Here is a 72,089-nt window from a genome sequence, read left to right on the forward strand (position 1 = left end):
TCTCAGGGGATCAAGGCACCACACGCAAAGACACTGGGACAAGAATCCATTTTTGTTGGTTTCACTTTTTCCTCTTGAATCCTAAACCTGGTCTTCCAGTGGCCAATTTCTAACCCAGCCACCATATTCTCCCTACATGATTTTACTCACTACATCATTTTTAATTATCGCCTCCCACTTTAGAAATGGTCTCTGCATTGACTCAGTCCCAAATTTTCAACCACTAGGTTAGATGCCCAGCCATCACTAGCAACTCAACGTATCTAAAGTAGGTTTCGCTCCCACCCCTTTGCCTTACTCCAAATCATTTTCCTGACTTCTTTGTTTCTGTTAAGAACAGACAGCATCATCTTCGTAATCATCTGGCTGAAGCTGGCAAATCCTACTGCCTTACTCCTCTCTCCTTCATCTACCACATTTTTTTGTAATTTTTCTCAATAGCATCCCCGATTTTAATTACTTTACAACTGTTAGCGTTAAAGCCTCGATACTGCTCAATATTGTAGTATATTAGCGCAGGATCTTCTTGTGGAAATGGCAGAAATTCCAACTCAAATTGCCTTTAATAAAATAATTTGTGGGCAAATGTAACTGAAAATTAGACTTCAGACAGGGCTGGATCCAGGTCCTCATTGTTACCAAATATCACTCTCCATATTATCACTGCTCTAGTTCTTTCTGACTTGACAGCACTTTCAGTTACTTTTTCTTATATAATAACAAACACAGCTTTGGGCTTACATCCTACCAACTGTCAACCCCATTGGTAAGAGAATGCCTCACTCATGGTTCCAGCTAACATTCTATGAATGATTGTTCATACAACGTGCTGTATGTTTTCTCCTTGGCCAGACTTAGGCCACTAACCCTATCCCCAGAGTCGGGGTTAGATCAACCCCATCCAAATCACAATGACTAAGAGTAGAAAAGATGGTCCCCCAAAGCAGAACTGAAGAGGTACTACCCTAAACTGAGAAAAAACAGCTAGTTGATCAAAAATAAATTAAAAACATGTAAAATATCCCTCCACTATACTTCTTTACTGTATTTCTTAATTCCAATTTCATTCCACTTTCAGTCTATTCCCTGTTTGCAAATTAATCTTAAGATACATTTGATTATTTCTTCCCACTGTTCATGAGTCTTCAATGACTCCTCACTAGAAGCCCTACAGTGTTCAGGGAATAGCAATTTCCAAGCATGTGTGAAAACTTTCAGAGCCCTCCTTGAATGAGAGGTAGAGGTTTTGAAAGAGGTGAAGCCTTAATGAATAATCAATGTGAGTGAGTGATGGAGTTAGTTTTATTTCTGGTAGTCCAATTGGACACCTTGGGCTAGTGTAACTTGTAAACAAGCCTGTTACATAAGAATTCACCTGTCGTGGATGAAATTCACAGCAAAGCATCCAGAAAGGCAGAATTTGGCAACTCTGAGTTTCCTGTGTAGCTGTCAAAATCCTTATTTCACCTGCTGGAGTCCTTTGGCCCTTCTCCTGCCCCAGGAGAGCTATGTGAGTTTTTCTCTCTTCCTCGTAGGTCATGAGCCGCACTAGAATGTAATACTTGAAGGACAGGGAATGTGTCTCTTTTACTGAGGTCTATATTCCAATTCCTAAGAAAGTACCTGGAAAATTGTACCCTTAATATTTATTGAATAAATGAATGTAAAGTGCCAAACAATATCTTTTTCACTTCACTTAACCCAGAGTCTTACATACAGCATAGTCTTGCATACAGATGGATTTAACTTTTCAAAATACATTTTTAAAAAGGATTCTAATCATATTTTGGGGAGGGGGTCAGTGCAAATTTTGAGAAGTAAGCTGATTTAAATTACCTATGCACTGGAATTCTAAAATTGATAGCTTCTAATCATAAAACTGTAGAATGTTCACAAATAAGAGGGATTTACTCACCAGATTCTACTTTTCTGTGTCATTTCCATTTCAGTGTAAGCACTGCTGAAAGCAAACACCAAGAACATTTTCAAACAAATGTTATCTATTCTTAGGTGTGAATCATGCCACTCTTAGCCAACCACAGGTAGAGCTACCATCACGCATGCACATTCTTCCTCCCAACCTAGAAAAATTCTATCCCCCTCCAGGGTCTTCCCACCTTGATGCTCACCCTCTGCACTGCTAGGTGGCCATCTGGGCTCAGCATCTAGCAGTTTTCCTACTGCTTGGGAGACCCAGAGAATTTTAATGCTATTGAGCAACTCTGCTCAAACACTCCTGGTGTGAACTGAGCAAAGCTCTGGTTGCTAGGCAATCATCACAAAAGCACAAGGATTTCCAAAATAAAGAGAGACCCAGAGCACACTTGAATCCAATACAATTGCACTGTTTATTTGCAACTGGTTGGATTGTACCCCTTCCTTGGTTAGATGGTGTATTTCTCTATGAATGACTCCAAAAAATATTACAACTCTAGCCCTTCCAATTTTTAACTAAGCTGAAAGTATTTTACTTTTTCCAGACTCTTAGTGAGAAAAGAATGAGGTATGTTTCAAGCTGGAACTTCTAGAAGATAGTGGGTGCTCAATAAATATTTGTTGAATTAACTAATTAATATGTGGGTGCAAGGGCTTGCTTTTGCATCCTGAGGCAACTGTGGCCTCTGGGGAAAGCCAGGCTCACTGAATCCTGAGGCAATCACTCACTCTGAGAAAGCCAGATGCCATGTTGTGAGGGAACTCAAGACATCTATGGAGAGGCCACATGGTTAAGAACTAAGGCCTACTGCCCACAGCCGTGTGAGAGAGCCATCCTCAAAACAGATTCCTTCATTAAGCTTTCAGATGACCACAGCCTTTACCAACATCCAGCTGCAGTCACATGTAAGACCCTCAGCCGGAACCACCCAGGCAGGCCATTCCCAAATTCTTGACCATCAGAAAGAGGAAAATACAAGTCCAATGTTTATTATTTCAAGCCATTATGTTTTGAGGGTGATTTGTTATGCAGCAAGAGATAATACAATCTTCTTTCACCTTGTTTGAGATGACAGCTTATTAAAATACAAACTCTTGGAGGGCTTATTCACTCCTGTATTATTCACTCTGTATTATCCACTCCTGTATTCCTGGTATCTTGTATGCATCCAATAAACAATGAGTAACAACTCACTCAATGACAAGCTGGTCCCTAATTTTTTATAGAAATCTATATAGGTTCACATCCAGAAACAGTAGTATAATTCTTCAATCAAATGATGCCTTTTAGCAAAAAAACTAGCATAATTATCCAAAAAGAACTATTGAAAATTATGGGGGAAAATGTTATTAGAATTTACATCATCCTCCTCCCTTACTAGGGTGAGAGGGAGCTACGTGTAGAAGGAATACAGGGCCTTGAAGTATTCAAAGAAAGAATAATTAACCAAGGGCATAGTTTGAGAAGCTCAGCTTCTCATGAGAAGGAAAAGGCATTGCAAGGTGGCACAGGGGACCAAGATGTCAAGCCCTACTTGGAGTTTTTCTTGAAGTGTTCCTGAAGCCACATCATAAAAGGAATTTGAAAATACAAGTCCAGTTGAACAAGTTAACCCTTCAGCCCCTTTCTAACTTGAGCCGCTGTGGTTGCTCCTGTCCCCTGCTGGCCTGAGAAAGCTCAGGAGGAAGACCATGGTGCTAACATTTACCCCCTTCACATTCACACACACCCTCTCACCATCAAGTATCTTATTTGACTGTTTGAGCACAGGCTAAATACGTGTCCTCAAATAAGAGATGGAGAATAATAACAGCAAATCTTTGTCTTGTTCCCTGACAATAAAGCTGGTATAGATGAAAAGCAAGATTTGCCCTTCCCTGCCACCTCAGGTAATGAGGTTACTACCTGTATTCAAATCAAAGACACATTCATCCATTCCTTTCCTTCTAATGGCTCAATTTCCAGAGTTGATATTGTGTACTCTGCCACATGCTGTGAGGTATGTAAGAAAAGTGACATCGGATCTGGCATCTCAGTTATTTATCTGCCCCCTCCAGAGCCAGGGGGCAGTTTCAAATGTGTTCAATTGCCTAAGATCTAAAAATTAAAAATAGTAATTTAAATGTCCCAGATCAAAGAGTCATATTCTTCTCTTCTTTCCATTCATTGCCTTTGAGTCTTGCCATGACCACAATATCAGGTAAACAGCAGGCCTCTAAAATTCAATATTGCTATTGCTGTTAATTCCATTCATTCAAGAAAAGCTGGTTGAGCATCAACTATGTGCTAACGCTATACTAGGTTTTTTTATGCACATTATTTAATTTGTGTCAATAGCAACCCAATGCACTGAGAAAAATGAAGCTCAAATATTTTGAATTATTTACCGGAGGCTGCAAACTCCAAATCCAGGTTTTTTTGGTTAGCCCTACTGCCTTAATCAGAAATCTTTTAAATGAAGACAACCTTTGTATCCACCAAGATAATGAATCCCAAGATTCTCACCACCCTTGCTTTCTTGTGTGTTAACCAAGATTCCAATGTTTTGAAAGAGAGTAACTGGTTAAATTGATTTAGAGATAATATTTCTCTGCTTATGGAAAAATGTTTGAAACTCCCAACCCAGGTCTTTGCTCAGCATGAGACAATCAGATTTATCACAGACTCCATAATGATCCTAGCATACGTAGTTGACATCTTACCAAGGCATGGCTTTTCTGAAATATAGAAAATTGTTCTAAGTTCTTCATCATTCTGGTCTTACCTCCCAGAGATTTTTAAGGGAGATATTTAATACAATCAATGTAGTGTTTTAAGAAGGAGGTTCTATTCTGAGGATATTAATGTAAAAGGAGACCAGTGTTAGGCCCTCTGTCGATGCCCCATTTCTCCCAGCCCACTCCATGTTAACCCAGCAAGGAGGAAGACATGGAGGAGGGGAGGCAGGAGAGCAGCGGGTGAGAGAGAGGAGATGGCCTTGAATTCAGTCGGTCCCAAAGCCAATAAAGGAGAGTGGCAGGCAGCGCCAAGCATCCTGCTGTTTGACAATGCTGCCACCTTCTGGCATATTTTGGAAAATTACTAGAGAATACAGCTAGTCACTGTCATTTAATAGAAAAATCACAAAGATGTGATCTGATATACCAATAAAGTTTTTTTTAATTACCTCCAAGGTATTCCTGGCATCTATTTAAACTATAATTCAATACACTTACTTTTCAAGCTCCTGTCTTTTAAAGTATTCCATACTATGCCTGGAAGATTAGAGAAACTTCCTCAGTGTGGTACCTACCTCCATGCATGCCACCTTCCAATCCAGTCCTCCCCCACCCACCCCCTGCCTTTAGCAGTCAGAGTCTCCATGACTGAATTTTACTTGGAATAAATTCAAATGTATTTCTCTGGCCCAGGAAGGATCCCAAACTTGCGGCCTACAAACCCAGTTACAGTGGCTCAGATTTTATATGTATGTTCAGAATAGTGTTTTAAATGACTGTAATGGAACACCCCCACATCTCAGTCTTCTGGCAACTTCCCACTCACATACATACACATACATATACACATACACACACACACACACACACACAACCCTATTCACATACTCATTTATTTACACACATGGCCTCTGAAATCAGGAAAGTTTACTTGGAAATTTACATTCACCCAGAACCTCAGAATGTGACCTTATTTGGAAATAGAGCCCTTGCAGATGTATTTAGGCAAAAAAAAAAAAAGTCACACTGGATCAGAGTGAGCCCTAAATCCATGACTTACAATGGGTATATAAGTACATATGACTTATGTCCTTATAAGAAAAGACACAATTTTTTTTCAGGATGGTGGATTAGAGGCTTTTAGCATGGCTCAGCCACTTGGAAAGAGCAAGACAGTGCATAAAGATCAACTCTGTGAGCTTTAATACAAGAAGGAAAATAGGAATCCACCGGAATTGTGAAGGACATTCCAAATCCCAGGGAGGCAATGCCGGCAAACAGCCCCCATGACAGTGTATGGCTGAAAAAAGTGAGTGAAGCCCCAGTACATGAGACAGGCAGAGTACCTACCTCTGTAACTCACCTTTCCACAGGGATCCGAGAAAGACAGGCCGAGGGAGAGCACTTTGTTTCCCTCAAACCATGGAACTACGTGGGGAGATGTTTGAAGCCACTGTGAATGAATGGTAATGGGAAAAGCTACAGACATATTCCCAGACTCAGGACTGAGACCAGGATGCCACTTTTAATAGCATACAAAGTCATCCATTCTTTAGTGGCCCAGCAGGATGACTGCACAGGCATTTTAGTAATGGGTAAGAGATTGGAGCAGCTGCTCTGGATTGGGGTAGGAGCCTCCACAGTCAGAGCTGTGGAAAGTGCCTCAGCAGGAGGTTCTAGAATTGTGTTCTCTTCTATCACAAATCTGGGGCAAGAGGAAATCTGCTATAGCCGCAGTTTCTTTTGGGCAGCAAGACTTCAACCAGGGCCATCTTGGCAACCTGGAACTCACCTGCATATGCCATTGCTGGGTGCCCAGACTGTTCCTCTGAAAATCATGGTACAGCAGGACCCTCTCCACTCCACCCCCAGGCAGAAATCCAGGCATTCAGAGCATACATGGCCTGGACCAGCAGCCTAAGCTCCCCATCCATCCTGGACATAGACTGTGGTACACCAAGGTCCTCAGTCCTCTATGTCCAAGCAGATCTCTAGGCATTCAGGGCACCTGCTTGCCCAAATCAGCAGCCTGAGTCTCCCACTCCTCCTGTGCAGAGATCTTGGTGCAAAGGGCCCTCTCTATTCCACATTCAGGCAGACCTCCAGGTACTTGGAACACTCACTCAACTTGATAAGCAGCCTGACCTGCCACACTGTTTCTGTGCAGAGACCCTGATGCAGAGGAGTCATCTCTGCTACATAGCCAGGCCGATCTCCAGGCATCTGGAGCATGCATTCTTTTGGATTACAGTTTAGGTTGCCCCCGTCACCATAGAGAGAACATGGGACAGAGGAGGTTTTCCAGCTCCACACCTAGGCACACCTCTGGGTGCTTGGTAGTCAACTACTGGATTCTCCCTCAGCACAGGTGCTTGTGCCTGCCATCAGGAGACGTGTAGGTGGACCCCAATGAGCATCACCTCCCCCCAGCTTCCCTGAGCAGGGAGCTCAGACCACTATGCATTCCACAAATCAGTTGATTGTCTGGGGCAACACAGAGCTTCTGCCAGTAGACAAGGATCAAGTATATACCTAGCTACACTGGCTGCACCAGCTCTTATCTATAAACACCATCTACTGGCTTGTAGATCCAACTTCACAGTGCAATATAAAATTTGCTGAAAGAATAACACAGGGCTATAGAAGGAAAGCCAAAAGACCCTACCCAGCATTCTCTACAGTCACACCCCTTAGGGAAGGGGAAAAGGGAAAGAAAAATAATACTATTATAGGGAAATAAAGAAAAAAAAACTCCTACCCACACTAAAATAACTACAAATATTAGAAGTGCCAGGGTCTCCAGATGAGAAGGAACCAGCACAAAAAATCTGAATGTAGTGACACCACCAAAGGATCACATTAACTCTACAGCAATGGTCTCTAATCAAAACGGAAACTCACAAATGGCAGATAAAAAATTCAGAGTATAGATTGCAAGGAAGCTCAGTGAGTTCCAAGACAAGGTTGAAAATCAACACAAAGAAACTTATAAAGCAATCCAGGAAATGAAGAAAGAGATAAACATCTTAAAAAGAAATCTATCAGAGCTTCTAGAATTGAAAAACTCACTTAAGGCATTTCAAAATACAATTGAAACTTTTATCAATAGAATGGACAAAGCAGAAGAAAAAATTTCAGCAAGGGCTTGAAGACCAGTTTTTGAAATAGCCCAGTCAGACAAAAGTAAACAAAAAAGTTTTTATAAATAAACAGTCTTTGAGAAATATGGGATTATGCAAAGCTACCAAACCTACAAATTATTGGCATTTCTGAGAGAAAAGGAGAGAAAGCAAACAACCTGGAAAACACATTTGAAGAAGTAATTCAAGAAAATTTCCCTAATCTTGGTAGAAAGATACAAAAAAACTCAGATACAAAAAATCCAGAGAACACCTGTGAGACACTATGTAAAATGAGCAGCACCAAGACATATATTTACCAGAATGTCCCAAGTCAATTCTAAGGAAAAAAAAACCTTAAACATAGCTAAAGAAAAAAAAAAGAAAAAGAAAAAGGTCACAGCCAGACATGGTGGCTCACACCTGTAATCCCAGCACTTTGGGAGGCTGTGGCAGGCAGATCACCTGAGGTCAGGAGTTTGAGACCAGCCTGGCCAACATGGCAAAACCCTGTCTCTACTAAAAATACAAAAATTAGCTGGGTGCAGTGGCAGGCACCTGAAATCCCAGATACTTGGGAGGCTGAGGCAGGAGAATTGCTTGAACCCAGGAGGTGGAGGGTGCAATGAACTGAGATTGTGCCACTGTGCTCCAGCCTGGGCAACAGAGCAAGACTCTGTTGCAAAAAGAAAAGAAAAGAAAAAGGTCACATCATATACAAAGGGAATCCCATCCAGGTTAACACCAGACTTTTCAGCAGAAGCCTTATAAGCCAGAAGAGACTGGGAGTCTATTTTTACATTTTTAAAGGAGAGAATTTCAAACCAGGAATTTCATATCCTGCCAAATTAAACTTCATAAGCAAAGGAGAAATAAAATCTTTTCTAGATAAGCAAAAGAAGAAATAAAATCCTTTCCAGATAAGCAAACATGAAAGAAATTTGTTACCACTAGACCACCCTTATAAAAGATCTGTAAGGGAGTTCTAAACTTGGAAATGAAAGAACAATACCTGCTCATAGCCTACAGATCCTACAAAGCAACCCCACTTCTACAAAGTAGCCAGCTCCTTGAATGTTAGTGGTCTAAATGCTCTACTTAAAAGTCACAGAGTGGCTAGTTGGATTAACAAAACAAGACCCATCCATCTGCTGTCTTCAAGAGACCCATCTCACATGTAATGATACTCTTAAGCTCTAAGCAAAGGGTTGGAAAAAGATCTCCTGTACAAATGAAAACACAAGAGAGCAGGGGTTGCTATTCTACTATCAGATAAAACAGACTTTAAACCAATGGTCATCAAGCAGAACAAATAAGGGCATTATATAATAATAAAGTTTTCAATTCAACAGGACTTAACTATCCTAAATAGATACATACCCAACATTGGAGCATCCAAATTTATAAAACAAGTATTCAAGGTTTACAAAAAGACTTAGCCACACAGTAATAGTGGGGGACTTCAACACCAGCTATCAGCATTAGACAGATCATTGAGGCAGGAAATTAACAAAGAGATTCTGTACTTAAATTGGTACTTGACCATTTGGACCTTGTGATGGTTAATACTGAGTGTCAACTTGATTGGATTAAAGGATACAAAGTATTAATCCTGGATGTGTCTGTGAGGGAGTTGCCAAAAGAGATTCACATTTGAGTCAGTGGGCTGGGGAAGGCAGACCCACCCTTAATCTGGTGAGCACCATCTAATCAGCTGCCAGTGAATATAAAGCAGGCAGAAAAATGTGAAATGGTGAGACTCGCCTAGCCTCCCAGCTGACATCTTTCTCCTGTGCTGGATGCTTCCTGCCCTCGAGCATTGGATTCCAAGTTCTTCAGCTTTCGAACTCAGGCTGTCTCTCCTTGCTCCTCAGTCTGCAGACGGCCTATTGTGGGACCTTGTGATCATGTAAGTTAATACTTAATAAACTCGTGTGTGTGTGTGTGTGTGCGTGCATGTGTGTGCGCATATTTCATTAATTCTGTCCCTCTACAGAACCCTAATACAGACCTAATAGACATCTAGAGAATACACCCATCAACCACAGAATATACATTCTTCTCATCTGCACATGGAACATAATCCAAGATCAACCACAGGCTTAGTCATAAAGCAAGTCTCAATAAACTCAAAAAATAATGAAATCATACCAGCCATACTCCGGGACTAGAGTAGAATAAAAATAGAAGAGCATCTCTCAAAAGCACACAATTACACGCAAATTAAACAGCTCACCCCTGAATCACTTTTGGGTAAACAAAATTAAGGCAGAAATCAAAAAATTCCTTGAAATAAATGAAAACAGATACAAAATACCAAAATCTCTGAGATGCAGCAAAACCAATGTTAAAAGGAAAGTTTATAGTGTTAAATGGCTAACTCAAAAAACCAGAAATTTTTTTTTTATTCTTATATCCCTTGCTTTATTCAATTCTCTCCACACCTCTAAGAATTAGAAACATACTGAGGAGGACATAAATAAGACTGAAGGCACAGCCAACTTATGATCTTGGGGACGAGACACAGTATTAGACAAATTCCAGACCTGGGCATGAAACGGGCCACTTCCAATGACCATACTGAAGCCTCCTGCAGGGAACAGCTCATTTGTCCCCATGATGGTGACACTGGAACTGCACACAGGCCAGGAAGTCCTGGTGGCTTTACTCCAAGATCCGTGGTCAAGCCCTGTGGCATCACCACCACCACTTGTCTTCAAGGTCATTAAAATCCCAAGTACACTTGACCTTCAGACAGTGCTCCTTCTGTGACGTCTGTATCTCCTCTCTCACTACTCTGTGCAAGTCTTTTTGAAGCCCGAGTTTCTGTAGCCTGCATGTTGACTTCTTCAAGGCCTTACATAGCATCTTAACACCATCAGGATCCAGCTCATTGCCTAGAAGGTTCAGATTGACCAGGGTCTTACTGCTATGGAGAACAGAGACAAGAGGTGGGCAGCGAGCAGTCGTCAGATTGCATTTTGCCAGCCCAAGTGTGTACAAAGCATGATGTGAAGGTTTCAGAGCCTCACACAGCAGCTTTACTCCATCATCCCCAAGATCATTTTCTCCAGCGTCCAAGATTTTCACATTGTGATTGTGCTTGAGGGCAGTAGCCAGCTCTTGACAGCCCTCTCTTGTGAAAGAGCAACCTGACAAATTCAGGCTCTGCAGGTTACAATCTGGGTGACCCAAGGCCTCACACAGGAACTTGACTCCCTCATCTCCCAGGCAGTTCTTGCTCAGATTCAGTTGCATCAGGGTGCTGTTCTGCAAGAGAGTGTCTGACAAGTGCCTGCAACCACGTGCTCCCAGCTGGCAAAACCAGAGCTCCAGCCTCTCTAAGACACACCCGGGGTAAGTCAGGGCAGCACCCAACAGCTTTATGCCAGAGTCATGTCAGCATGAGACAGCAAGAAAGGCAGACGTCAGCATCAGGAGAAGGGACAAGTCCAAGGGCCAGAACCCTGGGAAGCACCTCTGAACTGCCTGGCTGTGGGAGTCTGGACATCGGTACAAGAGAAATTAATGTTTTTAACACTTCCTTTCTGTCAAGCACCTTGCATATATTATGTAATCCAATCTTACATCAGTATTCTAAAGATAAAGCAAAAGGACAAAAAAAAAATCTTGCCCAAAACCCATTCCCTTCCCATTTACTTTCTGTGGGCTTACAGGAATAAGTAAAGTGCCGGAAGGAGGAGAGACTGTGTTAACAGAATTGCCACACCTATAACTTCTAAGCAACATCCCAGAACTGACACACAGAATAGTCACATTCCATTCAGTTAACAATCTTCACAATGCATTTATTTTACTTTTGCCTCCTCTAATATTCACAAAAGTCACATACCCAGCCTTCTTAATCTTAGGAATCTGATATACAGTCCATTGAGGACATAGCTTAGAACTGTACTTTCTGCATATCACCACCAGACAAGATTTACCAAAATGGAGTTTTACTTCCTATCATTTACGTTGTAAAAACTATAGACTTGAAATATAAAATCTTAATTACATACACCACTCCTCCGTGCACCAACATGCTGAGGGCCCTGCTTCAGGTGAGCTTTCTTGATGGACGATATTCTGTATACCTAGATGTGCCAAGAGGCTGAACTGTCCCTGAGGACATAGAAATTTCACAGTTATGTTCATCTTCTTTACCATAGTAACTGATATGGTTTGGCTATGTCCCCACCCAAATCTCATCTTGAATTGTAGCTCCAATAATTCCCACATGTTATGGGAAGGACTGGGTGGTAGGTAATTCAATCATGGGGGCAGTTTCCCCAATACTGTTCTCATGGCAGTGAATCAGTCTCACAAGATCTGATGGTTTTATAAGGGGTTTCCCTCTTCATTTGGTTCTCATCCCCTCTTTGCCTGCCTCTTTTTTCTTCGTAAATTACCCAGACTCAGATATGTCTTTATCGGCAGCATGAAACCAGACTAATACAGGATGAAACCAGACTAATACATTTTACTGTTTATGTGTGCCATAACACGTCGTATACCTTAAACATATACAATAAAAGATATTTAAAAAAAAATTCACATATTAGAACGTCCTAGACCTCACTCTATGCAACTCAACCTTTTTGCTGATTTCAATTTGTATTGTTTTGCTATAATAAAATATAAATGCAAGTATGACACTTTCAATGAGTTCTGTGAGTCGCGTTAGTGAATTACTGAACCTGAGGGTCTAGTGAGAAACCCCAAGTTTGTAGTCAGCTGGTAAAAAGTGAAGATGTTCTGGGAACTCCCAAATTTGTGGCTGGTGTCTGAGGTGAGGTCAGTGCCCTGAGTCTGTAAAATTTAGCCTCACTCCAGGTAGTTAATTTTAGGAGTTGTTTTCTGATCTCACAAAAGTAGTATTGGCTACAGTGACTCTGACTCATTGAAACATGTGCTTTGGGAAGAGAAAGAATAAAAGGGTGAGAGATTAATAAACATTGATTCCTGAATGGCTACCTAGTCCCTAGAGACCTGTGATATAAAATTGCAGCTGTGCAATGATCAGTTACGATAGAAGTTGAGGATCTCTGTTTTCTAAATACTAACTCTTAACTGATAAGAGTTAAGCAATGGAATTTTTCTTTTTCTTTTTTTTTTATTCTGTTGTTTTAAGACAGAGTCTTGCTCTGTTACCCAGGCTGGAGTGCAGTGGCACAATCTTGACTCACTGCAGCCTCCATGTCCTGGGTTCAAGCAATTCTCCTGCCTCAGCCTCCAGAGTAGCTGGGACTACAGGCACATGTCACCACTCCTAATTTTTGTAGTTTTAGTAGAGACAGGGTTTTACCATGTTGACCAGGCTGGTCTCTAACTTCTGACCTCAAGTGATCCACCCACCTCCGCCTCCCAAAGTGCTGGGATTACAGGCATGAGTCACTGAGCCTGGCCAGCAATGGAATTTGGAAAAGGGAGATCCGACTCCTAAGAAAGCTGGCTCCTTGTATGCATCAGGAAACGCAAAGTAACAAGAAAGAGGAAAATATACAAGTCCTTGTTTATTGCGATCCATAATAGCTAAAATGAAAGAAATAGCAAGCCAAGCTTAGATTCTGGCTGGTCTGACTACTGCCCCAGGACTCAGGGTCCTCACAGAAAGAATGTGTTGGGGAAGATCCTGATGCTGGATCAAGTTCAGATTCTGGCCCACCCGATATATAGCCACTAGCCTCAAAGCTATTTCCAAAGGGAAATGTTATGCTGAAACTTGGGCAGGGAAGAAGACTGGTGTAGTTCCTAAGAAAATGGGGAAACATGAAAAAGGTGAAATAAAGGAGAGAGAGAAAGGATGTCAGGGATCTCATCCCAGCAGGGTGGAAATCTTTAAATGCTTATAAAGAAATGGAGTGAATAAAGCAGATGTTCATGGGCCAAAAAAAGTTCTCAATGCAACACTCCTAGGGTTTGGGATGGGAGCCCCTGCTGTTCCTCCAATAATGAAGGGCCAACTTCATTCACCCTAGTTTGAAGGAAGAAATCTGACCTCAGATCACCTGCCATGATGATCCCACAGTCTAATCAGTACAAGGATTGACCAAAGGACCCGAGTTCCTTATATGAATTCAGGTCACTGATGCCAGAAGTCATTTCAAAAAGGGTAAAATCCCTTTATGAGGTAAGGGAACTCAGGTACAGAGAATGTTTAAAATCATAGAAGATGCAAGAGAGGCCGGGCGATCATCCAAGACTGGCCAAAGCCCCAGGTGAGCCCTCTTTCCCTTCCACATGCCATGACCTTAAGCACTGGAAAACACAGTTTTCAATCCATAGTTTGCAGAGGAACAGAAGCCATCTCATTTAATCGGTAAGAGAGTTGAGAAAAACTCATTTACCCTATTGTCTTTGTACAAATAGAGTTTGGGCAGAGCTGCGATGAGCATTACCAGGGAAAATGTAGGGGGGCGACAGAGGTTCCAGACAAAACACTACAGGAAAAGAAGAGTGTGAAGGAATCAATTCAGGGGGAAAATGCAGCTCAAGAAAAAGAACTGTTTTGTGCCATAGAAGAATTTAAGAGAAATACTTTAATAAGGCAAAACCTCAAAGTTGCAAAGGTAAAATAGAAATATGTGAAAAGAGAGACTGCAAAGTTAAGGAAATGAACTGAAGATCACAACACCATATCTGAACTGATAAAGTGGAAAGGAATTATACTGAGAGTTGAGCTTCAGACATAGAGGAAAGACCTGCTATGATCTCAGAGAATGCAGATGAAAAAGAAAAATCAAAGATGCGGGAATTAGGCAAGATAATATATGGAGAATCCTAAAGGACGACTGACATCTGTGAGGTAGAGAACCTAACACATAGAAAAGCTATTTTATTATTATAACAGGAAATTTTCCTGAATTGGATCTGCAGCTCAAAAGGCACAGTGTCCCAGGAAAAGTGACACAGAGTGACTGAGACACAGGTATTGCCTGGTTAAAGTGCTTAACTTCAAGGATGAAGAAACAATTCTTCAGGCATACATTTAGATGTATTTGTGGAGAGTTTGAGAAAATTTTACTGGCCTTGATCTTCTTCAAAGTATCAATAAGTCAACAGGAGACCTTTGCATGGCCACAAAAGACTGAGGGCAAGAAGTTTGACTAGAATCTCTCTCCAAGGAGATCCTCAAGAATAAAGACAAGAGGCAAAAGTTTTCAAATATGAAGGGACTTGAGGAGTGAAGCACTACTGAAAAAATTATTTGATCACAGCCATTCAAGGAATAAAACGACTGTTAGTTACCAATGAATAAATTTAAATAGTCTGTGAACTCATTCCTGTAATCCTAGCACTTTGGGAGGCCAAAGCAGACAGATTACTTGAGACCAAGAGTTCAAGACCAGCCTAGCCAACATCATGAAACCCCATCTCTACAAAAAATTAATATATACAAAAATTAGTCGGGTGTAATAGTGCATGCCTGTAATCCCAACTATTCAGGAGGCTGAGGTACAAGAATCACTTGTACCTGGGAGGTGGAGGTTGCAGTGAGCCAAGATCATGCCACCACGCTCCAGCCTGGGTGACGGAGTGAGACTGTCTCAAAAGAAAAAAAATTAAATAAAGAATTAACACTAAACAACCATGAGGAATACGGTTACACTACTTGGCAATTTACAAATAATAAAATAATTGGGAGATAGGAGATGGTAGAAGAGCAAGATGGGAGAATTCACTTCCTTGCCTTCTTTTTTTTTAGCAGAAAATAAGTAAACACTGTCTAAAAGTGAGACACGATGTGAGCAATAGGGATTACTGGAATATACTGGAGTGAATGGGTGATTATTCACTTGATTATTGTCATGTGAAAATGCAGGCCAATGTGATTCTGATGAGACATCATGTTTAAAATCTTGGTTGATGATTCTAGATGACAGGGGGCTTCTAAAGGATTTTAGGCAGAGGAGTGACACATAAAGGTTGCATTTTTTTAATTATTCCCCATGCCTGCTGTGATATGAGCCACTAGGATTTATGGAGAATTTGAAGAGAACAAGATGGTGGTGGGAAAATCAGCTGGGAGCACTGGACCTGCTGTCCAGGTGAGAAGAGGAGGGCGATGGTGAGTTGGCTGGACTGTGTTGATCGGGGGTTAAGGAGAGAGACGAGTCGAGGTGGACTCCCAGCTTGCAGCTCAGAAGGCCAGGTGGCATTAGCAAATGACACAGAGAGCACAGGATGAGACAGATCCATGATCAAGAAAATGTGACAAAATGTTAGTAATTGAGGAATATACACATACACACACACACAAACACACATATTTGGGGCCTAACATTTGATGTGAAACAATTTCAGAGTCACACGTTTCAAGAGTTAAAAAAAAAAACTCTTCTACATTCTTCACCCATATTCCCCAATTATTAATACTTTATCACATTTCTTTGGTCACATATCTGTCTATTATCAAGTCAACTTACTTTTTGTTGCATTTCAATGTAAGTTGTCTAACATTTTCGGTACACTTTGCCCAAAACAATTCAAAACGCATACCATGAACTAGAGTCAGTATTTGTTTTTATTATTTTGAAGGAAAATTTAAACATAGTGAAATGCTTACATCTTTAACATACTATTGAGGAGTTTTGATAAATATATAAACCCTTGTCAATATATAGAGTATTCCACCACCCCCAAAACATTTCCTAAAGTCTCTACCCATGGCCGTCTCTACTCCACCTGGAAGAGCAGAGTTTGCACCCCTAAAGATACTCACAGCATAGACTGGGCAGGGGCCAGCATCTCTGGACTGACTGCCCATCAGGGAGGGCTTAGGCCTCAGCCAGCTGCTGCAGCAATGACAGAGTACCATAGAGGGCAGACAGGGGCATCTTCACGGTTAGATCCCAGGTTGACCTGGGGCTATCCAGCTCCATCCTCAGGCCACACTCCTCCAGCAGGCCATAGGTGATGGCCAAATCCTCACTCTGGAGTGGGGCAAGGAGCTCAGGCTTGAGGGTGAAGGGAATGTTCCAGGGGTATCTGAAGTTCGGCTCCAGGATGCTCCTTACCTAGAAGAAGGATGATCAGATTCTACAGACCAGCCTTTAAGATCAGGAAAAGAAGGCTTCTACCCCAGCAGCCAGGGTCCCATGGAGGATAATAGAAGGAACAAGAGCTTTGGGATCCAGAGGACCAGGAGTAACATGCTGGTCGTATCCTATGATCAGCAGATCAAGTTATTGGAAATCAGATTCCATGTCTGTGAAGGTGAAAATAAAACTCCCCTTGTAGAATAGTGGTAAGTGTTTTTATTTTTAAATGTATATGCACATATGTATGTATATGGTATATGCATATAAAGGTATGTATTTATATATACATATACTTGGAGAGAGAAAAATAGAGAAATTAGCAAATCATAACAGTGTAACTAGAGCAGGAGTGATCAGCAGATGGTAACAGTGTAACTAGAGCAGGAATATTATATCCCCTTAGACCTTAAAGTCCTGTACTCCTATGTGGCTATTTTAGACCTGCTGGGGAATGCTGCAGGGATTGCCATGGAAACTGAGACCCTCCTGAGGGAGACTCTTACCCACTGGGTCAGGTCTCCAGAAGGACACTGCAACTAGGGACTTCCCAGTGGCCACCCTGGGATCAGGACTCCTCTCTTGGCATAAACCTGTATCATCTTTCTTTCCTCAGAATCATTCTTCTTAACTCTGGTTTCCTCATCCCCTTCCCTGAACTTCTGGTCCCTGGGACGTCCTCACCAGCTCCTGTTGCTGAAGCAGGATCCTCTTCTCCATGGAATAGGCCAGCAAATCGTGTTGGATGACAGTCAGCACTGAGGGTGGAGAACATGTGGGGAAAGACAGTAGTGAAGAATCCAGATTTTTCTTCCTACTCTAAAGCAGGAGACCCCCTGAGAGAATAACTCTAAGACAGAGGAATAAACCCATTAGACTTGAAGATCAAATTCTCTGCCCTGGGAAGTCCTTGAGAATGGTCTCCAGGATGCTAAATAAGAGGGACAAAAGGATGGGATTCAAGGGCTGAAGGCTGAAATCACCCACCTCCAGTGATCTGTGGATGAACATGAGCTGGTGACTTCCTAGACCTTAAATTCATTCTGTATCATATGGCAAGTTATCACAGTGAGCCCTCTGATCTTAGAGAGAGCTGTGATGTAAGGACAAAAGACCATGGCATTCAAAGGGCTTTGGAGATGTGGCATATAACACAGCTTTTTGGGGGTTCTGGGGACCAACCTTATGACTCTCCCGTTCTTCCCTTTAATTACTCTTACCCATTATGGCTTCAAAGAGATAAAGAATGGCTTCCTTTGATTTAGACAATGCATGCTCTGAATCCTGTTGAAGTATCTTTAGGATGGAACTACCAGGGCCAGCCAAATGACCTGAGCTGTCCAATTTCAGCTATAGAAGACAGGTACTATTGTTAATAATAATACTAATAACAGTAATGTTATATTATTTGCCTGTGTCTACTGGTGATAACCAAAGGGTAGGGGTAAGGGTTCTCTACCTCTCCCAGGGGATTTCAAGCAGCCTCAGTATGTGGGGGTTGACACATCCTGGCCCAGTGTGCCTGGGTGCCAGAGCCCCCAGTCTTTCTCATCCCCCTGGCATCTTGCTTATTCTTCCTCCCCCATGTAACTTGGTAGTCATAGCTCCCAAACAATCCCATTTACAGCTTTTACCAGACCTATGCAACTGTGGAACGCCTCACCATGTACATCAGGTCCTGCAGATCCTCTCCATCTCTGAGCATGGCCAGGATACTAGAGAACACGACACCCTGAACATCCTTTGAGAGCTGGGCCAGTGCCTCTGTATTCTGGGAAACCTCCTCTTGTAGATGCTTGAAATCTGTTCTCAGGCATCAACACCAACCAGAAAGTGGGGACAATTCTTCAATTAGAACATCCATGGAATGACAGCCTGTTTGCATATGCGCCGAACTCCTCCATCCCTTTCAGCTGCTAACCAAAATTGTCTCTGCTGATGGCATGCTTGAGCTCTGGGAACAAAGCTGTCACAAGAAGCTAAAAAGATGGACAATCCAGTGCTCTCAAAGGAGGAAACAATACTGGGAGCAGAGATTGAGATTCTGAAATGACGTCATCGCAGGTGGAAGAGAATGACAAAGTGGTCATGTCTAGAACATGTCAGGAATACTGTAAAATCTAGCATTGGGCTTTAGAGGCAAAAATCCTGGGTGCTCTGGAATCAGTTTCCATGTTTGTTAAATGAGATGTTATGAGTATTAAAAGAGTTTATGTAGGCCAAGCATGCTTGCTTATGCCTGTAATCCCAGCATTTGGGGAGGATGAGATGGGGGGACTGCTTGAGGCCAGGAGTTCAAGACCAGCCTGGTCAACATAGCAACAGCCCATCTCAAAAAAACAAGACAGAGTGTATATATGTAAGACACTTGGCACATATAAGCTACCCTTATTATCATGCAATTTTGCCAGAATCCTCAATGTCGATGAAGAATGAACCTCAGGCTGCATATTGGGGCTCTCTGTCTCTCCTAGGAGGCACCAGGTGCCCTCAGGGTAATCTGATTGAGATGAGGGATCACTGGATTGGAAGCTCCAAAGAGGCAAGAATTTATGTCTGTTTGGTTCACTGCCATAATTTTCAGGTTCAGAATAATGCTCAGTGTCCATTAAGTCCTCAATAAATGTTTGTTTCATGAGCAAAGTGTAAATTTGGAAGTGGACCTCAGTTTCTGACTGGCATGAAAACTACCAGTTTGGGTGCTCAGACTTGCAGCTCCCACCCAGAAGCCCCAAGGTCTCCCTTAATAAATACTCACTTTGCCAGAAAGGTTCTTCTATTCGTCCTGGAATGAGAATCAAGTCAGCATCTCCCTTCCTCATCCCCCACCAAATTTGCTTTTGAGATGTTTTGAAGGATTCTGCTCTCCTACCACTTCCTTCCCCTTGCTTAACTTCTTCCTGCCTCCATCCCCGTGCATCCCTCCATTATCTAGCCTTTCTGAACCCTTCCCATTCCACATGACCAAGGGCCAGGCCCTAAGACAATGGTGGCAAAGGCAAGGCAGGGGAAATCTGCCTTACTTACCCCTGTGTGCAGGATGGGATCCCTGCCCTCACCTCCAGCAAATTCACACTCACCTATTGGGAGGATGTCACCTAGTTTGTATGATAAAAAGAGAAAAGAAATTCCTCACCAAAGAGGCTCAAATACTGGATTGTTCCGGCCTTCTGCCCTGCTTTTCCTGAACCCCTCTTCTCTATCTGCTCCTGCCCTTATCCCAGGAGGCCAGACCCCAGGATCTTGGGTAGTAGCAGCAAAGGCAATCAGGTGGGGTTTTGTTGTGCAGATTGTCCTGGGAGGGGAGGGCCAGGTTCCACTCACTTAGAAAATGCAGTTGGCGGATTTCCTCACTATAGTAACGCAGTTTCGCAAATTCCTCTGGAAAGAGAAAGAAAGGCTTTTACTCATCAAACGTTAGCCTACCCCTACTTTTCCTCTGCTACTTATTTCCCTCTTGGTCTCACCTCTAACTTTTCTCTCCTCCCCTTTTTTCTCACATGAACCATCAGTTCGGTTGAAAAACTTCCCCAGGGAGATGGATCCCCAGGCAGCCTCTTTCCCCAACAAACTCACGCCTATCCCAATGTTTAAATGAGAAAGTCTGGTTTCCCTGTGGCCCTGGGGGATAGTAACTGGGTCAGAGGAAGGGGACAGTTGGAGATAATGGAGGAGCCTGACTGGGGGAGTGTTCTCTGTGGGTCTGTGGCAGCTGTGCCCAAGCAGGGCTTTTGTGGGAATCCAAAGGGGGTCAGGGATAAGTAGTGCCTAAGTTCTAGGCAAAAAAAAAAAAAAAAAAAACTGCCAGAGGAGGATGAGCAAGATGGTGCAACAGAAGCCTTCATGGTTCATACAAACACCAAACACCAAATTTTAAGAACTATCTGCACAAAGAAAAGCACCATCACAGAACCAAAAATCAGGTGAGCAATCACAGTACCCAGTTTTAACTTTATATCATTGGATGAGGCTTTCAAGAGGGTTGGAGAGATGGTAGTGAATGACCGTAGCCATTCCTCATTCATCGCCACACTGTACCCTAGCCTCTCGGAAATTCTGTACACTTGGGAGAGAGAGGGCACAGTGACTGTGTAGCATTACATTGAACTCAGTGCTGCCTTGTCATAGCAGAGCGCAGAGCCAGGCTGAGCTCATCAGTGCCAGTGCACAAAGGGAGCATTTGGGCCAGACCTAGTAAAAGGGGAATTGCCCATTCCTTCTTTCAGAACTCAAGTTTCCTGGTAAGCCTCACTAATGCCAGCCAAAGTGCTCTGGAGTCCTAGGAGAACTTAAAGGTCAGTCTAGGACATGAGGACTACAATTTTTAGGCAATTTCTAATGCTGAGCTGGGCTCAGAGCCAGAGGACTAGAGTGACACATGACCCAGAGAGACACTAGCTGGGGTCGCTAAAAAAAAGGTGCTTGTGCTACCCTGCCCTTAATCTCAGGCAGGGCAGCTCACAGCAATGAAAGTGTGTCATTCCCTTTGGTTAAGTAGAAGGGAGCAAAGAGCACAGAAATTTTGTCCTGCATCTTGGAAACCATCTCAGCCACAGTAAGATAGGAGACTGGGCAGAGTTGTGAGGCCCCCATTCCAAGCCCTAACTCCTGGATAACATCTCTAGACACCCCTGGGTGAAAAGGGAACCTACTGCCTTGAATGGAGGAGCACAGCCCTGGCAGAATTCATCACCTGCTGAATAAAGAACCACTGGGCCCTAAATAGCCAGCAGCAGTATCCATATATATGTAGTGGGCCTTGGGCTCTGAGATGTGCTGACTAAATGTGTGACCCAGCACATTCCCAGCTGTGATGGCAGTGGTAAAAGACTCCTTCTGTTTGAGAAAAGCAGAGGGAACAGTAAAGGAAGCTTTGTCTTGCATCTTAGGTACGAGCTCAGCCACAGTGACACAGTGTACCAAACAGGCTCTCGGGTCCCTCCAGACCAGGCCTAGGCTCTTTAACAGCATTTCTGGACCTGCCCTGGGCCAGAGGAGAGCCCACTTCCCTAAAGGGTGAGACCCAGGCCACACAGCATTTACCATAAGCTGACGGATAAGCCCAGTCTTGGGCTGTCAGCAAACATATGCAGTGACCTGGCAGAGACTCCCCATGGGTCAGTGATAATGTGGCCACAGAGAGAGTTCCCCTGCCTGTGAAAAGGGAAAGGAACAGTGGAAAAACTTTGTCTTGTAATTTGAGGGACAGCTTAGCAGCAGTAGAGTAGAACATAAGGTAAATCTGTGAGGTTTTTGACTCCAATCCCTAGCCCCCAGACAGCATCTCTGTACCCACCCAGGGCCTGGGAAAACTCACTGCTCTGAAGGGAAGTACAAAAACCTCACTGGCCTTGTCACCTGCTGATTGTAAAGCCCTAGGGCCTTGAGTGAACACAGGTAGTAGCCAGATAGTGGTTACAGCAGGCCAGGGGTGAGACCCAGCACTGGGCCGGCTTCAGGTCTAACCCAGTGCAGTGCCAGTGGTAGTAGCCACAGGGGTGCTTGCATCACCACACTCCCAGTTCCAGGTGGCTCAGCAAAGAGAGAGAGAGACTCCGTTTGTTTGGGAGAAAGTAAGGGAAAGGACAAGATTCTTTGCCTGGAAATCTAGATAATTATTCTGGATCTTATTCAAGGCCACCAAAGCAGAACCTCTACGAATCTGCAACAACCACAGAGATACTAAACAGGGAGTCCAACTCCCTTTGAATACCTGGAAAGCCTTCTCAAGGACAGGCACAAACAAGCCTAGACTAAGAAGACTACAATAAATACCTAACTCATCAATGCCTAGATATCACAAAATATCTACAAGGATCAGGATCACCCAGGAAAACATGACCTCACATTTCTATATGCCAACAGTGAACACTCTAAAAAAGAAATTAAAAAACTAATCCCATTGATGATAGGGATAAAAGTAAATACCTAGGAATTAACCAAAGAAGTAAAAGATCTCTACAACAAAAATTATAAAACATTGATGAAAAAGATTAAAGAAGACACAAAAAAATGGAAAGATATTCCATGTTCATGGATTGGAATCATTAATATTGTTAAATTGTCCATACTCTCCAAAGCAATCTATAGATTCAATGCAATTCCTATCAAAACACCAGTGACATTCTTCACAGAAAGAAAAAAGAATTTTAATATTTATATGAAACTACAAAAGACCCAGAATAGTCAAAGCTATCCTCAGCAAAAAGAACAAAACCAAAAGAATCACATTACCTGACTTCAAATTATTCTGCAGAGCTATAGTAACCAAAACAACATGATACTGGCATAAAAAAAAAAAAAAGACACACAGACCAATGGAACAAAATAGAGAACCTAGAAACAAATCCATGTGCCTACAGTGAACTTATTTTTGACAAAGGTGCCAAGAACATACAATGGAAAAAGGACAGTCTCTTCAATAAATACTGCTGGGAAAGCTGGATATCCATATCCAAGAGAATGAAACTAGACTCCTATTTCTCACCATATACAAAATCAAATCAAAATCATTTAAAGACTTAAATCTAAGGCCTCAAACTATGAAACTACTAAAATAAAACTTTAAGGCAACCTTCAGGACAATGGTCTGGGCAAAGATTTCTTGAGTAAACACCCCACAAGCAATGGCAACTAAAAATAGAAAAATGGGATCACATCAAGTTAAAACGCTTCTTCACAGCAAAGGAAACAATCAACAAAGTGAAGACGCAACCCACAGAATCAGAGAAACTACCCATTTCTCTACCCATTCGAGAGGGATTAATAACAAGAATATTTAAGAAGTTCAAATGATTCTATAGAAATAAATCTAATTATCTGACTTAAAATGAGCAAAAGATATGAGTAGACATTTCTCAAAAGAAGACATATAAATAGCAAACAAACATATGAAAAGCTGATCAACATCATTTATCATATGAGAAATGCAAATCAAAAGTACAATGAGATATCATCTCACCCCTGTTAAAATGGCTTATAGCTAAAAGACAGGCAATAACACATGCTGGGGAGGATGCAGAGTAAAAGGGGTTCTCAAATGCTGTTGATGGGAATGTAAATTAGTACAACCACTCTGGAGAACAGTTTCCTCAAAAAACTAAAAATAGAGCTACCATATAATCCAGTAATCTCACTGCTGGGTGTATATACCAATAGGCAGGTAATCAGTATACCAAAGAGATATCTGCACTCCCATGTTTGTTGCAACACTGTTCACATAGTCAAGATTTGGAAGCAAAATGAGAGTTCATCAACAGATGAATGGGTAAAGAAAATATGACACCTATACATAATGGAATACTATTCACCCTAAAAAAGAATGAGATCCTATTATTTGCAACAACATAAATGAAAGTGGAAGTCATTATGTTAAGTGAAATAAGTCAGGGAGTGAAAGACAAACATCTTATGTTATCACTTACTTGTGGGATGCAAAAATCAAAACAGTTGAACACAGAGGGATGCTACCCGAGACTGGGAAGGATGGGGAGGAATCTGGGGGATAGATATGTATGGTTAATGGGCACATTTTTGAAAGCTAGAAAGAATGAATAATACCTAGCATTTGATAGCACAACAGGGTGACTACAGTAAAAATAATTTAATTGTACATTTTTTGAAAACTAAAAGAGAATAACTAGATTGCTTGTAACACAGAGGATAAATGCTTGAGGGAATGAATACTACATTTTTCCATGAAGTAATTATTGCACATTGCATGTCTGTGTCAAAACACCTCACATACCCCATAAATATATATACCTACTATGTACTCACAAAAAAAAATTTTAATAAAAATAAAATAAACCAGACTTAGGAACTCACCATCTTGAAAGGTGCTCCGTTCATCATCATCTGTGATGAGAATGGCTGAATGGAAAAGAAGTTCATTAGGAGAGTTATATCTGCCTGAGTCTTTCCCATACCCTATACCTGGACCACGGAACCCCTTGTATCAAAACCACTGGAATGCTGTTAAATCTGACCACTGGCCTCACTCTGTGTCTTCTGAATCACTTTGAAGGGTGCCCTGGAACCTGCATGTAAATATGCACTTTGGGTAATCATTTTGCCATCCAACATTTAGAAATTATCTTGATAGAGTAAAGGAACTCAGCTTCCTTTGACCTTCAGGAGGTTAGGACTGCCTCCTGCTGCCCTTTTCTTACTGACCTGCCTTACTTACCACTCCCAATCTGGCATCTTCTTGGATGATTTCACATTCCATGTAGAGAAATGTGCTGAGGTCTAAAACTCACCTAACACTAAAGTGCAAGTGTTCAACAGCGGAAAGAGTCCATGAAAAAGACAAAAAGTTTGTATAGGTGTTGAAAAGCTTAGAGGAAATGAATGAATGAAGTTAGAGGAAAAACTAACCTCACAGCAGTGACTGCAAGTCATGTTCTGACTACTAGCAGGGAGAGTGGCACTCTTCTATGTCAGACACCACATCTGTAAAATGGAAATGAGACCTTCTCTCCGTAGTTGATGCAAGGATTGGAGATACATGTCTAGCAATGCAACTGACTCCAATTCATCTTCACCCTCTCCAGTTCATCAGGATATTTCCTGTAGCCTGACAACAGGCTCACGTCTTTGCCAACTTATAAATCCCTTTCCCTAAGCTATGGGACCTAATTTAGTGACCACCTCCTCCTACCTAGCATCCCCTCACAGCCAACTTTCTTCAAGAGTCATCTACACATTGGGTCCCCATTTTCTCTCTTTGCATTCATACTTCAACCACTGTGGTTTATTCTCCAATGAGTCCACCTGCCTTCGGTCACCAATGAAAACTGATTTGATTCTATCTGGATACCACCACATCATGTCCTGTGGAGTCCCCTTTTATCTGATCACATCATTTTTGATTTGTTGTTGATGATTATGATATTTTGAAACTAGGGCTCCTTTTCTTTTCCTTCAATATTAAAATCACATTATGTGATATATTAAAATAATCTTATCACATATATTAAAATCATCTTATAATTCACCATGACCTTTAATAGGGCCACCATCTCCTGGTGCCCTCAGCAAGAGTCTCTGACCTCTCCTGAAAGTGGAAATCCCATTCTCACCCCTTCTCCTCCTGAGAGAGCTGCTTTGAATATGGTCAGTTTTCCAGAAGCCAGAATCCACTAGCTGTGAAAGATGGGAGAGTTCGGCCTCATCCTGTCTATGGCCACTGATGAGAGGTAACTGACATCAGGACACTCCCTTGGCCATGTTGCCGTGAGGATACTTTAGGCAGTAGAGTGTGAGAGTGAGTGTGGGAGAAGGGGGAGCTGAGCTCAATCTGTGTTAGAATGAGCTTCAGCTGGGACTCAGCATTTGGGAAGGGAGAGGACAAGGACTCTGAGAGCCGATTGTGTTCCCAGCACCCACCATCACACCCAGGCATGCAACTGACACAGATGCTTCTGCCCACAGGGAGTCTGAACCCAAAGTGTGTGATCAGGAACTGTGCATTTTGAGGCTGGTGAAGGAGGGAAAGATGCAGATAAAACTCAACCTCATGTTCTTAGGGTTTTGTGTCTGCAGTTTTGTTTGTGATTCTGCTGTTGCCTCATAGGACCTTAACATGGAGTTATGGGTAACCTTGGTTAAGCATCTGTGGCTGATGAGTTGCTGAGGATGCTTAAATGAATAAGGATGGTTAGGATTAGGGTTGGACTTGGCCAGTGCTATCAATACTCCAAGATGAACAAGTTGGATTATTTTCCCTGTACAAGACTGTCTCTGTATCTGCCAATAGCAACTTTTCAGCCAGTCCATGCTTGGAAGTGCCTCTGTGTGGTAGGATGGACAGTAAGAAATATACATACATTTCCTTGGATAGGCAGAACAGGAAAGGTTGCACATTATGGTTATTTTCCTCTCATTTCTCTCTCAGGAGAAACAGACACCCCTCTCTACCCCCATCTGCCTCGCTGAGCTTTGCTTACTCCTGTCTTTTTTCTCAAAAATCAGCTGCTTTGTCTTATATGCCATCACCATGCCCTTCTTCAGAGTCAGTCCCTTCTCCTTCTTTCTGAAAATCTTTCCTTGACCTTGACCCTGAGGAGAGAAACCAGACAATACAGTATTAAATGCATGTCATTGTAAAGGTCAGATGGCTCTAGAAAGCTCATGAGGAAAAACACCAGCATTCCCTGCTCTCATCCTCCCTACTGCTGCCTTCCGATTTCCAATCACTGCTTTTCTTCCTTGTTTCAACCTGTTCTCATCTTCCCATTTCTCAATTTCATGTTGATATTGCAATGTTTTTCTTTCTTTCCAGATTTAAGTATATCTATTTATTCTCTTTTTGATTATGATGAATTTGTTTTCCTTCTCTTCCCTCATTCCTTATTTCCTTTCTATCTTCCTAAAATATTCATATCTCAAAGTTTAAGTTAATATTCACTGTTTATACTTGGGGAAAACTGCTTTTCTCCACTCCCAACCTTTCCTTTATCAGCTAATGTGATGTCCCTGTGCCTTCTCTGTCTCTTTACTCATTCTCTCCAGAGCAGATGGGGGACACATTTTTTTGAGACCTTGTACATCTAAAGGCATTTTTTATTTTACCTCTCATATATGATATTTTGACTGGGCATAGAATTGAAGGCTGGAATTCTCTGGAATATGACTTTATTTCCCTTTTAGAAATATCTATGGTTTTCTTTTTGGGGTAAATGTTCTATAAATTCACACTTAACGTTTTGTGGTATGAATCTATGTTGACTTATGAAATCATGCCTTCAGTGGACACTTTCATTCTGGAAACACATTCTTTTGGGTCTCAGAACCTTCCTTGTATTTTTTCCTGAAAGATTTTCCCCATTGCATTATATCTTTGTTCTCCCCTTCAGGAACTCCTATTATTCAGGAGTAGTTAAATCTCATTGACTGATCCTCAAGTTTGTTTTGTTTTGTTTTAATTGAGACAGGGTTTCATTCTATCTTCCAGGCTGGAATGCAGTGGCACAATTACGGCTCACGACAGCCTCAACCTCCCAGGCTCAAGCAATTCTCCCACCTCAGCCTCCCAAGTAGCTGGAACTACAGGCATGTGCCACAGCACCTGGCTAATTTTTTGTTTATATTTTGTAGAGACAAGGTCTCACTATGTTGCCCAGGCTGGTCTTGAACTCCTGAGCTCAAGTAATCCACCTGTGTCAGCCTCCCAAAGTGCTGGGATTACAGACATGAGCCAGTGTGCCTGGCCTCCAAATTTTTTTATGAATATTCTCCTGTCCTTTTGCTTACTCTTTCCTGGAAATTTCTTTGATTTTGCTTTTTGACTCTTCTATTTAAGAAAAAGAATAATAAATTTCTACTATCTGTTTTTAATTTATAAGAGCCATAAATACCCTTTTTACAGAGCATTATTCTTTCATGGAAACAAAATATCATCTCTTTAGGGGGATCAAGTATTTCTTACCTCCCTACGTCATCTTTGTTTCCTCCAATTTCCTGATTTCAAAGTGTTTTTGTTTTGTGTTTTAGGCTTTCCTCAAGTGTCTGTGATTTTTTTTCTGTTTTACAAACGAGTGAAGCAGGAAAGCTGTTAAGCGTGCATTGGCAGGGTATGTTGAGTAGAGGTTTCACTTTGGGGCAACCAGGCAGGGATTAAGCTTATCTCTTTGGAGTCCCCAGTTGTTGGGGTTTTTTTCAGTTATTTCTTTTGTACTGGTTAACTTTCCTAGGAAATAGTTCTTTAATCTCCTGCCTAAGCTGTGTGTTGTGGGAGTGGAAAAGGTAGGGAAGCGATGCCTGCAGCTCAGTAGGGAAAAGGGCTCCATGTCCTCACTCCCATTGAGGACATGCACTTATTCCCCTTTTGCAATATGGCTTCTCACCCCAACCCATCATTGTAATTAGTCTCTCTAAATCTAGAGCCCACAGTGAATAAGTTTTTCAGAAGGTTTTCTGCCAGAGTGGATGAGGGTAGGTGCCTGGCTGTGCAGAGGTGGGAATGGATTTGGGCTCTGAATGTTCTTTATAAAGATACCCTAAAATGATTATTACACATTGTATGCCTGTAACAAAATATCTCATGTACCCCATAAATATTTATATCTTCTATATATCCATAAACATTTTTTAAAAATTTAAAAAGATTTCCAATCAATATTTCTTACTTTCAGTCCCACCTATACCCTATCTTCAGAGGTAGCTAGTGCCTCCAATTGAACATTTTGGGGATTCTTGTTTCTAAAATTACTCCCCTGCTGCAGGTGGCAGTCCACTATTCCTGCTTTCCAGGGTCTGTTACCATTTGTCTACTTTTTAGTAGTAATTCACTGGCATTAGGAAAGTTAGTACACATATCAGGTTTTTTTCTTTAGTTTCTAAAGCTTTTAAGTGAGGACCAATTACGCAGACATAGTTCAAAAGCACACTATAACACACACAAACGTTATATGTCTTTCACCCATACTTGATCTGAATATTTGATAAATGAATTTATTCATATTAAAAATATGATACTTGGTTATTGTGAATGACTCATATAAGTCACATGTACTTGAAGATACTTTGATTTCACTCCTTGAAACATTTATCAGGTTTTCTTAGAGCTTAAAGTACTTTGATAACTGGGATTTGGTGTTAGTGGTCCCTCATTTCTTCCAGCCATAAAACTAGACTGTATATAACACAGCAGCCACACATCTAGATTCTGCTGAATTTATCATTTAACCAAAGCAAAACACAATATTAAATAATTAAATATATTTCTGATTTTTGTCAATACTGCATGGCCCCCTGTATTAAAACACTGTAATGGAAGCTATTAGGATATACTCTCAGATCAGAAGTCAGGATACACTGACATGTGAGAAGTGGGAAATAATGACTCCACCCCTTGTAATCCCTGGGAATGAGTCCAGAGCCCCCTGGAAAATGAAGCTTAATTGACAGGACTGGCTGTACCTTTTTGTATTTCAATCCCACTTCAGGACAAATTTATACCTTGCCATAAGTAATCCAAAGAGAAGCCTTCCCAAAAAGATTCATACTACTGTTGCCGCACAGCACAGTATCACTGATCAGTTCAACAGCGTCTGTCACCACGTACAGGTTGCCCCCTCTCCTCCGACAGCCCTTCAGATATTCCGGCTCTGGATGCAACAGTTTCCTGGGGATTTAAGGAAGGAGGAGGAGAGTCAGAGTGGGAAAGAGATGCCTTTTCAGGTTACCCTGGGTGCCCTTCTCCTCAAGAGCTGGGAGGGATGCAATGCTTTTAGACCTTGGTAGGTGGGTCACCAATGGGTGTTCAAGTACCTAGGGCAGCAGAATGTTTTACCTGACATACAGGATGGAGAAGATTCCATTGATGGTGGTTCAGGTGTGAGAGTATATGTATCATATTGTTAAAGGCATCTATATTTTACTAAATTATACCGGTTTTGTTAAGGTATAATTTATAGAATTTCAGCACTAGGGTCTCTAAGAAAAAAAAGGGCTAGAAGCAGAAAGGTCCAGATAACTGAGAACGGTCCTTAGGAGGTCCTGTTGTGAAAGCTGAGTATTCAAACCAAATGTGTCCATTAGCACAATCAGGGGGGCTGGGGAGCAGATAAATAAAGTGGGATGAGGCAAGGAGGACTCTGGATGATTTCATGACCATTACAGATTTATTGTCCTTGGTGGGTAGATTGGTAGGGCTGAAACTGATTATGTAGTTTCCAGGGATATCTGAATGGTTTGAAGGACTGAAGATAGATTTCATCTCTATTTCAGTTCTGAGGCTCAACCTTGATTCTACTCAAGGCAGCCATTCAGCGTCCTATACAAAAGTAATGTGAAATATTGAGGGACTCTTAATTTTCTTTTCAGTGGAAGAGGTTACTGAGCACACAATATTAGGTTTTCCTCATTGCTGTTGTAGTAAAATTCAAGCTTCTTACCATGTCCTCAGATGCTATGTTATCTGACATCTACTTATCTTCCAGGTTTCATGTTGTATCTCCTTTATCCTGGTTGTCTAAGCTTCCAACTCACTGACCTCGCCCCTTATCCTGAAAACACCAAGCTCTATTTTACCCCAAGGGTATTAAACACCTCACCAGGACCCCTTTCTTTCTACTTTGCTTGCTTTTTATTCTGTACATGTCAGTTCAACTGTTAAATCCAAAGAGAGACCTAAACGGACTCCCTTCCTTCCACCCAGTCTCTTTTACCTCATCCTTTTTATTACTATCCGAGCACCCCAAAACATTTATAGGTGAAAACACATTACACATCCCTCATCCCATTTATTAAAACCATCTCACTACCTTTTCTTTTTTATGTAAAGGTTTTAGTTCTGGCTTGTTTCTCTTGGTGCTGGCAAATAATATTTACTTGTGAAATTACAGGCTCTTTAAATACTGAAATATATACCTCTGTGAGAAAAATGCTTCTCTTTCTGTGAGCTACAGAAATTCAGATGCTGTTTTGCACCATGAACAGTCTTTACAAATGTTACCTCTAATTCTCACAAAAAAAAGGCATACAGAAATTGTGGAATGTCAAAGTAACTTTTAGGCTTTCAACATTCTGTGATTTTAGTTACTTGCTTACTTAATAGTTTTTTGCCTTGATAGAAATATTATTTAAATTTACATATCTGTTTCTACCATACATGAAGACTTACTTTTGTTTAGCCCTTAATGGATCATTGGATATCCATCTTTCCCAACGTACAAGAAGGTAAATTAAATCCCAGGACAGAGGTGGCATATGCAAGAAGGCAGAATGAGAGGTCCTTGGCTATATACAGCTACTGCTCGACTTACGACCACGATTGGTGCTGACAGACTGGTCGTAACACGATTTGGTCGTAAGTTGAGTAGGCTATATGCACGCAGAGATGGTAATGCTGCCGGAAGCTGGTCCGCACTGCCGTACACCCAGCTGGGCAACGTTTGCACTGCCAGACGCGGAGCAGTTGTGGCTAGCGCTTGTGGCTGTAAAGTCGAATGGTCGTAAGTTGCATAGGTCGTAAGTCGATCAATACCTGTACTACCTCACAGAAAGTTCAGTTAGTAATTATCCATAGACAAAAATGCTCTTGTAAAAATTCCAGAACCCAAGGGTGAGGCTGAAGCACCCCCTTTAAACACACACACACACACACACACACACACACACACACATACACAGCCTCATTAGAACGGTAAGAGCAATAGTTTCACTTTGCAGTAACACATCTCCCCCAAGTGCCATCACAAAATAGATGGAGTTCCCCTGGGCCCATGACTTCTTCAGTGTGAAAAAGAAAGCCAAAGTGGATATCCAGCTTCAAACAACATTCCAAAGTCCATAGGAGCTATGTCCCATGTCACAGAGAACACTGAGGGAATTGGCAGGACTAGACCACCTGGGGTCATCTAGAAGCAAAGAAGTGGTCAAGGCTTCAGCAGTCACTGCATGGATCTTGGCAGTGACACTGCATTCCTACTAGCAGTGGCACCCAATCAGAGAAACTAGCCAGCAGCTTGCCCACCTGCAAACCAAAGCCAACAAATTTGTCTGGCCAGGAAGTATGGTAGGCAGTGTCTGTTTGGCTTGCATCCTTAGCAAGTGGAACAGCCTGGCTGTGGATGCCAGCCTCAGAGCCCAGCCTAAGTTTCTTGCAAGACAGGAAAGCCAGCCAGCAACCCTGCCTAACAGTGGAGCACAGCCTCTAGCCCCAACTGACCAACGATCCTCCACAACAATTCTGCTCAGCCTCAGGCCCAGCCTAAGACTTTGCCCAAATACGGAGGCCGGCCAGCAACCATACCTAACTGCAGAGCACTGCCTCTGGCCTGGCCTGACCAGGAAGCCCAAACAGTGACCGTTCCCAAGTTCAGAGCCCAGCCCCCAGCCCCACTCAAGCAGGAAGTCCAGCTGGTGACTCTGCCTAACTGTGGAGCACAGTCTCTTACCCTGCCTCATGAAGGATCCTGATCAACAACCCAACACAGGCTTGAAGCTCTGACTACAACCGCATTCAAATGTGGGACACAGGCTACAAACCCAGCCAATGTGGGAGTTCATAGTGACCCTGACTGACCATGGAGCAAAGTGAGTAGTCCTACCTAGATCAGGTTCCCAGCCAGTGACCCAGCACCAACACATGGTGCTGCCTGTGCCCCTACCCAAACATGGAGCCCAGCCTGTGGCCTGCCCAACTACAAAGCACATCCTGAGACCACCACCGATTACAAAACCTAGTCTATGGCTCCATCTGAACGTGACAGTCGGCAAGCAGTGCACCCAGTCAGGGAGCACTTCATGGGTCCCCATCCAACCAAGGGTGATATCAGAGCCCAGCCTGAAGCCCTGTCCAATATATAGTTTAAACAACAGTACCACAAAGCCAGGAGCACAGGCTGCAACAACATCTGACAAGAAGTGATTGTGCAGTCCAGCCAGCAGCCCTACTTGACCACAAAGCCAGTCAAAATCCCCACCCTACAAAGGAGCCCAGCCAGTAGCCCTGCCTGAATGCAGAGTCCAACTCTTCCTGACCACAGAACCCAGCCAATGATCCAACCCAACCATGAAGCACAGACAGCAGTTCCACCTCAGGGTGCAGGCAGTGGCCCCACCGACTAGAGAGCATAAACAGCCACACTTAATCATGAACACTAACAGCCAGTCCATGTAGAACCCAAAGTTAAACTGACTGGTGAAGGTCTGTCTCCACTGATATGAACTGTTAAGGCTGGAAGAGGTGGCTGCTGCCTCAAAAGCACAGAAAGAAATGCAAGGGTACAAAGATTATGAAGTATCAAGAAAACACCACCAAAGGAATCTGATAAAGCTCCAATGACTGACTCTAAAGAAATGGAGATCTATAAATAAACTGAAAAAGAATTCAGAAGTTCAATGAACTACAGGTATTGATCGACTTATGACCTATGCAACTTACGACCATTCGACTTTACGACCACAATCGCTAGCCACGACTGCTCCACATCTGGCAGTGCAAACGTTGCCCAGCTGGGTGTACGACAGTGTGGACCAGCTTCCGGCAGCACTACCATCTCCACATGCACATAGCCTACTCAACTTATGACCAAATTGTGTTACGACCAGTCTGTCGGCACCAATCGTGGTCGTAAGTCGAGCACTAGCTGTACAAGAAAAAATAGATAGACAACTAAACAAAATTAAGAAAACAACACACAAAATTAGTTCCACAAAGAAATAAAAACCATTTTTTAAAAATCCTAAAGAATATAGTAACTAAACTGAAAAAATTTAGGAAAGTTTCAACAGCAGATTCAATCAAGGAAATGAAAGAATTAGTGGACTCAGCAAAAATTTGAAATTATCCAGTCAGAGGAATAAAAAGAAATCAGAATGTAGAGTGAAAAAAACTTACGGCACTTATGGGACACCATCAAGTGAAACAAAATATAATATTCTTCAGAAATATAAGAGAGTGAAGAAGAGATATAAAGCTTATTTGTAGAAATAATGACACCCAGATGCAGTGGCTCACACTTATACTCCCAGCACTTTGGGAGACCAAAGTTGGAGGATCACTTGTGTCCAGGAGTTCAAAATCAGCCTGAGCATAATATTGAGACCACATCTCTCCCAAAAAATAAATATTTAAGCAGGTTGATGACACACACCTGTAGTTCTAGCTAATCAGGAGACTGAGGTGGCAGGATTACTTCAGCCCAGGAGGTAGATGTTGCAGTGAGCCAAGCTCATGCCAGTGCACTCCAGCCTGGGTAACAGTGCAAGATCATTTGGAAAGGAAAGGGAAAAGGAAAAGGAAAGGGGCCTCCCAAATTTTGAGACAGAAGTGGGCATCAAGATTTATCACACTAAAAATTTCCCAATAGGTTGAACCCAAAATGGTCTACACCAAGACACATTATGATTAAATTTTCAAAAGATAAAGAGAAAATATTGAGAGTAACAAGAGAAAAAGCTACTCATAACATGCAGAGGAGTATCTATGAGACAATCAGCAAATTTCTTAGAAGAAACCTGACTAGGAAAGGATGATATATTCAAGATACTTAAAGAAAAACTTCTGTTTTGGTCTGTTTTCTGTTGCTATAAGAGAATACGTCAAACTGGCTAAATTATAAATAACTGAAGTTTATTTGGATCATGATTCTGGAGGCTGGAAAGTTCTCAGAGCATGGCACCAGCATTGGTGAATGTCATCTCATGGAAGATGGTGAAAAGCAGAAGGAAACATACAAGACAAAGAGAATACAAGGGCTGAACTTCACCCTTTTGTCAAAAGCCAAATCCCGCCAAAACTACCCAACTCCCAGGATAATGGTATTAAACCATTCGTGAGGGCAGAGCACTTATGGCCCAATTACCTCTTAAAAGCCCCACCTCTTAATACTGGTACAATGACAATTAAATTTTATTATGAGTTTTGGAGGTGAAATTCAAACCACAGAAACTGTCAAACAAGAATACAAAATTCAGCTGTCCTTCAGAGATGAGAAATAGATTTTCCCAAACAAACAAAAGCTGAGGAAGTTCACCACTAAATCTGCCTTACAAGAAATGCAAAAAGGAGTTCTTGAAGTTGAAATGAAAATATGTTAATGAACAACATAAAACACATTAATGTGTAAAATTCACCACTAAGGAAAATATATAATCAGAATAAGAATTCTGTAATATTCTAAATATGGCACATAAACAATTTTCACCTCTGGTATAAAAATGTTTTAAATATATTAAAAATTACAATAATTTGTTATTAGATATACAATATGAAAAACATATAAATCATAATATCAATAACCTAAATATCAATGAGGGGAAGAAGTAAAGGTATAATGCTTTTTATGCAATCAAAATTAAGCTAAAGGCTAGGCACAGTGGCTCATGCCTGTAATCCCAGGAATTTGGGAGTTTGAGGGAGTCAGATTACTTGAGTCCAGGAGCTCAAGACCAGCCTAGCTAATATGGCAAAACCCTGTCTCTACTAAAAATACAAAAAAATTAGCCAGGTTTGGTGGCACACACATGTAGTCCCAGGTACTTGGGAGGCTGAGGCATGAAAACTCCTTAAACCTTGGAGGCAGAAGTTGCAGTTAGCTGAGATTGTGCCATTGCACACCAGTCTGGGTGACAGAGTGAGACTGTCTCAAAAATGTCCCAAATCGGTTGAACCCCCCAAGAAGAATTAACCCCCCAAAATGAAGTTTTATTAGCATAAAATAGGATATTGTCAGTATAAAACATTTTAGGTAAGCCTCATTGTAACTACAAAGGAAAAACGTATACTAGGTGTGCAAAAAATTAAGAGAAAGGAATCAAGCATACTACCACAAAATGTAATCACATCACAAAGGAAGATGGCAAGTGAGAAAGTAGGAAAGAAAAAAACCTGTAGAAGTCATAAAACAATTAAAATGACAATAGTAAGTACTTACCTATCAATAATTATATTAAATGTAAATAGATTAAATTTTCCAAACTAAAGACATAGAGTGGATAAATATATAAGAAAGCAAGACAAAATGACTTGCTGCCTAAAAGAGATTCATGTTAGCTTTAAGGACACACAGGCTGAAAGGGAAGAGATGGAAAAAAAAAAAATTCTAATGCAAAAGATCGCACACTTTATATAAAATGTGTGTGTATGTGTCATACATATATATATATATATAGTGTGTGTGTATGTATGTATCTGTGTGTGTCATCTTCTATATATATATATTTATATATATATATAATATACATATATATATATATATAGAGAGAGAGAGAGAGAGAGAGTGTGTGTGTGTGTGTCTGTATGTATGTATGCATGGCCACCCTCATTCATATATATTTATATATATGTGTGTTTATGTGAGTATATATAGTCACATATACATATATATATTAAAAAACACTATCTATATATATATATATATAAAAGATCATTTGACTTAAATGAACTTAAGTCAAAAACCATAACAAGTAGAAGAATGCCATTATATAATGATATTATAAATATGCAGCAAACATCAGAGCACATAAATATGTAAATAAAATTAACATAACTGAAAGGAGAAATAAATAGCAATACAAAATTAGTAGGAAACTTTAATACCTACTCTTACTAATGGACAGGTCACCCAGAAAAAACAAAATCAATGCAGAAATACAAAACTTGAAAAACACTGTAGACAAAATGAACCAAACAGACACATACAGAACATTCCACCTAACAGCAGTAGAATACAAATTCTTCTCCAGAGCACATGAAATATTCTCCAAGATAGATCATATGTTAGGTCACAAAACAAGTCTTAACAAACTTAAGAATATGGAAATTATTTATCTTTTCCAATAACAATGGTACGAAACTAGAAATAATAACAAAGAATATCAGAGAATTCATAAATATGTAGAAATTAAACTGAACAACCTGTGGGTCAAAGAAGAAATCAAAAAGGAATTCAAAAAATATCTGAGACAGACAAAAATGAAACATGACATACCAAAACTTATAGGATACAGCAAAAGCAGTTCTAAGAGGAAAGTTTATAGTTATAAACACCTACATTAAGAAAATAGAATTCAGATCAAATCAACAACCTAACTTTACACCTTAAATAACTAGAAAAGGACAAATTAAGCCCAGAATTAACAAAAGGAAGGAATCATAAATATTAGGACAGAATAAATTAAATGGAAAATAGAAAAACAATAGAAAAGGTCAATAAAACTAAGAGGTTTTTTTAAAAAAAAATTGAAAATTGACAAACCCTTAGCTAGACAAACCAAGAAAGAAGAACTTCAATAAATAAAAATTATAGTTAAAAGGAGACATTACAAATGATGCCACAAAAATAAAAAGGATCATGAGAACCTGTTATCAACAATTATATACCAGTGAACTGGGATATCTAAGAGAAATGGATAAATTCCTAGAAACATATGACCTATTGAGATTGAATCATGAAGAAATAGAAAATATGAACATATCATTAACAAGTAAGGTAATTGAATCAGTAATCAAAAAAACTCCCAAAGTACATGCCCATGACCAAATGCCTTCAGTGGCAAACTCTACTAAACATTTAAAGAAGATTAATATCAATCCTGCTCAAACACTTCCAAAAAATTGAAGAGGAAAGAATAATTCAAACTCACGGTGCAATACCAGCACTACTCTAATACCAAAGCCAGAAAAGGACATTACAAGAAAAGAAAATTACAGGCCAATATGTCTGATGAACATAGATGCAAAAGTCTTTAACAAAATTTTAGCAAACCAAATTTAACAACACATTAAAATGATCATACACCATGATCAAGTGTAATTTATCCCTGGAATGAAAGGATAGTTCAACATATGCAAATCAATAAATATAATACACCACATTAACATACTCAATGACAAATCCATATGATCATCTCGGTAGATGCAGAAAAAAACACTTGATGAAATTCAACATCCTTTCATGATAAAAACGCAACAAATTAGATATAGAAGAAATGTACCTTAACATAATGAAGGCTATACATAGTCATAATAAAGCCCACAGCTAACATTATGCTCAATGTTGAAAAGCTGAAAACTTTTCCATTTAAATAAGGAACAAAACAAGAATGTCCACCTTCACCACTTCTATTCAGTATGGCACTGGAAGTCCTAGCCAGTGAAATTAGGGAAAAATAAATAAATAAAAAGCACCTAAATAGGAAAGAAAGAACTAAAATTGCCTCTGTTTACATATGACATCTTATACATAGAAAATCCTAAAAACTCCATTTTTAAAATGTTATAACTAATAAATAATTGCAGTCAAGTTGTTGGATACAAAAATCAACATTTAAAAATCAGTTGTATTTCTACACATTAACAACAAACTATCTTCAAAAATCCATTTATAGGCCAGGCACAGTGGCTCATACCTGTAATCCCAGCACTTTGGGAGGACAAGGCAGGTGGATCACCTGAACTCAGGAGTTTGATGCTAGCTTGGCCAACATGGCAAAACCCCATCTCTACTAAAAATACAAAACATTAGCCAGGCATTGTGCTTGAACCCCAGAGGCAGAGGTCGCAGTGAGCCAAGATCACATCACTGCACTCCAGCCTGGGTGACACAGCCATACTCTGTATCAAAAAAAAAAAAAAATCCATTTATGATAACATCAAAAATAATAAAATACTTGTGAATACATTTCACCAAGAAGCTGAAAGATCTTTATACTAAAAACTACAAAATTGATCAAATAAAGAAGACAAAAATAAACAGAAAAATATTTGTGCTCATGGAAAAGAAGAATTAATATTATTAAAATATCATACTACTCAAAGCAATTTATAGATTAAATGCAATTCCTATCTAAATACCAATGACATGCTTCACAGAAATAGAAAAAACAATCCCAAAAATCTTATGGAAAGACCCAGAATAGCTAAAGCAATCTCAAGAAATAACAAAGCTAGGAAGGAGAGATCCAAGATGGCCAAATAGGAACAGCTCTGGAGTGCACTTCCCAGTGAGAAGAATGCAGAGAGTGAGTGATCACTGCATTTCCAAATGAGTTTTTACTCCCCACAGACCAGGAGATTCCCGGGCTGAAAAGCACCACAAGTTTCCAGCACAGCTGTTTCAGCCGGCACTGTGGGTCTCCACACAAAAACTCTCACAAATCCAGATGGCCATTTCAACAGGTGCCTGGAATGCCTGGGATACAGAGCTGCCATTCAACTGAAAAAAAGTGGGGCTGAAACAGGCAGCCAGGTGATATGGCTCAGCAGGACCACCCCCAACAAAGACCAGCAATCTGAAATGCTCTGGATAGAGAGTTTCACAGCAAGCACAGCTGGACCCAGGACAGTCCAGCTCGGTTTGGGGAAGGGTGTCAGCCATTACTGAGGCAGTCCACCACTACCGAGAGAGTTCACCATTACTAAGGCAGACCACCATTACCGAGGCACTTCTAACAGGAAGTTCACACAGCAGCTGGACAGAGCCCACAGCAGCTCAGTAACATCTATGCTGGCAGACTATGACTAGACTGCCACCATGCTGGGCAGGGCATCTCTGAAAAAAGGCAGCAGCACATCAAGAGCTTATAAATAAAGCTGACCTTCCTAGGACAGAGTACCTGGGAAAAGAGGCGGTGATGAGTTCTGCTGAAGCAGACTTAAACGTACCTGCCCAGAAGCTCTGAACAGAACAATGGAGCTCCCAGCTCAGCACCCGAGCTCCTATAAGGGACAGACTGTCTCCTCAAGCAGCTCCCTGACCCCTGTATATCCAAAGAGACACCTCGTAAAGGAGAGCTCAGGCTGACATCTGGTGGGTACCCTTCTGGGACAAAGATAACAGAAGAGGAAACTGGCAGCAACTTTTACTGTTCTTCAGCACCTGTGGGTGATCCCCAAACAAGCAGGGTCTGGAGTGAACCTCCAGCAGGCCTACAGCACAGGGGTCTCATAGTTAGAAGGAAAACTAAAAAAGGGAAAGAAATAACTTCAACATCAACAAAAATGACTTCCACTCAGAGATCCCATCCGAAAGTCACCAACTACAAAGACAGCAGGTAGATAAATCCACAAATATGGGAAGAAACCAGCACAAAAAGGATGAAAACACCAAAAACTAAAACGCCTCTCCTCCTCCAAGGGATCACAACTCCACAACAAGAAGGGAACAAAGCTGGATAGAGAATGAGCCTGATGAATTGACAGAAACAGGATGCAGAAGGTGGGTAATAACAAATTGAGCTAAAAGAACATGTTATAACCCAATGCAAAGAAACTAAGAACCTTGAAAAAGGTTAGATGAAATGCTAATGAGAATAAACAGCTTAGAGAAGAATATAAATGACCTGATGGAGCTGAAAAACACAACAAGAGAACTTCGGGAAGCATATACAAGTTTCAACAGCCGAATGAACCAAGCAGAAGAAAGGATATCAGAGATTGAAGATCAACTCAATGAAATAAAACGAGAAGGCAAGATCAGAGAAAAAAGAGTGAAAAGAAATCTGCAAAGCCTCCAAGAAATATGGGATCATGTGACAGACCTAATCTATGTTTAATAGATGTACCTGAATGTGATGGAGGGAATGAATCCAAGCTGGAAAATACTCTTCAGGATATTATCCAGGAAAACTTCCCCAACCTAGCAAGGCAGGCCAACATTCAAGTCCAAGAAATACAGATAACACCACAAAGACATTCCTCAAGAAGAGCAACCCCATGGCACATAATCGTCAGATTCACCAGGGTTGAAATGAAGGAAAAAATGCTAAAGGCAGCCAGAAAGAAAGGTCGAGTCACCCACAAAGGGAAGCCCATCAGATTCACAGCAGATCTCTCAGCAAAAACCCTACAAGCCAGAAGAGAGTGGGGGCCAATATTCAACATCTTTAAAGAAAAGAATTTTCAACCTAGAACTTCACATCCAGCCAAACTAAGCTTCATAAGTGAAGGAGAAATAAAATCCTTTATGAACAAGCAATTGCTGAGAGATTTTATCACCACCAGGCCTGCCTTATAAGAGCTCCTGAAGGAAGCACTAAAAAGGAAAGAATAACCAGTACCAGCCACTCCAAAAATGTACCAAATAGTAAAGACGATTGACACAATGAAGAAAATGCATCAACTAACGGGCAAGACATCCAGCTAACATCAAAATGGCAGGATCAAATTCACACGTAACAATATTAACCTTAAATGTAAATGGGCTAAATGCCCCAATCAAAAGACACAGACTGGCAAGTTGTATAAAAATTCAAAACCTATCAGTGTGCTGTATTCAGGAAACCCATCTCATGTGCAAGTACACATATATGCTCAAAATAAAGGGATGAAGATTTACCAAGAAAATGGAGAGCAAAAGAAACCAGGAGTTGCAATCCTAGTCTCTGATAAAATGGACTTTAAACCAACAACAATCAGAAGAGACAAAGAAGGACATTACATAAGAGTAAGAGGATCAATCCAACAAGAAGAACTAAGGATCCTAAATATATATGCACCCAATACAGGGGCACCCAGATAGAGTAAGCAAGTATTTAATGACCTACAAAGAGACTTAAACTCCCACACAATAATAGTGGGAGACTTTAACACTCCACTGTCAATATTAGACAGATCAACGAGACAGAGAATTAACAAGAATATGCAGAACTTAAACTCACATCTGGACCAAGCAAACCTAATAGACATCTACAGAACTCTCCACCCCAAATCCACAGAATATACATTCTTCTCAGCACCACATCACACCTACACTAAAACTGACCACATAATTGGAAGTACTCCAATCACTCCTCAGCAAATGCAAACAAATGGAAATCATAACAAACAGTCTCTTGGACCACAGTGCAATCAAATTAGAACTCAGGATTAAGAAACTAACTCAGAACCGCACAACTTCATGGAAACTGAACAACTGGCTCTTGAATGTTGACTGGATAAACAATGAGATGAAGGCAAAAATAAAGATGCTCTTCGAAACCAACAAGAACAAAGACACAACATACCAGAATCTCTGGGACACATTTAAAGCAGTGTCTAGAGGAAAATTTATAGCAATAAATGCTCACATGAGAAGCAAGGAAAGATCTAAAATTGACACCCTATCATCAAAATTGAAAGAGCTAGAGAAGCAAGATCAAAAAAAGTCATACCTAGCAGAAGACAAGAAATAACCAAGATCAGAACAGAACGGAAGGATACAGAGACACAAAAACCCTTCAAAATATTAATAAATCCAGGAGCTGGTTTTTTGAAAAGATTAACAAAATAGACAGGCCGCTAGCCATATTAATAAAAGAGAGAAGAATCAAATAGATTCAATAAAAAACGATAAAGGGGATATCACCACCGATTCCATAGAAATACAAACTACCATCAAAGATTACTAAAAACAACTCTATGCACATAAACCAGTAAACCTGGAAGAAATGGATAACTTCCTGGACACTTGCATCTTCCCAAGCCTAAACCAGGAAGAAGTTGAAACCCTGAATAGATCAATAACAAGGGCTGAAGTTGGGGCAGTAATTAATAGCCTACCAACCAAAAAAAGCCCAGGTCCAGATGGGTTCACAGCCAAATTCTACCAGACATACAAAGAGGAGCTGGTACCATTCCTTCTGAAACTATTCCAAACAATCCAAAAAGAGGGAATTCTTCCCAAATCATTTTATGAGACCAACATCATCCTGATACCAAAACCTGGCAGAGACTCAACAAAAAAAGAAAACTTCAGGCCAATATCCATGACGAACATAGGTGCAAAAATCTTCAATAAAATACTAGCAAACCGATTGCAATAGCACATCAAAAAGCTTATCCATCATGATCAAGTAGGCTTCATCCTGAGGATGCAAGGCTGGTTCAACATACACAAGTTTATAAACATAATCTACCACATAAACAAAACCAAAGACAAAAACCACATGATCATCTCAATAGATGCAGAGAAGGCCTTTGACAAAATTCAGCAGCCCTTTAATGCTAAAAACTCTCAATAAACTAGGTATAGATGGAACATATCTCAAAATAATAAAAGCTATTTATGACAAACCAACAGCTGATATCATACTGAATGGGCAAAAACTGGAAGTGTTCCCTTTGAAATCTGGCACTAGACAAGGGTCCCCTCTCTCACCACTCCTATAAGTTCTAGCCAGAGCAATCAGGCAAGAAAAAGAAATAAAGTGTATTCAATAAGGAAAGGATGAAGTCAAAATGTCTCTATTTGCGGACAACATGATTGTATATTTAGAATACCCCATTGTCTCAACCCACAATCTCCTGAAACTGACAACCAAGTTCAGCAAAGTCTCAGGATACAAAATCAATGTGCAGAAATCATAAGCATTCCTATTCACCAATAACAGACTAAAAGAGAAGGAAATGAAGAGCAAATTCCCATTCACAATTGCTACAAAGAGAATAAAATGCCTAGGAATACAATTAACAAAGGATGTAAAGGACCTCTTCAAGGAGAACTACAAGCCACTGCTCAAGGAAATAAGAGAGGACACAAACAGATGGAAAATTAGGAAGAATCAATATTGCAAAAATGGCCATATTGCACAAAGTAATTTACAGATTTAATAGTATCTTCATCAAGCTACCTATGACCCTCTTGACAGAACTGGAAAAAAACACCTTAAACTTCATATGGAACCAAAAGAGAGCCCACATAGCCAAGACAATCCTCAGCAAAAAGAACAAAGTTGGAGGCATCACGCTACCTGACTTCAAACTATACTACAAGGCTACAGTAATGACAAACCTTACAAAAACAAGCAAAGGGGAAAGGATTCTCTGTTTAATAAATGGTGATGGGATAACTGGCTAGCCATGTGCAGAAAACAGAAACCAGACCCCTTCCTGACACCTTACACTAAAATTAACTCCAGATGGATTAAAGACTTAAACATAAGACCTAACACCATAAAAAACCCTAGAAGAAAACCTAGCCAAAACCATTCAGGACATAGGTATAGGCAAGGACTTCATGACCAAAACACCAAAAGCATTGGCAACAAAAGCCAAAATAGACAAATGGGAACTAATTAAACTCCAGAGCTTCTGTATAGCAAAAGAAACAATCATTAGAGTGAACCAGCAACCAACAGAATGGGAAAAAATTATTGCAATCCACCCATCTGACAAAGGGCTAATATCCAGAATATACAAAGAACTAACACAGATTTACAAGAAAAAAACAAACAAACGCATTCAAAATTGAACAAAGAGTATGAAGAGCCACTTTTCAAAAGAAAACATATATGAAACCAACAAATATACGAAGAAATTCTCATCATCACTGGTCATTAGAAAAATGCAAATCAAACCACACTGAGATACCATCTCACGCCAGTTAGAAGGGCAATCATTAAAAAATCTGGAGACAACAGATGCTGGAGAGGATGTGGAGAAATAGGAGTGCTTTTACACTGTTGATAGGACTGTAAATTAGTTCAATCGTTGTGGAAGACAGTGTGGTGATTCCTCATGGACCTAGAAATAGAAATTCCATTTGAGCCAGCAATCCCATTACTGGGTATATACACAAAGGACTATAAATCATTCTATTATAAACACACATGCACACGTATGTTCATTGTGGCCCTGTTTACAATAGCAAAGACTTGGAACCACCCAAATGCCTATCGATAATAGACTGGACAAGGAAAATGTGGCACATATGCACCATGGAATACTATGCAGCCATAAAAAAGGATGAGTTTGTGTCCTTTGTAGGGACATGGATGAATCTGGAAACCATCATTCTCAGCAAACTGACACAAGAACAGAAAATCAAACACTGCATGTTCTCACTCATAGGCAGGTGTTGAACAATAAGAACACATGGACACAGGGAGGGAAGCATCACAAACTCGGGTCTGTTGGGAAGGACTAGGAGAGGGACAGTGGGGGATAGGGAGGTTGGGGAGGGATAACATGGGGAGAAATGCCAGATATAGGTGACATGCGGATGGAGGCACTAAACCACATTGCCATGTATGTACTTATGCAACATTTCTGCGTGATCTGCACACGTACCCCAGAATCTAAAGTACAATAAAAAATATATTTAAAAAAAGGAACGAAGCCAGACATCCCATACTTCCTGATTTCAAATATATTACAAAGCTATAGAAGTTAAAATTTATGGCACTTGCATAAAAACAGACATATAAACCAGTGGAGTAGGTAGCCAAGAAATAATCTCATATGTGTATGATCAACCAATATTTGACAAGAATGCCAAGAATAGACTGTAGGATAAAGGATAGAGTCTTCAAAAAATGGTGTTGAGGAAATTATCCAGTTTTCTCAACAAAAGACTGAAGACTTTTCACATGCAAAAGATTTTTCAAATGCAAAAGACTAAAACTGGGTCCTTACCTTATATCACACTCAAAGATCAACTCAAAGTAGATTAGAAACGTAAATATAAGACATGGAAACTTAAAACATTTTTAGAAAAAGAGGAAAAAATGTCCTCAAGATTGGGTATGGCAACAATTTTTTGGATATGACACCAAAAACACCAGCATCAGAAGAAAAAGTAAGTGGTACTCTAGCAAACTAAAAAGTTTCTGCACAGCAAAGAAAACAATCAACAGAGTAAAAATGCAACCTACAGAGTGGTCAAAAATATTTGCAAACCATATACCTTAGGGTTAATATCTAAAATGTATAGGGAACTCATATAGCTAAACTGCAAAAACAAAAATCTTGATTTAAAAAATGGGTGGCTGGGCAGGGTGACTCATGCCTGTAATTCTAGCACTTTAGGAAGCCAAGGCAGAAGGATTGTCTGAGTTCGGGAATTTGAGACCAGCCTGGGCAACATGATGAAACCCTGTCTCTTCTAAAAATAAAAATAAAAAATTAGCCAGGTGTGGCAGGGTGCACCTGTTAGTCCCAGCTACTAGGGAGGCTGAGGCAGGAGAACTGCTTGAACCCAGGAGGTGAAGGTTGCAGTGAGCCAAAATCACACCACTGCCCTCCAGCCTGGGCAGCAGAGTGAAACTCATCTCAAAAAAAAAAAAAAAAAAAAAAAAAAAAAGGGAAAAAAACAAAAAGATATTTACTCCAAAAAAGACACATATACAGCTAACAGGCACATTAAAGGGTGCTCGACATTGCTTATCAGGGACATACAAATAAAAACCACAATGAGACATCACTTTGCATCTGTTAGGATAGCTTTTACAAAAAGATTAGTGTTGGCAAAGATGTGAATTAAAGGAAATCTTTGTGTGCTATTGATGGGAATGTAATTGATATAGCCATATGGAAAACAGTATGTTGGTTCTTCAAAAAACTAAAAATAGAACTACCATATGATCCAGCAATCCTATTTCTGGGTACACAGCCAATGAAAACTAAATCAGTAGCTCGGAGACAGATCTGCACTTCCATGTTCATTGCAACATTATTCACAACAGCCAAGACACCAAAACAACCTGAGTGCCTGTCAACAGATGAATGGAAAAAGAAATTGTGGTATGTGTAGGCAATGAAATATTATCCGCTATAGAAAAGAAAGAAACCCTGCTATTTGCAACAACATGGATAAACCTGAATGGCATTATGCTAAACAAAAGTCAGACAGAGAAAGACAAATACTGTATAATCTTAATCTCATGTATATGTGGAATCTGAAAAAGTCAAACTTATAGAAACAAAATATAATGGTGGTTAACAGGGACTAGGAAGTCGGGAAAATGGAGGGACATTGGTCAAAGGGTACACAGACTATAACTAACAATATCATATTGTATCTTTGAAATTTGCTAATGGAGTAGATATTAAATGTTCTTACCACAAAAAAATGATAATTAGGTGGAATAATAGACATGTTAACTGACTTTATTGTGGTCTTTTCAGAATATATACATACGTCAAATCATCACATTGTACACCTTTAATTCATACAATTTTATTTGTCAACTATACCTCAATAGAGCTGAAAACAATAAAAATAAATCCAAAGACAGTAATGTACATGTTAAATAGTTTTAGAGTCTTCATCTCAAATTAACTTTGTTAATTTATTTTTTATTGTTTATTTTCTCTCTTAAATATGACAGGTATTTATATTTGTCTTGTTTTCATTCTATCCCCAGAATATAACAACACAGTAGTGGGTAGTTACTGGTCTGGTGAGTATTTGTTAGGTAACTAATAACTATTACTTGAGTAACAGAAGGTATGAATACTCAAGAAGAGTAGCAGAATCTGGGATGTTGTCATCTTGATTTTGATCCCTGCAACAAGGCCTGCTAGATGCATTTTTATGTACAAGGAAAGCACCCTCTGGGATACTATTGATCCATCCCCTTCCTCTCCCATGGCCTCACCTTTTTTGGAAGACTTCCAGGTTTGGAGCTGAGATGGTCACAATCTGATACCCAAGGGAGCCTCCCTGGTCTGCAGAGGCCTCCCCTGACACACTCAATTCTCCACCAACATTCACACCTATGCCAGCCTCATACTTTTGGATCATAGTGTCATAGAAATATAATGGTCCATTCACATCAGTATCTGGGGAAAGAAAAAATGGCCATAGGTTTAGCCAAGAATCGATTCAGGAATTCATAGGTTTAGCCAAGAACAGCTGGTATGTAAAATGAAATAACAAAGACCTATTTTGCCCCAACCCTCCCACTCATATAAAACTCTGTTGAAAACTAATCAATTAATGTGAATGTAAATTGCTACAGAGGGAAAATGTTTAAATCTACTGGGCACTGTGTGACAGAGATAAAATATTCACCCTGAGAAATAGTGGTGTCAAACGTACAATGTGGAATACCCATAGGATTATCCTTCCAGGCACGCTGTCTCCCCTGCAGCAGGCACAGCACCCAGCCTCAGAGGGCAGCACACGGGGGCAGAAAATGTTTAAGGTGTGGAGCCAGACAGACTTGGGTTTCGATCTCAGTTCTACCAGTTCCCAGGTACCTAACTTTGTTTTTTGTTTAATTGTTGTTGTTGTTTTGAGACAGAGTCTCACTCTGTCACCCAGGCTAGAGTACAGTGGTGCAACTCAGCTCACTGCAACCTCCACCTTCTGGGCTCAAGCAATTCTTATGCCTCAGCCTCCCAAGTAGCTGGGACTACAAGAGTCCACCACCCATGCCTGGCTAATTTTTTTTGTATTTTTAATAGAGTCAGGGTTTTGCCATGTTGGCTGGGCTGGTCTTAAACTCCTGGCCTCAAGTGATCTGCCCACCTCAGCGCCCAAAGTGCTGGGATTAAAGGCATGAGCCACAGTGTCCAGCCCTCAGGTACATAATTTTGAACAGATAATTGTATAGCATTATACTTACTCTTATGTAAAGTGGGGATAACATCTTCACCTCATGAGCCTGATGCAAATACTAAATGACCTAATGAACATCTACAACCAGATAATTAGTAGGATTCTCAATTTGTCTCAGTTTGTCTTTGCTCCTTGCCCCTTGCCTACAGGCAAGGCTGGTCCTGAGAGCTCCTTTCTGGGTGCTCAGTTATTTTTGGATGCTGGGCCATCTGTCTATCTGACCAGCAATGTTTTTTACCCCTCATCTCCTTGGCCTCTGGCTGATGATACCTGGGACTGAAGAACTTGACTCCAGGATGTCACTGAGGGAGAACTGAAGTGGAACATAGTCACACTGTTCCCAAAAAACTGAACGAGAATTATTCATCTTTTGTAATATGGCAAACTGACGTAATTTGATGGCACGGACTGGGCATTTGACAGGCGTCAGGTCATCTCTTCCAACCTCTTTGACCAAACTTTTGCTAATGCGTTGGAACATAGAGGACATGTTGCTACGGGAGATGAAAGGAGAGCACAAAGTTCAGTTGGGAGGAGAAGAAAATGGTTAAACTCTCACCAGTTATTGCTATTTCCCCTAAAGGAAAAGATCTACATATGAGATTAGCAGGTCTTAATCTAAAATAGTGACTACATTATAACTTTCTCAACTTCGAGTTCATTTTTTTGTTGTTTTTGAGATGGGGTCTTGCCATGTTGCCCAGACTGATCTTGAACTCTTGGGCTCGAGTGAATCTCCCACCTCATCCTACCTAGCATCTGGGATTATAGGCACACACCACCACAACTAGCTTCCAACTTTGGGATTCTAAAGACAATTTGGGCTTCTGACAGAGGCATTGCAATGAAATTCATTGCCCCTTATGGTTGGAGTAGGAAAGCCTGGGTATCTCCTCACCTCTAACCCGGGAATACTCTAAATAATGGGAATAAGGAAGGGCTGAATACTATCATCAACTGAACGGCCAGAGGGAAGACCGGGCTTAAGTTAAGATGATATGAGTAGTGGTAGACCTTATGTTGGTGTTTGCAATTTTACAGAGAAAGCCACACTGAGAAGTGACATTTGAACAATAATGTAGAGGAGGCAGGGTATAAACAGTGAATATTATGTGGAGAAAAGAATGCCAGGTAGAGAAATCAGCAAGTGCAAAGACTTGGCAGTAATGTGTGCCTGGAATAAGTGAAGTGGAAAGGAAAGAAGATGAGGTCAGAAGAAACTGAGGGCAAGTTGGTGAAGGCCCCTGTTGGTCATTTTCATCACTCTCTTTTACTTGAAGTGAGATTAAAAGTCTTTGGAGGGATTTGAACACACAAGTGACATATCTACTGCATCTTTTGAAGAGAGATGCCTATGGTGGCTGTGTTGACAATAGCGTGCAGTAAGGGAGTACAGCCAGAAGTGGGAGTCTAGTTAGGGCAGTTTTGTGATACTACAGGTAATCGTTAGTGAGAGATGAGGCCAGGGCATTGCACTCAAAGTGATGAGAAGTGATCAGGTCCTAGTCTACACTGAAGGTAGAGACAACATCCATGAAAAGGATGGTTTGCTACAATTCCAGGGAAATTGGTTCTTCACTAATCAATTTGTCGATTTGCTTGTTTATTCATTCATTCTGCAAACATTTAATAAGCACCCATTAGATGCTAGGCCCTCTCTCAGGAATTGGCAATATAGTGGTGAGCAATATAAGAATGGCCTCTAATCTCTTGGGTCTCACAGCATAGTGATAAAGACAAATCTTCACCAAATGATTTTACTAGTGAGCTCATGCATATTCATAAATCATGAGTGGTATCACAAATGAATGGTGCCTGATGCTTTCAAAACCTGTGGTAGAGAGATTTTGGTTTTCAGTTACAACAACTAAAAGGTCAGGGAAATTCTTCTTTATTTTTCTGAGAGATTTTTATTTTATTTTATTTAAGGGGTCATTTTAGTTTCAGGTGCACATGTGCAGGCTTGTTATATAGGTAAACTCCTGTCACTGAGGTGTCTTGTATAGATTATTTCTTCATCCAGGTATTAAGCCTAGTACCCATTCATTATTTTTCCTGATTTTCTCCCTCCTCCCACAATCCATCCTCTACCTTCCAGTAAAGGATATGTGTTGGTTCCCTCCATGAACCTATGTGTTCTCATCATTTAGCTCCCACTTATAAGTTAAAATATGAGATACTTGGTTTTCTGTTTCTGTGTTAGTTTGCTAAGGATAAGGGCCGCCAGCTCCATTGGGAGATGTTCTTGTTCTTTTCTTGGCTACATAGTTTTCCAAGAGGTATATGTACCATATTTTCTTTATCCAGTCCACAATTGATGGGTATTTAAGTTGATTCCATGTCTTTGCTATTGTTAATAGTGCTGCAATGAATATACGCACACATGTCTTTATTATAGACTGATTTCAATTCCTTTGGGTATATACCCAGTAATAAGCTTGCTGGGTCAGATGGTATTTCTGTCTTTAGGACTTTGAGGAATCACTAAACTGTCTTTCACAATGGTTGAACTAATTTACTTTCTCATCAACAGTGTATAAGCATTCCTTTTTCTCCTCAACCTTGCCAGGATCTGTCATTTTTTTATTTTATTTTTTTTACTTTTTAGTAATAGCCATTCTGACTGGTGTGAGATAGTATCTCACTTTGGTGTTGGTTTGCATTCTCTAATGATCGGTGATGGTGAGCTTTTTTCACCTGATTGTTGGCCATATGTATGTCTTCTTTTGAAAAGTGTTTGTTCTTGTCATTTGCCCACTTTTTAATGGGGTTTTTTCTTCTTGTAAATTGGCTCAGGTTCCCTATAGATGCTGGATATTAGACCTTTGTCAACTTTATAGTTTGCAAAAATTTTCTCCCATTCTGTAGGTTGCCTGTTCGCTCTGTTCATAGCTTTTTTGCTGTGCAGAAGCTCTTAAGTTTAATCACATTTGTCAATTTTTGCTTTTATTGTGATTGCTTTTGGCATCATCATGAAATGTTGCCCAGTTCCTTTGTCCAGGATGGTATTGCCTAGGTTGTCTTCTAGGGTTTTTTATAGTTTTGGGTTTTACGTTTAAGTCTTTTATCCATCTTAGGTTGATTTTTGTATATGATGTAAGGAAGTGGTTCAGTTTCAATCTTCTGCATATGGCTAGTCAGGTATCCCAGCACAATTTATTGAATGAAGAAGACATAACATGCAGCCAACAATGCAGTCTTTCCCCACTGCTTGTCTTTTACAGCTACCTGATCTGTGAAAACTCTGACAAAAACAAGCATGGGGAAAGGCTGCATTGTTGGCTGCACAGGCAACCAAAGCAAAAATCAAGAAATTGGATCTCATCAAGTTACAAAGATTCCTTCCATCAAAGGAAACAATCAACAAGAGAAAAAGACAACCCACAGAATAGGAGAAAATATTTGCAAACTACCCAACTGATAAGGGATTAATAACAAGAATATATAAGGAGTCAAAACAACTCTATAGGAAAAAATCTAATAATCAGATTTAAATACTGGCAAAACACTTGAATAGACATTTCTCAAAGGAATACATACAAGTGAAAAACAGGCATATGAAAAGGTACTCAACATTATTAATTATCAGAAAAATATCAATCAAAACTACAATGAGATGTCTCACCCCTGTTAAAATGGCTTATATCCAAAAGACAAGTACCAAATATGCTGAAGAGAAGGTTGAGAAAAGGGAACCTCGTACCCTGTTTGTGGGAATGTAAATTAGTACAGCCTCTATGGATAACAGTTTGGACCTTCCTCAAAAAGCTAAAAATAGAGCTGCCATACAACCCAGCAATCTCTCTGCTCTATATACACTCAAAAGAAAGAAAAACAGTATGTTGAAGAGATATCTGCACTCCCATGTTTGTTGCAGCACTGTTCACAATAGCCAAGATCGGGAAGCAATGCAAGTATCCACCAACAAATGAATGGGTGAACAACATGTGACACATATGCATAACAGAGTACTACTCAGCCATAAAAAAGAATGAGATCCTGTCATTTGCAACAACCTAGATGGAACTGGAGGTCATTCAGTGAAATAAGCCAAGCACAGAAAGACAAACTTTTCATGTTCTCACTTATTTGTGAGAGCTAAAAATTAAGCCAATTGAAGTTACAGAGATAAAGAGTAAAATGATAGTTACCAGAGTCTGGGAATGGTATTAGGATGTGGGAGGGAGGTGGGGATGGTTAATGAGTACAAAAAAAAAATAGAAAGACTGAATAAGATCTAGTATTTGATAGCACAACAGGTGACTATAGCCGAAAGTAACTGTACATTTAAAAATAACTAAAAGTATAATTGCATTGTTACAATTAAAACAAAAGGAACAGGATTTTCTAACTATATGGAATTCAGTTTAGAATATTCTAAAATGTTTAATAATGAAGACAGACGGGATTTTTAACAGTTCATGGAAAAGTCCCGATGTGACCATTTCAATTATCTCTGATATGAGCCGTGTAAAAGGCCACAGGACAACAGAGAATAATGACAACAAAAGAAGCTTCTCTAAGACTGGACCTGTGCACTAATGTATCAGAGATATATTCCTTAGCCTTACATGCTATCTGGAATTCTCAATGATTAAGAAAAACTTAACTTTCTTTTCAGTCAAATTATGTAGGAAAAAAAAAATCTTCGACTCATTTCACAAACTCATCCTGAACATTTTTGTCACTGATGATACTATCTTTTCTTTTTCATCCCCTGATCCCATTAGGACTTACCAGGTTGTATATCCTTTTGTCCAATAGAGAAATTGGCTGGGCACGGTGCTTCACACCTGTAATCCCAGCACTTTCAGGGTGTCCAAAGTGGGTGGATCACGAGGTCAGGAGTTCAATGCCAGCCTGGCCAAGATGGTGAAACTGATAAAAATCAGTTGGGTGTGGTGGCAGGCACCTCTAATCCCAGCTACTTGGGAAGCTGAGGCAGAGAACTGCTTGAACCTGGGAGGCAGAGGTTGCAGTGAGCCAAGATAGCACCACTGCACTCCAGCCTGGATGACAGAGTGAGACTCTGCCTGAAAAAAGAGAGAGAGAGAAATAGTACAATTAAGTAGGGCCCCTTGCCATCTCCAGACCTCCTGCTGCCAAGCAGAAATTATCAGACAAACTCCAGGACCAGTTCAATGTGATTCTACTCCCTGTTTTCTTCGCACCAATGGGTCCCTGACTCAGTTTCCAATGCAGTATCCTGGAAAAATAAGCACAGGGAAGGCCCTCTTTAGTTCCAGAAGAATAAGTCTGGAACTAGTTCTGGATCACAGATCCTTACCTCTCAAGTCCTTCTCAGCCCAAAAATCTGTGGGACAAAATTAAGTAGCATCTAATAATGTATCTCCTGAATCAGAATTAAAAAGGCCTTTTCAGAAGGCACGCCCATTCCTTTCACATACAGAACTAGCTGAGCAAGTCTTTGACTCATGGATTCCCAGCATGAGTAGCTAAAACAACTTCTTTGGCTCATATTCCTCTGGCATATGTGCTGAATTTGGAATTCAGCCACTGGACATCAAGAAAAACAGCTTCAGCAGGAGGGACAGGCACCAGCGCCAGGGTCCTGGGAAGCACTTCTGAACTGCCTACATGTGGAGCTCTGTACAACAGGAATTTTTGTGCTTAATGCCTCCTCTGTATTAAATATCATGCATGTATTATCTAAATCCAATCTTGCAACAATCTTTATTTTAAAGATAAATAAAAAGAGGATTTGCAAAAAGAATTAAACACTTGCCTAAACCCATGTCTTTTCCAAATACTTTCAATGGATTTCAAGATACTGTAAAGTGCCTGCAGGAGAAACTGTAAACAGGATTGCTACTCCTTTAAGTTTTGAGTAATGTCCTGGAACTGACACTCAGTACAGCAACATTCCTTTAAGCTGACAGAATTTCACAATGCATCTAACTCTCTCTTTGGCTCTAACAATATTTGCTTTACATATCAGGGTGCTCCTGTGTTGACTGCATATTTAGAATTGTTATATCTCCCTGCTGAACTGATCCCTTTGTCATTGTTTACTGACCTTCTCTGTTTCTTGATACAACATGCATCTTGAAATCTATTTTGTCTGATATAAGGATAGCTATTTATTCTCTTTTTGGGTTTACATTGGCATGGTATGTCTTTTTCCATCCTTTATTTTCAGGTGTGTGTTTAGGTGAAGGGTGTTTCCTGAAGGCAACAGATCATTGGTGCTTGGTTTGTTGTAGTTGTTGTTGTTGTTGTGAGACAGAGTCTTGCTCTGTTGCCCAGGCTGGGGTGCAGTGGCATGATCTTGGCTCACTGCAACCTCCACCTCCTGGGTTCAAGCAATTTTTCTGCCTCAGCCTCCAAAGTAGCTGGGACTACAGGCTTGCACCACCACACCGGGATAATTTTTGTATTTTTGGTAGAGACAGAGTTTCACCATGTTGGCCAGGCTCAAACTACTGACCTCAAGTGATGCACCCACCTCGGCCTCCCAAAGTGCTTGGATTATAGGTGTGAGCCACTGTGATGGGCCTTTTTTTTTTTAATCCATTCAGCTACTCTACATCTTCTCATTGGAGAATTTAGACCATTTACATTCAGTGTTATCAGTGATGAATAAAGACTTACTCATGCCATTTTGTTATTTGTTTTCTGGTTGTGAAATTCTGTTTCTTCTTTCCTTTCTTCTTCTCTTTTTTTAAGTGAAGGTGATTTTCTCAGGTAATATTTTTTAGTTTTATGCTATTTATTTATTTTTGCATATCCATTGTATGTTTTTAGATTTGAAGTTACCATGAGGCTCACAAATACTATCTTATAATCCATTATTTTAAACTAATAACAACACTGATTGCATAAACAAACAAGCAAAAATAAAACTAATAAAAACTATACACTAAAAAGCCAGACACAGCGGCTCACATCTGTAATCCCAGTACTTTGGGAGGACAAAACAGGTGGATCACTTGAGGTCAGGAGTTCAACACCAGCCTGACGAAAAAGGAGAAACCCCATCTCTGCTAAAAAAAAAAAAATTAATTACAAAATTAGTCAAGCATAGTGGCATATACCTGTAATCCAAGCTACTCGGGAAGCTGAGGCAGGAGAATCACTCGAACCTGGAAGGCAAAGTTGCAGTGAGCTGAGATTGCACCATTGCACTCCAGAATAGGCAACAGGAGTGAAACACCACCGCAAAAAAAAAAAAAAAAAAAAATTAAGGCCGGATGCAGTGTCTAACACCTCTAATCCCAGCATTTTGGGAGGCCGAGGCAGGCAGATCAGATCACAAGGTCAAGAGATTGAGAACATCCTGGCCAACGTGGTGAAACCCCATCTCTACTAAAAATACAAGAAAAAAAAATTAGCTGGGCATGGTGGCACACACTTGCAATCCCAGCTACTTGGGAGGCTGTGGCAGGAGAACAGGCGAATCGCTTGAACCCAGGAAGCGGATGTTGTAGTGAGCTGAGATTTCACCATTGCACTCCAGCCCAGTGACAGAGCAAGATACTGTCTCCAAAATATACATTTTGTTTCCCCACTTTTTAACTTTGTTTCTGTTTATGTTCTATTGTACTATGTCTTGAAAAGCTGTTGTAGTAATTTTTGGTGAGTTCATCTTTTGGTTTCTACTTGAGATATGAATAGTTTACATACCACAATTACAGTTACAATATTCTGTGTTTTTATGTGTACTTACTATTACCATTGAGTTTTATACTTTCAGATGATTTCTTCTTGCTCATTAACATTCTTTGCTTTTAGATTGAAGAACTCTCTTTAATATTTCTTGTAGGACAGGTCTGTGTTGATGAAATCCCTCAGCTTTTGTTTGTTTGGGAAAGTTTTCATTTCTCCTTTATCCTTCAAGGACATTTTTGCTGGATATATTATGCTAGGGTAAAAGTTTTTCCCTCAGCATTGATATGTCTTGTCACTCTTTACTGGCCTGTAAGGTTTCTAGTGAAAAGTCTGCTGTCAGATGTATTGGATCTCCGTTGTATGTTTTTTTTTTTTTTTTCTCTTGCTGTTTTAGTTTTGCTTTCTTTAGACTTGACCTTTGGGAGTTTGATTAGGAGATGACCTAGGTATTCTTTTTTGGATTAAATCTGCTAGATTTTCTATAAATTTCTTATACTTGAATATTGATACGTTTCCTAGATATGGGAAGTTCTCTGATAGCCCTCTGGAGTTATTTCCATAGTTTTGGGGGAACAGGGGTGTTTGGTTACATGGATAAATTATTTAGCAGTGGTTTCTAAAATCTAGTAGTGATTTCTGAAATTTCAGTGCACCCAAAAGCAACTGCTGTTGCTTTAAAGTTTGTTTTGTCTAATATAATAGCTACTTTTGCTTGCTTTTTGTATTCATTTGCACGGAATATCTTTTTCAACCCCTTTAAGTTTATGCAAGTTGTTAAGTGTTAGGTGAATCTCTTGAAGATACCTGAGCAGTGAACACTGTACCAAATGTGCAGTCTTTTGCTCCTTACCCATTCCCACCCTTCTGTATTAGTCTGTTTATAATTATTTAATTTCCATGTATTTGCATGGTTTTGAGTGTTCCTTTTGGAGTGGATTTCCAAAGTTGTTCCACTGTGGTCTGAGCGAGTACTTGATATAATTTCAATTTTTCTTAAATGTATTAAGACTTGTTTTGTGACCTATAATATAGTCTATCTTGGAGAATGTTCCATGTGTTGATGAATAGAATGTATATTCTACAGTTGTTGTTTAGAATGTTCTGTAAATATGTTAGTCCATTTGTTCTAGGGTATAGTTTAAGTCCATTGTTTCTTTGTTGACTTTGTCTTGATAACCTGCCTAATGGTGTCAGTGGAGTATTGAAGTCCCCCAGTATTATTGTAGTGCCTTGTATCTCATTTCTTAGGTTTAGTAGTCATTGTTTCATATATTTGGAAGCCCCAGTGTTACATGCATATATATTTGGAATTGTGATGTTGGACTAGTTATTTTATTATTATATGATGTCTCTGTTTGTCTTTTTAAACTGCTGCTCCTTTAAAGTTTGTTTTCTCTAATATAAGAATAGCTATTCCTGCCTGCCTTTGCTGTTCTTTGCATGGAATATCTTTTTCTACTCCTTTAACTTAGGTTGATGTGAGTCCTTATATGTTAGGTGAGTCTCTTGAAGACAGCATATACTTGGTGGAGGAATTCTTATTCATCTGCCATTCTGTATTTTTTAAGTGACGCATTTAGTTGATTTATAGTCAACATTAGCATTGAGTTGTACTGTTCTATTCATCATGCTAGTTGTTGACTGAATACCTTTCTTTTTCATTGTGTTATTGTTTTATAGGTCCTGTGAGATTTATGCTTTAAGGAGGTCCTATTTTTGTGTATTTTGGGGATTTGTTTCAATATTTAGGGCTGCTTTTAGCAGTTCCTATAGTGCTGGCTTAGTAGTGGTGAATTCTTTCAGCATTTGTTTGTCTGGAAAAGACTGTATCTTTCCTTCTTCTATGAAGCTAGATTCACTGGATATAAAACTTTTGGTTGGGCTGGGCACAGTAGCTCATGCCTGTAATCCCAGCACTTTGGGACACCAAGACAGGTGGATGACCTGAGGTCAGGAGTTCAAGACCATCCTGGCCAACATGGTGTAACCCTATCTGTACTAAAAATACAAAAATTAGCTGGGTGTTGGGGCAGGTGTCTGTAATTCCATTTATTCAGGAGGCTGAGGCAGGAGAATAACTTGAACTTGGGAGGTGGAGGTTGCAGTGAGCCAAGATCATGCCACTGCACTTCAGTCTGGGCAACAGAGTGAGACTCTATCTTAAAAAAAGAAAACAAAAACCTCTTGGCTGATAATTATTTTAAGGAGGCTGAAGATAGGACCCCAAACCATTCTAGCTTGTAGGGTTTCTGCTGAGAAGTCTGCTGTTAATCAAATAGGTTTTCTTTTATAGGTTACTTGATGCTTTTGCCTCACAGCTCTTAAGTTTCTTCCTTCTTCTTTATTTTGGATAACCTGATGAATATGTGCCTAGGAAATTCTTTTTGCAGTGAATTTTCTGGGTTTTCTTTCAGCTTGTTGGATTTGGATGTCTAGATCTCTAGCAAGCCAGGGAATTGTTTTGTTTTGTTTTTTTCAATTATTCTCTCAAATAAGTTTTCCAAACTTTTAGATTTTTCTTCTTCCTCGGGAACACCAATTATTCTTAGGTTTGGTCACTTAACATAATCCCAGACTTCTTAGAGGGTTTGTTCATTTTTTTATTCTTTTTTCTTTGTCTTTGTTGAATTGGAATCATTTGAAAGCCTTCTCTTCAAGCTCTGAAGTTCTTTCTTCTACTTGTTTAATTCTATTGTTGAAACTTTCCAGTGTATTTCACATTTCTCTAAATGTGTTTTTCATTTCCAGATGTTGTGATTCTTTTTTATGCTATCTATTTCTTTGGAGTTTTTTTTTTTCATCCATATCCTGTAAATTTTTTTAATTTTTTGAAATGGAATTTTACTGTTGTTGCCCAGGCTGGAGGGCAATGGCATGACCTCAGCTCACTGCCACCTCCGCTTCCCAGGTACAGTGATTCTTTTGTCTCAGCCTTTCAAGTAGGTGCAGATTTCAGGCATGCACCACCATGCCTGGCTTCACAACTCTGCCCAGTGCCCTATCCCACTGTGGTTGAGGTGGTATCTAAGTTGCAAGACAAAGTCCTCTTTACTCTTTCCCCTCCCTGAGTGAAAGGAAGGGGTCTCTTTTAGAGCTACAAGCTGCACTGCCTGGGGTTGGGGGAGAGGTGACATAAGCATTCCATTACGTTCCCTGGCTGGCATCTCACTAGGTCACATGCCCCCAAAGTTCAGTCCTTGTGGCCCATTCAGCTTTTACAGTTTATATAGAACCCCAGAGCATTTTAGCCCATGGTGAGGCTTGCTGAAACTCAAGCTCTGGCTGCTGGAATGGGTGATTCCCCTCTAGCTAGGGCAGGTCTAAATGCTCCCTCTGACGGCACTGACTGAATTCTGCCCAGTGTTGACAGCACTGCTTTCCAATGCAAAGTTTCACAATCATTGAACTCTCTTTCCTCCAACCACATAGATTGACTCTCTGTACCACACTGCCAGCCATTGCTGGGGTGATGGAGGAGGGGTGGTGTCAGCAATTCAAGACTGTCTTTCCTATTCTCATCTTTCATCAATACGATGTTAAAACCAGGTACTGTGATTGTTCACCTGAAATTTGGTTCTTACAAAGATGCTTGTTAGTGTATATAGCTGTTAAATTTGATGTTCCTGCAGGGAGTACAATTGGTGGAGGATTCTGTTCTGCCATCTTTCTCTGCCTCCTTAGGTTGTGGTTTTTGCAGAGTCTTTTGTGGCAGTTCTTGTTATCAGACATTCCTGCATGAGTTCCCCTTCTCATGGCCTTTTCCAGCTCCACTTATCAGAATTTTTAATGCAACTGACTTCATTTTTATTCTGAAAAATTTCACAGTCTAATAAACCCTCAGTACTTTTTTATTAGGTTTAGGACTAAAGAGGTTTGTTATTATGATCATCATAATAAATAGCCAAGAAAGTTATTTACACATTGTCTTATTCTCCACCCCTAAGCACCCTACAACATCCCAGAGGATGGGTATAAAGGATAAAATATGAGGAATCAAACATAGCAGCAGCTAAGAATGTCTGATTTTCCTGTGTTGGAAACAGCATCTTGTTAAGGAAACAGCAGTCTTGGAAAGAGTGAGAAGAAAACTCCCAAGTTTCTTCTTCAAGGAATTATGCTAAGTGTATAAATAACACCCTCTTATTATTTATCTTCACAACACCCTCTGCTTCATTCCTCACAAACCTGTTTGGCATTGTCAAAGAAAACCAGAACTGGATGACAGTTTAAGTGACAGCAAAAATAATTTATTCAGGAACTGTTGCCGTAGGAGGCAAAATAAATCAGGATAGAGCTTTGCTCAATACTGAACACAACAAGGAAAAGTAGGAAGTTAACCAAAGCAGTATGGTGGGTCAGTGAATGGAAAACTACTACGAAGGTAGGGTAATGTTTGCTAAACTGACCTTGGAGGATTCTTGCTGCAGGCAGGCCAAGGTGATCAAATATCACCTGGCAAATGGTGGGAGAATAAAGAATTTGATCAGATTTGAAGGTGATCAGGTATTTAGGGTGGGAATTCTGGCTAAAACCACTCAACAGGATCTTTTTTTCCTAAAACTGGGCAACACAGGACAACACAGAAGCCCAAAGTTGAGGTCTAGTTGAGAAGAGGGCTCAAAGGAACCTGCCTAAAGTGTGGTCGAGGAGGTAGTCTTTGTCTAGACACAGAGGTTGAGACAGAATCCCAGACCCAAAGGGCTTGCCTTTTAGTGTGGCAGCAGGATAAGGCACATGTTTTTTTAAAAAAGAATAAATATGACAGTTTCAAGGAGTAATATGAGTTATAGGCCGAGTGTGGTAGCTCACACCTATAATTCCAGTGCTTTAGGAGGCCAGAGCAAAAGGATTGATTGAAGCCAGGAGTTCACGATCAGTTTGGGCAACAAGTGAGATGCCATCTCTACAAAAATAAAAAAATAAAAAGTGGCTGGGTATGGGGTCATACTCCTGTAGTCCTAGCTACTTGGGAGGCTGAGTGGCAGGACTGTTTAAGCCCAGGAGTTGAGGTTACAGTGAGCTATGATCTTGCCACTGTTGGACTCCAGTCTGGGTGACAGAGGAAGAAAAAGACCCCATCTTTAAAAGAAAAAAAGGGGGAGCCATCAAGATGGTCAAATAGGAGCAGCTCCAGAGCACACTTCACAGCGAGAGAGGCACAGAGGGCAAGCAACCTCTGCATTTCCAACCAAGGTACTAGGTGCATCTTAAAGGGACTGGTTGAACAGTGGGTGTAGCACAAAGAGAATGAGCACAGGCAGGGTGGGGTGCTGCCTCCCCAAGAGAGTGCAGTGGACCGGAGAACCCCTCCCTCCTACCCAACGAAGACCACTGGGGCCTTTTCAGCCACTCCGGCACGCTGTTTCAGATACCGCGCTTCTCCTGCAGTTTTTGTGACCCACAGACCAGAAGATTCCTGCTGGTTGACAAGCCCCGTGGGTTTCCAGCATGGCTGTTTCAGCCAGCACCATGGGTTTCCAGCACAAAAACTGGCACAAATCCGGGTGGCCCTTTTAACTTACACCTGAAACACCTGTGAGATGGACACCTGAGTCGCCCATTCCCCTGAAAGGGAGGGAGCTGAAGGCAGGGAGCCAGGGAAACAGGCTCAGTCTGTCCCACCCCACAAAGACCAGCAATCTGAAACCCACTGGCTTGAGAGGTTTACAGCCAGTGTAGCAGATTGTGCTCCACCCAGGACCTTCAAGCCCCATGGGGCGAAGGATGCCCGTCATTACCAAGGCAGTTGGCCATTACCGAGGCAGGCTGCCGTTACCCAGGCAGGCCGCCATTACCCAGGCAGGCTGCCATTCTGAGGCAGTCCAAAACCTTACCCATGTAAAGAAAACTGCAAGAAAGTTTACGTAACAGCCGAGCAGAGCCCACGGCAGCTCAGCAATGCCTCTACAGGCAGACTGTGGCCTCCCTCCTTGCTGGGCAGGGCATCTCTGAAAAAAGGCAGAAACACATCATGGACTTACAAATAAAGCCAAAACTTCCTGAGACAGAGCACCTGGGAAAAGCGGGGGTTGTGAGTTGCACTGCAGAAGATCTAAACATCCCTGCCCAGGAGCTCTGAATGAAACAATGAAGCTCCTAGCACAGCACTTGAACTCTGACAAGGAACAGACTGGCTCCTCTAGGGGCTCCCTGACCCCCATATATCCAAACATTCACCTCATAAAGGAGAGCTCTGGCTGACATCTAGTGGGTACCCTTCTGGGACGAAGATACAAGAAGAAGGAATAGGCAGCAACTCATACTGCTCTGCAGCCCCCACAGGTGATTCCCAGACAAACAGGGTCCAGAGTGAACCTCCAACAGTCCTGCAGCAGAGGGTCCTGACTGTTGGAAGAAAAACTAAAATACAGAAAGAACTAGCTTCATCATCAACACAAAGGATGTCCACTCAGAGACTCCTTCCAAAATGACCAACTTCAAAGACCAAAGGTAGATAAATCCATGAAGATGGGAAGAAACCTACATAAAAAAGGAAAAAATCATCAAAAACCATAATGCCTCTCCTCCTCCAAGAGATCACAACTCCTCACCAGCAAGGGAACAAAACTGGATGGAGAATGAGTTTGACAAATTGACAGAAGCAGGCTTCAGAAGGTGGGTAATAACAAACTTCTCTGAGCTAAAGGAACATGTTCTAATCCAATGCAAAGAAACTAATAACCTATAAAAAAGGTTAGACGAAATGTCAACTAGAATAACCAGCTTAGAGAAGAACATAAATGACTTGATGGAGCTGAAAAACACAGCACAAGAACTTCGTGAAGCATACACAAGTTTCAATAGCTGAATTCATCAAGCAGAAGAAAGGATGTCAGAGATTAAACACAACTCAGTGAAATAAAATGAAAAGTCAAGATTAGAGAAAAAAGAGTGAAAAGAAATTAACAAAGCCTCCAATAAATATGGGAGACCTAATCTACATTTGATCAGTGTACCTGAATGTGGTGAGGAGAATGAATCCAAGCTGGAAGACACTCTTCAGGATATTGTCCAGGAGAACTTCCCCAACCTAGCAAGACAGGCCAACATTCAAATCCAGGAAATACAGAGAAAACCACAAAGATATTCCTCAAGAAGAGCAACCCCAAGGCACATAATCATCAGACTCACCAAGGTGGAAATGAAGGAAAAAATACTAAGGGCAGCCAGAGAGAAAGGTCAGGTTACTCACAAAGGGAAGCCCATCAGACTCACAGTGGATCTCTCAGCAGAAACCCTACAAGCCAGAAGAGAGTGGGTGCCAATATTCAACATCCTTAAAGAAAATAACTTTCAACCCAGAATCTAATATCCAGCCAAACTAAGGTTCATAAGTGAAGGAGAAATAAAATCCTTTATGGACAAGCAATTGCTGAGAGATTTTGTCACCTCCAGGCCTGCCTTACAAGAGCTCCATAAGGAAGCACTAAACATGGAAAGGAGCAACCAGTACCAGCCACTGCAAAAACGTACCAAATGGTACCAAAGATCATCAACACAACAAAGAAACTGCGTCAACAACGAGCAAAACAACCAGCTAGCATCAAAATGTCAGGATCAAATTCACACATAACAATATTAACCTTAAATGTAAACAACCTAAATGCCCCAATTAAAAGACACAGACTGGCAAATTGGATAAAAAGTCAAAACCCATTGATGTGCTGTATTCAGAAGACCCACCTCACATGCAAAGACTCACATAGACTCAAAGTGATGGAGAAAGATTTACCAAGCAATGGAGAGCAAAAAAAGCAGGGGTTGCAATCCTACTCTCTGATAAATGGACTTTAAACCAACAAAGATCAAAAGAGACAAAAAAGGGCATTACATAATGGTAAAAGGGTCAATGTAACAAGAAGAGCTAATGATCCTAAATATACATGCACCCAATACAGGAGCACCAAGATACATAAAGCAAGTTCTTAATGACCTGCAAAGAGACTTAGACTCCCACACAACAATAGTGGGAGACTTTAACACTCTACTATCAATATTAGATCAACAAGACAGAAAATCAGCAAGGATGTCCAGGACTTGAACTCAGATCTGGACCAAGCAGACCTAACAGACATCCACAGAACTCACCACCCCAAATCCACAGAATATACATTCTTCTCAGCACCACATTGCACTTACTCTAAAATTGACCACATAATTGGAAGTAAATCACTCCTCAGCAAATGCAAAAGAATGAAAATCATAACAAACAGTCTCCCAGACAACAGTGCAATCAAATTAGAACTCAGGATTAAGAAACTAACTCAAAACCACACAACTTCATGGAAACTGAACAACTTACTCCTGAATGACAACTGGATAAACAATGAAATGAAGACAAAAATAGAGACATCCTTCTAAACCAATGGGAATGAAAAAGACACAATGTACCAGAATCTCTAGGAAACATTTAAAGCAGTGTCTAGAGGAAAATTATAGCACTAAATGCCTACATGAGAAAAGAGGAAAGATCTAAAATCAACACCCTATCATTAAAATTGAAAAAGCTAGAGGAGTAAGATCAAACAAATTCAAAAGCTAGCAGAAGACAATAAATAACTAAGATCAGAGCAGAACTGAAGGAGATAGAGACACACAAAACCCTTCAAAAAAAAAATCAATAAATCCAGGAGCTGGTTTTTTGAAAAGATCAACAAAATAGACAGACTTCTAGCCAGACTAATAAAAAGGAAAAGAGAAGAATCGAATAGATGCAATAAAAAATGATAAAGGGGATATCATCACCGATTCCACAGAAATACAAACTTACGTCAGAGATTACAACAAAGAACTCTATGCACATAAACCAGTAAGTCTGGAAGAAATGGATAAATTCCTGGATACTTACACAATTTCAAGACTAAACCAGGAAGAAGTTGAATACCTCAATAGACCAGTAACAAGATCTGAAGTTGAGGCAGCAATTAATAGCCTACCAACTAAAAAAAGTCCAGATCCAGACAGGTTCACAGCCAAATTCTACCAGAGGTACAAAGAGGAGCTGGTAACATTCCTTCTGAAACTATTCTAAACAATCCAAAAAGAGGGGATCCTCCCTAACTCAGTTTATGAGACCAACATCATCCTGATACCAAAACGTGGCAGAGACACAACTAAAAAAGAAAATTTCAAGCCAATATCCATGATGAACATCGATGCAAAAATATTCAATAAAATGCTGGCAAACTGAATGCAACAACACATCAAAAAGCTTATCCATCACAATCAAGTAGGCCTCATCCTGGGGATGCAAGGCTGTTCAACTGAGTAGCTGACAGACCATGCTGCCTAGTGATGAGCAGCAGGAGTAAGGGGGATCATGGTCTGTCAACTACTCAGTACTATGACTGCCGCATCTAACCTAGGAGCTTGCAATAGAGCTTGCCCTTCCTTGTTGGTGGGGCTATGCCAGCTGGTGCTAGGCTGCTCAGAGATCAAAGGCCCATAGGGCTACACGTGGTCATGAGCAGTGCCTCTACACAGACTCCAGACAGACTCCAGTCTGGAGGCCCAGGGGAGTTAGGCTAGCTCTCTTATGCTCAGAATTGTAAAGGTTCATGGCAGAAGGGCAGATACCCTGTGGAATCATGCCCACATTAGGGGTCTTCATTCCTCTCTGTTTTCCAAGGATCCCATTGCTTCCTTGGTGAATCCCAGCATGATCTCTTAGATGGTCTGTTTAAAGAGCTAACATTTAGCTGCTACTTTGTTCTCTTTCCATAAAAGAGGAATACACTAACTACTTATAATCAGTTATCCAGAGCAAAATATTCTCCTTCATTTTTGAAAGACAGTTTTGCCAGATACAGCATTCTTTGTTGGCAGTGTTTTCTCTTCCAGGACTTTGTCTATATCATCACACTCATTTCTGGCCTCCAACATTCCTGTTAATGAATCCACTGATTATCCTGTGGTGGTTTCCTTGTACATGATGATTTGCATTTGTCTTGCTGCTTTAAAAATTCAGTCTCTGTCTTTGACTTTGACAATTTTTAAATTTTTTTCACAAGAAAACTTAAAAGAAACCTTTCACAATTTGAGATAATGTTTCTCAGTGCATTATTTCTTTAGGTTCTTCTATTTGGGGACTTTGGGGTCTTCATGAATCTGGATGCAAACTGCTCCCTACAGATTTGGGTATTTTCAATCATTATTTTCTTAAATAAGCTTTCTACCACTTCTTTGCTCTTATTTTGTAGTATTCTCATAATGTGTATGTTGGTTTAATTGACGGTATCTCAGAAGTCCCTTGGGTTCTCTCCCTCTTTTTTAATTTTTTTTTTTTTTACTTTCCAGATAGGGTCTAACTCTGTTACCCAGGGCAGTGGCATGATCTCATTTCACTGTAACGTCTGCCTCCCGAGCTCAAGCCATGCCACTAGCTCAGCCTCCCAAGTAGCTGGGACCACAGGAACACACCACCAGCCCCAGCTAATTTTTGTATTTTTTGTAGAGCCAGGGTCTCACTCTGTTCCCCAGGCTGGTCTCGAACTCCTGAGCTCCAGCAATATGCCCACCTCAGTCTTCCAAAGAGCTGGGATTACAGGCATGAGCCACTTCAGCTGGCCCCCTTAGGCTCTCTTAACTCTTTCTTCTATTTAGTTGTCTAAATAATTTTAAATGACCTGTCTTTGTATTTGATGTTTCTTCCTTATGCTTCATCAAGTCTGTTGTTAAAACCTTCTATTGGATTTTTAGTTCAATTATTATATTCTTCAGGTCCAGGATTAATGTTTGCCTTCCCTTTTTTTTTTATTTTGCTTTTATCTCTTTGTTGATATTCTCATTCTGTTCATATATAATTTTCCTGATTTCATTCAGTTGTCTAGATGTGTTGTCTTGTAACTCTCTGGCTTTCTTTAGACTATTGTTTTGAGTTCTCCATCAGATATTTAAAGATTTCTATTTCATTAGAGTTTGTAACTGAATATTTATTTTGTTCCTTTGGTTATGTCATAGTTCCCTCATGCTCTTGTTCCTTATCACTTTGTATTGGTGTTGACACATTTGAAGAAATAGACACCTCTCCTAGTCTTTATGGAATGGCTTCAAAGGGAAAGACTTACACTAATCAGCCTGACTAGAGATTTTAAGAGCCTCCCAAATATTTTCTATGGATGTTCACATCCCACTTCTCTCCCTCTCTTCTGGGAAAGGGAGCTGAAGATTACACACCTTCTCTCAAACTTGCAAAGCCAAGTTGACTGCAGTAAGCCATCTGCCCCTTTTCCCTAGGGCAGTGCACTGAAAGACTGAGACATTTAATGCACATTCTACTATTATTCCTCTCCCCTTGAAAACAGATCTCAGAGTTATGCACCTTCCTCCAATCTTGCAGAGCCCTGCTGCCTACAGTAAGCCATCTACCTCGTTTCTTTGTCCTTGGCCACCTCCAGATATTCAATCTATGCTTGCGGCATTTCAGTGAGAACAGAAACAAGTCCTTTGGGCAGGACCATGAAAGGCTGAAATGTTGAATAAGAAGTTTTACTCTCCCTTATCCACTGAAGAAGTCATGAGCCAAGGTGATTTCTCTTAGTACAGAGCTTTGCTGGCTTTAAGGAGGGCTGACACAGATAAAGTGAAATTTCTCTTCTTACCTATTTCAATGTAGCTGTCTTCTGTTTTGTGCTCATCTGGGTTACCACAATTTCTTAACTGGATTCTAGACTTTTCATAAGGTGATTTTTGTCCATATGTCATCTTTAAATCAATGATTCTGTGAAAGATGAGGGCTGGAATTCCTGTTCCACCATTTTGCTCTTCATGCTTTTGACTGAAGAGCAAAGTAGTGCAATTTTATAAGTTACGGGAAAAGCAATGAAAAAAAAAAAACAGTATATCAGACTTAACTATATCAAATAACTGTGGGTGCCTGAAAAAGTCATGAAGAAAAATTTAGAGTAAACTGAAGAAACTATTTGCCACAAAATGACAGAATCAGTACCATTGCCATATAAAATGTTTTTAACTACAGAACTTAACAAATGAATAAAGGACAAAGGTTGATAACTCATCAAAGAAAAACAAAACAAATGAACATTTAAAAATGTTGAAGATCACTAGCAATCAAAGTAAATAATATTGAGATTGCATTTTCACTTTGATTTAGGAAAGTTCTTTATTTTTGTTTTTTATTTGTTTTGAGACAGCGTACTGCTCTGTCACCCAATCTGGAGGGCAGCAGATTGATCACAGTTCACTACAGCCTCAACCAACTAGGCTTAAATGGTGCTCACATCTCAGCCTCCCAAGTAAGTGGGACTACAGGTGCACACCACCATGACCAGCTAATGTTTTTAATTTTCGTAGAGTCAGGGTTTCACTATGTTGCCCAGGCTAATCTCAAACTTCCAGGCTCAACTGATCCACCTTCCTCAGACTTTCAAAGTACTGGGATTACAGGCATGAGCCTCCACATCCAGATTAAAGTTTTGTAAAAATACAAATACTTTACAGTGCTGCCAATAATACAGCAAAACCAGAACTCATATAAATATTAGTATGAATATAATCTAGTACAATATTTCTAAGCTTGTGGTAATAAGTATTAAAATCATGTTTTCAAGCTCATATTCTTTGAATCAGTAATTTTGCACATACAAATATGTCTTATAAAGAACTGAGGGTACCTGAATTACCAACATTATGGAGCTTAAGTTGACACAAATAAAATATTATTTTTTAAAATATATTTACATATGAAAGAGAAGACAGAGGCTGAGTATTGGATATAATATTTGTAATTTAAAAGGAGTCTATAAAATTCAAACTAATTTTATGTCTTATTCTGTTTTGTGCTGCTCTAACAGGATACTTGAGACAGCATAACTTGAAAAGAGGTTTATTTGGCTCATGATTCAGGAGGCTGGAAAGTTCAAGAAGCATGGCACCAGCATCTGCTCAGCATCTGTGTCACAACATGATGGAGAAGCAGAAGGGGAAATGAGGAATTGAAAAGAGAGCCAAACATGAGAGGCAACCTCTCTTTGCTTCTTTGCGCCAACTGACTCTTGCAGAAACTAATCCATTCCCCAGTCTTATGAGAAAGGCATTGATTCCTTCATGACAGCACAGCTCTCATGGCCAACATGTCCCACCTCCCAACACTGTCTGCCTGAGGAATCAAGATTCTAACATACAGGCCATGTGCAGTGGCTCACGTCTGTAATCCCAGCACTTTGAAGGCCAAGACAGGAGAATCCCTTGAGGCCAGGAGTTTAAGACCAGCCTGGCCAACATGGTGAAAATCTGCCTCTATGAAACATACAAATATTAGCCAGTCATGGTGGTGGGCACCTGTAATCTCAGCTACTCAGGAGGCTGAGACAGGAGAATTGCTTGAAGCCAGGAGGCGGAGGTTGCAGTGAACCACAATTGCAGCATTGCACCCACTACAGCCTGGGCAACAGAGCGAGACTTGTCAAAAAAAAAAAAGAAGAAGAAGAAAAGGAAAGAAAAAGAAAATAGATTCTAACACACAAACTTCTGGGGGATACACTCAAACCATAGCACTGAAAAAGAAGGTCCAGAACCAAACTGTACCTCATTTCTATAGAAAGATAATAAACTCTGCTTCCTACATTCAAGGAATTTATTGTCAACTTACTGTTGAACACAGTACAAATCCATAAACACAGGGGAAAAAACGAAGGGAAATAACAGAAGACAGACAATAAAATTCACAAGATAAAGAATAGACAGGACAGGCGCGGTGCCTCACACCTGTAATCCCAGCACTTTGGGAAGCCAAGGCTGGTGGATCGCTTGAGGTCAAGAGTTGATAACTCACCTGACCAACATAGTGAAAATCGGTCTCTATTAAAAATACAAAAAAAAATTAGCTGGGTGTGGTGCTGTGCAGCTGTAATCCCAGTTACTCAGGAGGCTGACGCAGGGGAATCACTTGAACCCAGGAGATGGAGTTTGCAGTGAGCCAAGATCACACCATTGCACTCCAGTCTGAGCAACAAGAGCAAGACTCCACCTCAAAAAAAAAAGGAGTGGACAAATGGAATAGACTCTGGCATTCAGAACCCTGACTCCAAAATACATAGGTGAAAAGGTCTAGAAATAAGAGTCCCCAGTTCAGAAACTGGAGGCACTGGCTACCTGCAAAGAGAGGATATAAATAGAACTTAAAGTAAAAATATTGGTTAGAAATATAGGTAAGGAACCCTTAGGGTCCCATATCACCTTCCTGCTTCTGTAGCCATGGAATGACCCTCCTTCATCCTGTTAGACTCTGGAGAAAGTAAAACAATATGGGCTCTGGAATTGGGGACACTGGTTATGATGAAGGATGGGAATGAGGGACTAACTGGGAAAGGAGGCATAAGTGAAAGATCTTATTCTGAGAGGGGAAACAGAGCCCTCTTCCCCCATTCATTTCACTCAGCTCTGTGTACCCTTACTCCACTCCCTTCATACATAGACACACACACACACGTGCGCGCGCACACACACACACACACACACCACCCCAGGCCAGAGATTATATGACTCATTTCCCTGGAAACAATAACTAGTCTCAAGAGTGAGGAATAGGCTTATCCCATGCATTAACTGACAAAGGAAAGGTCTAGAGTGAGAAGAAGTCCCACCCAGCAGGAAACAGTGATTTATTAAAAAACATTTTGCAGAGCTGGGGCCTCAAGCAATCCTTTCACCTTGGCCTTCCAAAGTGCTGGGATAATAGGTGCAAGCCACTGAGTCTGGCCCAACTGTGAGTATTTCTTAGACACTGAGACATGAATATTTTAGGAGGAGGGGGAAGAGAAAGTGGGGGCTGAGTAGCGAGAGAAGAGGAGGAAAATAAAGTCCTCATGATCAAGAGAAGAAAGTCAATAATATGCCTAATCTGGAAAAATCAAAACATTGCAATATAAACATCAAATTAAGAAATGTGTAGGTAAATACTGGATGAAGGAAGGGAAAAAAGAGCAGTAACTGTACATCAGGACCAGGAGTAGGGAAGGCAAGAGCAGGGAAGGGCTTGTGTCTTTCTCATGAGTTTTCTAGATCTATTGGACTTTAAAATTACATGCATATGTTTCAACAGCCTTGTATTGCACTGAATTAAGAAATAAAATTATATGCATATATTACTTTGATTAAAAATAAGGTGATTTTAATAGTGTTATGAGTCAAAGAAATTTAACATTCTAGACATATTTTCTATCTCCAGGATCAAGGCAAGGGAGAAGGTCTCAAAGTGAGAAAGATGACACAAACTATACCACAAGGCATGATGAGAGCCTTAAAAAGCAGCAGCTGATTATCAGGGAGAAAGTGGGTGGTAAGCCGATGAGGTGGTAGGGCTTGAGGGTGGTGTCTGCTTCTCCTAAGAAGCAAGAAGAGAAAGACTATGAGTGTGCAAACTTTGCTGCTCTGCCTGCCCAGGGAGGAGGACAAGCAACAGGTCTCACTGTCTGGGGCACACACAGCCTACCACCCATGACTCCCTCTGAGCACAGCCAGATGAATGCCGCTACTGGCAGATGCAAGAGACAGTCTCATACATGGGAAGGAAGAAAAGGTGCCCAACTCAGAGGTGTCCTTAGCACTGGCCAAAATCTGGCTCGAATCCCAGTCTTTCAAGTTCCTGCTTCTCTCAGCAACGCAACTGAAACAGTCACAGAACCTTCCCCAGGTTACCCATAACCCCAGATTAAGGTCCTATGAGGCAACAACAGCAGAATCACAAACAAAACTGCAGACGCAATGCCCTAAGAACAGAAGGCCGAGTTTTATCCACATCTCTCACTGCTTCACCAGCCTCAAAATGCACAGTCCCCAGCCAAACATATTTTGGGTTCAGACATCACGTGGGCTGAACCATCTGTGTCAGTTACACACCTGGGTGTGATGGT

The 72,089-nt window shown here is 40.6% G+C and overlaps 1 protein-coding gene across 1 annotated transcript; it reads right to left on the reverse strand.

Annotated features, from left to right (window-relative positions):
• Nucleotides 1-16,281: 16,281 nt before the first annotated feature.
• Nucleotides 16,282-53,815, reverse strand: GSDMC (gasdermin C). Its single transcript, XM_032253405.1, has 12 exons — nucleotides 53,746-53,815; nucleotides 48,859-49,082; nucleotides 47,624-47,807; nucleotides 29,777-29,942; nucleotides 26,764-26,875; nucleotides 24,641-24,685; nucleotides 20,754-20,876; nucleotides 19,572-19,673; nucleotides 18,477-18,616; nucleotides 18,034-18,163; nucleotides 17,498-17,571; nucleotides 16,282-16,792 (listed from the first exon to the last, which is right to left on the reverse strand). Exons 2-12 carry the CDS (start codon nucleotides 49,076-49,078, stop codon nucleotides 16,553-16,555), a joined length of 1,536 nt encoding a protein of 511 aa, XP_032109296.1. The 5' UTR covers nucleotides 49,079-49,082; nucleotides 53,746-53,815; the 3' UTR covers nucleotides 16,282-16,552.
• Nucleotides 53,816-72,089: the final 18,274 nt, after the last annotated feature.

Source organism: Sapajus apella, unplaced genomic scaffold (genome assembly GCF_009761245.1).
Source record: "Sapajus apella isolate SASKATOON/1434 unplaced genomic scaffold, GSC_monkey_1.0 scaffold3, whole genome shotgun sequence".
In the NCBI taxonomy this organism is placed as follows: domain Eukaryota; kingdom Metazoa; phylum Chordata; class Mammalia; order Primates; family Cebidae; genus Sapajus; species Sapajus apella.

Excerpts from the sequence above, each read along its gene's own strand:
- GSDMC (XM_032253405.1), bottom strand. The coding sequence starts at position 49,078 with ATGTCCTCTATGTTCCAACGCATTAGCAAAAGTTTGGTCAAAGAGGTT. Across the intron at positions 18,617-19,571 it reads AGAAGAACCTTTCTGGCAAA|ATTTCAAGCATCTACAAGAG; the intron begins GTGAGTATTTAT and ends GCCTGAGAACAG. Across the intron at positions 17,572-18,033 it reads TCTCTTTGAAGCCATAATGG|TGCTGACTGTCATCCAACAC; the intron begins GTAAGAGTAATT and ends CTCCACCCTCAG.